Source organism: Xiphophorus maculatus, chromosome 3 (assembly GCF_002775205.1).
Source record: "Xiphophorus maculatus strain JP 163 A chromosome 3, X_maculatus-5.0-male, whole genome shotgun sequence".
NCBI lineage: Eukaryota > Metazoa > Chordata > Actinopteri > Cyprinodontiformes > Poeciliidae > Xiphophorus > Xiphophorus maculatus.
Genome location: NC_036445.1, coordinates 9,130,174 through 9,196,952, shown reverse-complemented (window position 1 = coordinate 9,196,952; position 66,779 = coordinate 9,130,174). Strand labels below are relative to the sequence as shown.

General features: G+C 38.6%; 3 protein-coding genes across 7 annotated transcripts; 1 reads left to right on the top strand and 2 right to left on the bottom strand.

Annotated features, from left to right (window-relative positions):
• Positions 1-6,955: 6,955 nt before the first annotated feature.
• ptpn23 (protein tyrosine phosphatase, non-receptor type 23) lies at positions 6,956-23,257 on the top strand. The gene is made up of 24 exons (XM_014468910.2): positions 6,956-7,167; positions 9,424-9,498; positions 11,601-11,728; positions 12,627-12,703; positions 13,061-13,110; positions 13,186-13,317; positions 13,395-13,475; positions 13,570-13,701; positions 13,800-13,847; positions 14,159-14,215; positions 14,306-14,364; positions 14,465-14,544; positions 14,964-15,078; positions 15,205-15,270; positions 15,452-15,597; positions 16,287-16,604; positions 16,682-16,836; positions 16,914-17,245; positions 17,416-19,774; positions 19,859-20,043; positions 20,889-20,993; positions 21,146-21,284; positions 21,458-21,571; positions 22,069-23,257. The coding sequence occupies exons 1-24, from the start codon at positions 7,084-7,086 to the stop codon at positions 22,648-22,650; spliced, it is 5,619 nt and encodes a 1,872-aa protein (XP_014324396.1). The 5' UTR covers positions 6,956-7,083; the 3' UTR covers positions 22,651-23,257.
• Positions 23,258-23,665: 408 nt separating this feature from the next.
• scap (SREBF chaperone) lies at positions 23,666-54,940 on the bottom strand. 4 transcript variants are annotated; one of them, XM_023331316.1, is made up of 24 exons: positions 52,517-52,792; positions 52,169-52,382; positions 50,198-50,398; positions 46,712-46,829; positions 45,624-45,781; positions 45,043-45,263; positions 43,542-43,647; positions 42,259-42,431; positions 40,714-40,840; positions 38,721-38,833; positions 38,538-38,632; positions 38,322-38,420; positions 37,877-38,089; positions 36,718-37,097; positions 35,872-36,021; positions 32,796-32,997; positions 32,591-32,706; positions 30,189-30,720; positions 29,680-29,765; positions 29,377-29,459; positions 29,031-29,197; positions 28,829-28,909; positions 28,147-28,353; positions 23,666-26,916 (listed from the first exon to the last, which is right to left on the bottom strand). In XM_023331316.1, exons 2-24 carry the CDS (start codon positions 52,342-52,344, stop codon positions 26,671-26,673), a joined length of 4,050 nt encoding a protein of 1,349 aa, XP_023187084.1. In that variant the 5' UTR covers positions 52,345-52,382; positions 52,517-52,792; the 3' UTR covers positions 23,666-26,670. The 4 variants fall into 4 exon arrangements, with proteins under 4 accessions (XP_023187084.1, XP_005799531.1, XP_023187085.1 ...); XM_005799474.3 differs by lacking the exons at positions 52,169-52,382; positions 52,517-52,792 and adding an exon at positions 54,753-54,940; XM_023331317.1 differs by lacking the exons at positions 52,169-52,382; positions 52,517-52,792 and adding an exon at positions 53,189-53,504.
• Positions 54,941-55,128: 188 nt separating this feature from the next.
• Positions 55,129-58,643, bottom strand: elp6 (elongator acetyltransferase complex subunit 6). Of its 2 annotated transcripts, none has more exons than XM_023330385.1 (7): positions 58,390-58,643; positions 58,136-58,214; positions 57,979-58,049; positions 57,740-57,846; positions 57,062-57,269; positions 56,772-56,945; positions 55,129-56,258 (listed from the first exon to the last, which is right to left on the bottom strand). In XM_023330385.1, exons 1-7 carry the CDS (start codon positions 58,441-58,443, stop codon positions 56,133-56,135), a joined length of 819 nt encoding a protein of 272 aa, XP_023186153.1. In that variant the 5' UTR covers positions 58,444-58,643; the 3' UTR covers positions 55,129-56,132. The 2 variants fall into 2 exon arrangements, with proteins under 2 accessions (XP_023186153.1, XP_005799495.1); XM_005799438.2 differs by having other exon boundaries at positions 55,130-56,258; positions 57,740-57,864.
• Positions 58,644-66,779: the final 8,136 nt, after the last annotated feature.

The window sequence follows — 66,779 nt, the reverse complement described above, 5'->3', positions numbered from 1 at the left end:
AACTATAACCACAATCATTTTAATCCTAATGCCACTACTGAGAACACATTACCTTTTCTTATGAAGTATTAAGAGACAGTAATGGAAATAAAGAATAAAGACTATTTCCTAGCCTTCAAATAAATATTTTCTGTACATAGAATCCCTGCCAACATCTTGACATCCCAACAGAATCATCCGAGAGAGTGATGAAATTTGTAGAGCACTTTCGAAGCTTCAGAACAGCATCATCACTGGGAAAAACCATCTCTTATTTAAAGTTTATGGTTTTCAAACTCAGCTGAGAGTAAACTGGAATGTTACCACTAGTACCGGGTGTACAAGCATCACTCAGAATTTCTTATGCAATATCAGAGTCTCTGTTGCACTTGAATTTTTCAGAGTTTTTTTTTTCAGAGTACAAGTGTGGAAGTGTGGCGAACTCATAGACTCAAACGTCTTTGCTATTTTTGTACTTTCGTATTTTTTAATACCTGCTATTTTAAGCAAAGCCAGTGTGTCTTTCTTTAAAGAGTGCCGGCTGCTCAGTATTCAGAGTGCGAAGCCCACGTGTTGTCAGCTCAGTCTGCTGCCCCTGCCAAGTGATGATGAACTGTTGGCCCAAGGCTGCTTGCTGGCTGCAGGTGTGAGCCATCACTGCGGTCACCAACCTTTCCTATCACCAGCTCAGCTGACACCATGTCCCCTTCCTTCCATAAGATAACAGTCGGTCTATTTGGTTGACAGCCAGATACAGTGAATTCACAGTGGAACTGGTGTGCATTATTGTAATCAGTACCAAGAAATTATGCAACCACAAAGAAAAAAAGTTTTCATCACTCTTCCCCCGGAAAGAATGACAAGATAAAACCTTGAAATTCCCACCGCTAAGCGGTAAAGGTACCCTGTTCTGTGTTTTAAAAAAAAGGCTTCATGAAATTAATAACTTCGGAAGCGTTTTTTCAGAAACTTACTCTAATGTCTTTTATTTTCTTTAATATTTGGATTTCTTTTCTCTTATCAGCATAAGTCTACTAATTAGTTGTTCTGTCGTGTCGTTGTTGGCAGTGATTATGTTCAGTACAGGTGTTTCTTTCTTGTTGTCTCACAAGATAAACAATTAATCTCCCTGCAAGGGTTTTCCTTTTTAACTCACTTGAAAGAAAGTAGATGTTGCACTCCTTCCATCTGGTCCATATATGCATATTTTCTGTAACTGTATTTTCCTACTTTTTTTAAACCCTAAAAAATAAATATTTTTAGTTGCAAGTTAGCATCTGTTGTTGCAAAATCTATAATCCACACAAACAAACATATTTTTGCTTAAATATCCATGAAAAACAAGAATATCAATTCTTGAAAATGAGAAATGAAACCTAGAAAAATTTCCCGAGCCAATTTTTTATTGCTATCTGACACTTTTTGGTAATTTATTCCCATTTTAATTCTACTCATCAGGTTTAGGTGGCACATCTGGAGGCAAAACTTAATCAGTGAAGAAGTTAATTGAATTTTAAATTGAAAGAGAATGAATGGGAAACTAATTTGACAACTACTCTGCAGCTGCAGCAGTCAGATGTTGGCTGAATTAAATGTATTTTCTTTGTTATTCCTGATAAACACAAAGCTTGAGTAATTAATTTAAAATGTATTACAATTGATAATAATACCTCAGGCTAAGTTAGATTTTGCATATTTAACGCTGGCAAAACAACAGAAACAAAATTCATCAGAAAAAATATCTGAAAAATGTGTCCTTTCAGAGAAAATAACCTCTGAATTTATCTGAGAATTAAAATGACAACCTAAATACATAACATTCATCCAACCATTCTCTGCATTATTCCTGTTAGGAGGGTCTACAGAGACAAACATGTTGCATTTCCACTATAAGTATATCTCATTTTGACATGGAGGAAAACTACAGAGTATGCATTTGCAGGAAAATCCAGTAATTTTTAAAACATTGCATAAATATTATCCTTGATTGAATGATTTTTGGACAAGTCTTTTGGTGACTTCCTGCTTGTGCTTCATAGATGTGCTGTAGTACACGCCACAAGTGCCGATGTACAACAACCATCAATGTAGATTGTTGTTACTGAGGGTTAAATTCACACAGCAGACAAATGTGACCCAAACCTGATCTTTGTTGCCCAGATGTGATCAATATCTAACTTTTTCAAAGCAGTCTTAACAACCCAATTCCAAATTTTCCACCCACTGCCCAAAATCAAATATGTCCATATGAGATACCAAACTGGATACATATCCAATAGCTTTCATAGCGTTTGCAATCTGAAAGGTCATGTCGCATTTTATCCAACTTTTACGTCATTAACCTGAGGTATGCGACATAATTCTGCACCAGTAGAAGCCAGACACTGTAAATCTGGACAGTGGAAATTGTAATTCTGAAATTATGAAAAAAGTCTGTCAGTGAAGTGCATCACTTCACAATCCCATCACTCCTCATCCCAAAGCCAAACAGATTTCTGTAGGGAAAAAGATCTTTTACTTCATAAAAAGTCCATTGGTATTACTTGTGCTTCTCTTTCCTTACCTTACCGTCCTTTGTTTTGTTACAACCTTGTGACAATAGTATTGGCTCCCATTGTTCAACAGCTTTAAAATTAGTCCATGGACAGCAGCGTTCACTATTACTTCCATAAACAGTGTGTCTTTGTGTATGGGATAAGTAGAGTTCATCTAACAGAGAAATTATGAGAGAATTTACCCTGTGGGTCTGATTGTTTTTTGTCTATAAAATGTAAACAATTGATTCTCGGAGTAAACTTTTTTCCTAAGACTAGTTGTAAGTTTTCTTTTAGCTCTAAAATTCCTGTTAAAGTAAAAACACGTGACTGCACAACGATACCCCCTAATGATTCATCCCTGCAGACTCTCAGAAGAACATTTAACACTCACGGCCATGGTGGGTGTTTGTGATTTTTATGTATTCTTGTAATCCTCTCTTACATGCCTAGGTCAAGCTTTGCTGTAGGCCTTACTATCTGTATTCTGTAAAGACCAGGGATCTTGTGCAGAAGTTATCTAATGATGACTAAAAACTCCTACATACCACCTTGAGGTCCCACACACACCTCTGTTATTTAAGGCTTTGGTGGGAGCGCACGTGGACCTTTTGTAGTTCTCCTCCAAAAGCTGCATCAGCATTTTACTCACACATCGGTGTGGGGTTTTTAGACTATTAGTGTGAATTCTTTGTTTTTAAAGACAAGCTCTAATCCAGTCTCAAGAGAAATGGGGGTGTTGTTGAGTTAAGGACTGTATACTGGCTGACAGAAAGAGGATACGGCCACTGAAACCATAGCAACAACAGTTAGACTCTGGTCAGACTTAGAAAATATCAGATGTGTTTTGGAAATTATAGAAAGGTTGAAGCAACATATTAGCGCCCACAGAGTTAGATTTTTTTCTTCTTTTTTTCTATTTTGACCTTATTTCTGCAGTACTTGAGTTAATCTCTTCAAACAATTCCCTCTCACCTCTGCTGTTTCTTTCCCTCAAAACTCAGCTTATTTCTTTCCTCTTCCTCTCATCTTTCTCTCAAGGCTCCCAGTCACTCACCTGTCTCACCACCTTCTCTAAAACTCCTCTTTTTTCCCCATCACCATATTTTTAAAAGTTAATTTCTATTTGTCTTGTGTGGATACGTCAGTGTTGTACTTTTGAAATGAGCAAGCATGTTCTCTTATCTAACCTTGCTCTAAAGTGTATATTGTGTCAGGAGAGAGTAATAGCCTGATTTAATATACCTCAGTTTATGTCTATCTTTTACATTTCTCACCCTTTTTTTAATCTCCTTTGCTTCTGCCTTATTAATCTCTTCCTCATCAATCACATTTCAGTTCTCCTCATTATGTCACTATTCAATAGCCCCTGTTATTATCTGCTGTCATCCCTCCTTGTCCCTCTCCTCCATCCATCATTCTCATTTACTCTTTGCAACTTATTCAATGTCTTCACGTCCTTTTGTTTTCTCCCTAACTTGACAGGATTTTCCTCCAGCTGTGTGTCTACACTCTGAATCCTTATTTTCAATCTTTGTTCACCCACCTGTAGAAGAACCATCTTCCACTGGTATGCAGCCAGTCAAACTAGTTGAAGCAGAAGACATCTGTGCCCTGCCTCAGCAGTAGTCTGGCCTCCTCCCTGTGGCGTTGCTAGGCCCCCTGTTGTGATGCAGCCATCCTTAGCGGCTCCTTAGCATCGTAATTTAACTGTGCTCTGTGCAAAGCCATAATGCCTCACACCGATGAGGAAAAAACAAAATAAAAGAGAAAGGTTATACATATCTCTAGATTGTATGTGGATACTTTTTGTTTTCTTTATTAGTTTTATTACATAAGGACAAGTGATTGCAACTGATTCCGAATGTCTTTCTCCATTTCTGATTATGACAAAAAACAAAGAGTATAATAAAGGTTTAAAATATAAATCAAAGTAAAAACATATCACACATTACGATCCAACAGTAAAAAGCAATGAAAATGCAACACAATGAAATTAATCTGTGAATACAACGCTTGTCTTGCTATGATACAATATCCTAAGCATTATCACAAATTTGACCATGCAAATGTATATAAACCAAAAAGATTTAGACCAATGAGTGAGCCTTTGAATTATTATTTTATTATTTTTTTATTTATATTTTTGAACCAATTATTGCCATATGGACAGAGGTACTTGCAGGCCAAAAGAAAAAAAAATGTTTTTTACCCTAAAAACTTTAACTCAACAAAACACTAAGCATTTTTAAGCATTCCTTATTTAATCAGCAAAATAAAGTCAGATTTATTTGTAGCCTAGGGATTTGTAAGTTACTGTAGATCAAAAGATTGTCTCACTAAAATAAATGTATTGAGTTTGTAAATTAATTTGTCCTTAATTAAAACTAAAAAGTGGGCAACTTTTACAAGATACTATCCATCATATTGCTTTTAACAATAAGCTTCAGCTTAACCTAAAATATGAATTATTCATATGTATTCATTCTGTATGTCTCAAACAGTGAAGGGATTTATCTTTAAAGCTAGAATTTATTCAGTACTGCAGCTAAAAATCTCTTGACGCTCTGCCATCTTTTAAACTTGACAAGCTTTATGCAACAACTTTGAGCTATGCTATCAAACATTTCACCACAAACCAAGAAAACTCATTTTGTTATGTCTCTGGCTCTCTCTGACTTCTAAAGGCTCTGATATGCTTCACATGAACCAGCAGCTTTCTCAAGCAGATCCATCTTTTTTTTTTATTTTGCAAAACCTTGACTAATAAGATACATGTGAAGTTTCTCCCCCCTATCTCCCCTCCCTAGTACATTATTTGAGACCACTCTTTTTGTAATGAGGTTTTTGTTCATTTACACTCTGAACCACCTCCAATAATTTTATTTCCTACAAAATATTCTGTCATCACACTTTCACAAGACTTGTCGCCTTTCAAAACTCTAAGCCGGTGTTACCGCTTTGCTCAGATCATGTCAGTTTATTAATGAGCACAAGCTGTAGACTGAGAGGAACTTTTTTCTCATTAGTTTAAGCAAGGAAGATGATGCAGGTGTCTGTCACATGTACTTTGAAGTTCTGTAGCTCTGCGGATGGTTGATTAGCTGCTACCACGGCAGCTAATCAACCATCGCTGACACTCCAAGGTAATAGAAATCTAAATTCTCATCACTTTTTATTCACTCAGTCATCTTTACTTTGGAAAGAAGTGACGCAGATGAGTTACTTTACTCATAGCCAGTCTTGAACTCATACATCTAAATGAGCTGGATGACATTGTTTAAAAGCTGAGGCATTCTCTTTCTCCAGCTCTCTTCAGATTTAAACATCAAGTCAATGTTGCACAAATCCAGTGGTTAATATACATTTTGAGACTGCAGGGTTTTTTGTGGTGAAAAATGTTATTTTTAATTTGTTTAAGTGCAATGAGCAAAGGGAATCACATCATGAAGAATGTCAAAAAGACAAGAGAACATAGAGTGAAATTACATGAATATTCATAGGAGCAGTGAATTATTAATGAACAATTTTATGGGTATTATAATAACACTCAGAGGAAGTGTAAAGCACATTTTTAAAACTTTAATCTTTCTCTCTCATCAGGAAGGCCAGCTCTTGTCTTAGGATGCCCACTTGAACCAGTGCAGACAGAGGAAATCTAGCTTAAATAAAATAACATCAGATTTGCACAAAGTTTTCAGCATGAAGCTGTTGCTGAACAGGAGAAATCCTTCAGTGACAGACTGCTGCCTCCTGGTGCACAAAGGAGCATTATCGTAGATCCTTCCTCCCAGCAGCTGTAAGACTGCTGGGAGGAAGGATGCTCCTATATATATATATATATATATATGGACATACTTGAGTACAACTTTTGGGTATAAAACATCCTCTCCACTTCATGCTGCCTCCTGCTTCACAAAATCCACCAGTGACACCTGCAGACTTGGAAGAGATAAAACAGTCCAAACATGGAAAATTATTAATATTGTTATTAACCAAATAATAACTTTAAATGTTTTATATAACTGTGATGGGATTATGTGCATCAGTTGTGATATATGTAGATACATTTTACAGTGCACAAGTTGTTTGTTAATTTCTTGATTGCTTTGTATATAGATGAAATTCATTTATTCTTCTTGTAGAATTGAATATCCTGAGAAAGATATATTTCAGTCAGAATGTGACTTTTATATCTATTGTAAATTAGCAATATGTGATTTAATAATGTAACAATGAGAATTTTGTATTCATATAGAAATGTATTTTTTCGATTTTGAATAAACATTTCTATTTTCAAATAATTTTCTAATGTTTTGTTGTTTCAGGTTGTAAATTGGTAAAGGTTAACCGTCTACTGACTTCTTAATTTCTTAACTACATTTCCCAGAAAACCTTTGTGGGGAGGCCTACGTCATATACGCTATCAGTTTCCGGTTGAAGTGTAAATGGATACATGACACAGTTGTTTGGAGGAAACGATCTTCGGGAAAACACTCCACGGCTAAAACATTACTGACGGGAATTCGAGATTAATCCCCGCTGACGGTGTCGTAAGGTGTCGGCCGCGATGGAAGCGGTCCCGCGAATGCCGATGATCTGGCTGGATCTGAAAGAGGCAGGGGAGTTCCAGTTTAGTCCGTCCGTGAAGCAGGTGAGCTGGGTGGGGAATGGAGCAACAGGGCTGAGGTCGAAAGTCAACCAAACTAGGATTATGGAGGACGAGATAATCCAGCCAGGAAGCTAACGTTAGCTACAGTTCTTACTGGTGACTTATATGTGGCTTCGTGTGGGATAATGGAAATTTCTAGAAGGGATATCCCGGGCTAAGCTACGTTATTTCTCTAGCAAACACTCCTGACCACCGCCTTGCTAACGTTAGCCTGCTAGTAAATAAGAAGGGAAAAGCTCCAACTGAAATATAATTAGCTTACAGTAAACTAGCTCTAATTAAATCACAATGACAACAGAAAAGGGCAAAAAAAAAAAAAAGGCATTAGTAAAACGATGAGACAGGCTGCTACCGCTGGTGGCCCAGTCAGCCTTCCGACAGGAGAACAGTAAACAGTGATCTCATTGTCACATGCACCTGAAGGGGTTTCAGCTTCACAACTATAAAATGTGTGGTGTATTAAACTATTCAACTGAATTGACATTCCCACCTGAAACTTATCAGCTCTCATATGATTTAAATATAAGGGGACTTTGTATTTCCGTTGGTGTAGGCAGTTACCTGTCTCACTGAAAATTCTGGCAAACACAATCTTTATGCTTGTCATGAAACAGCAAACGTATGTCAAACTTTCCCTCTTGACATATAAATAAAATCTCTACTGGAAATATGCTATCAAAAATCTAATTACATTTTCAGCAGATATTATTTAAATATTCCAAAAGGAGATCTGTCAATTAAACTACACATCTTAATGGTCTCAATGAAGCAATTTATTATTATAGATAATGTGCGTGTTATCTTCATTTGCTTTAGTGCTACAGGATAACCCTCAACCTCTGGGAATTCAGCCTAATTATAAATAGAAGTAAATATGGAAGCATTGAGTGAAAGTTACATGAAATCAGTAAAAGTTCACATCTGATCTTTCTCTTACAGACTGTGAGACAATGTCTGTATCTGCAATGTCCTTGATTTTAAGAAAACATTTTGGTGTAGGGAAAATAGTGTAGATGTTTCATGCCTAAGCTCTTGTCATATTAAATTCTTGTTTTTATTTTTGGCTTTTAACGAAAATGACCCTAAGGAGATGGGATTGTTTTGTTTGTTGGAGTTTTTAACCATCAAACAAAAAATACTCTGGATCAAAATTTATGCATTCACTTAATAGCCACACATTACCAATTTGTTCCACCTACTTCATTTTTGTTTTTCACAAACAAACAATTTTGTTCTAATGTCCCAAACTACAATTATACTATGTAATACACTTTTTCTGAAGATTTAGTATTACATCCCATAACATACACCCCATTTACATTTACCCATTACCCCAACTTCTAGTTTTGGTCTCTTGTTTTTTTACAGTTGATAGTCAAAACAGATGTCAGATTAAATCAGAAATAAATATGGGGAGCCTCTTTTTGGTGAATTGTATTACCGGTAATTGGTGAATTGGTGAAACATTCTGGGGCAGACAGTTTCTTCTTCTATCCAGAAAGTCAGATAAAAGGCTAAAGAAGTCAAAATCAGCCCAATATTATTAAAGACATAACTGCTCACAACTACATTTGCTACTAAGGAGTTGGTGACATTATGCAACATCAGCAAAGAAAAGCACAAATTGGCTTCATAATGTGTTAAAAAAAATATGTTTGCTATTCTTATCGGTTTTATGAACTAATTCTGACAAATTATTACGATACTATTGTGACTGCATTCCAGGACTGGACAGTAAATTGAACAATGCATTTTTCTGAGTTCTGAACTTATCAAGTGTTTCTGGATTAACAGTATACCCTGCCTTTACTCAGAGTAAAAAAACAAAGCATCACTTTTCCCACATTTGATAGTCAAAACTAGGCAGGATGTTCCTTGTTGTGTCACTGGGCATTTTTCCACCAGGCTTGTGACTTTTCTGCATCCTTGGCTGAATTAAAAACTGAAGCAGCTATGTCTGTTGAAGATTATTTGTCTGCAAGGTTGTTTTCCCTCCTGAGCTGACTCGAAGTAGCTTCACTGCTTTACAAAGCAGCTTGTGGGGTGATTAATATCCAGGCAAAACACCATGGAAGAGAATGTCTTAGCTTTTTAACTTTTATTAAAAATGCAACATTAGTATTAGGACTGACTAACTGAAAAACCTTAAGATTAGCAATGATTCTCTGAGTTTTATGTACAGTTTAATTTGTTTCTGTAGTTAAAATTGACTTTCTGCTTTCACTTTCTTCATTGTAGTTCATCCTAAAGAACTACGGAGAGAATCCAGACAACTACAACGAGCAGCTGAAGAAACTGGAGACTCTGCGGCAGGTGGGTAGCATCTAAAACGCTCTTGTAAAACATATTGTTTTTCTATTTCTACTACCACTGCCAGCTATAAACTTCCGGATGTTTAGATATTCACCTTATCTATTAAGGAAACAATTGCTTCCTTGTTAGTTTATTTCTGCATGATGGTCAAAATAATCAGAACTATTGGCTATTTCTATAAAGACAATCAATGATGGAAATTTAAAGGCTTTTTGTCATTTATATTGACTTCTGATTTACTTTATATTTTCCTATAAAAATGTAGCAAACTATGCTTTATATGTTTGATAACTTTACTGAAAATAAATGCTGAAGCAGCTGAAATGGAACCTGTTACTTTTCTATAAAATACAGTAAGATCTTTGTTTACATGTTTTACAAAGCTGACTTTGTGTTCTTCCTCTGTTCAGTCATTTAATGAGTTTGAAAAGATACTTTTCTGATTTAACCAGAGGATGCATTTAACATGACGCCCATATTATGCTTTAGGCAGAGAGAGGATTTTTCCAAAAATTATTTTTGATAGTTCTTGTGTGAGTCTACAGATAGTCTGTCTGGAAAAACCCTTAACATTTCTTCTATTTGTTTAGTGTTTGTTGTATTTTCCTGTTGTGTAACAGAGAGAGCTCCATTAAAATAAGATTTAATTAAATGTATTGGCACCAAAACAAAACCATGAATATGCATATTGTGGTTTCTCTGGTAAATGGTCTTTCTATTCACATTTCTGAACATGTTTGTGCAAGTGATTACTAATTAAATAACTGAAGATTGCAGAAATTGGCTATATAAGGTAATATAGAGCCTGAGAGTTTTTACCTTAGAGCGGTGGAGGTTTCTTGATATAATGTAATTTAAAATCCATTACGAAAATTAATTAAATCCAATGTCATTTGTGCATCAGACAATATGATGCTTTTATGTTAATTGTAATCAAACTTGTAACACAGTGAATTAAACAACATCTTGCATTCCAACGCAATTAAAAACTGAAACTTGTGAGTTTTAATGCAACTACGGGATGGAGAAATATCACATTTTAATTTTTACCTAGCGAACAGCCAGTCAAAGGAAATTTGAACCACTTAAACTACAAATTTATTAATGCACTACTACATCACAATTTTTGTATAAGTATGCTATATATATTTCATTACAATCTTCTTAAATAAAAAAGGCAGTCTTTTTATTTTAATTTTTTTTATCGGAGTAACTCCAATGTTTAACCAGGACTGGTAACCAGGACAAATAGGTAATTTGTTCTTTTGACAAATTCCATTATGTCAGTCCTTATAGAACATGCCTTAACATCATAATCTTAATTTATTGGTGTTGTTGTAAACAACACTGAAAATGCTTCACATTCCTGACCAGCTGACGTCCGTCCTAGTTTGCTGAAAACCAGTGTTTCACATAGCATGTGCAGGAGGATTTATTAAAAGTATCCAACCGTATTAAAATGCCAAAATGGAAGAACAGAAGGGGAATTTGCAGTTATAGATCCAACAGGTGATTTCAAAGTAAACATTGGGAAGATACAGTAAGCCCTCAGATTATTCAAATGCAAATCAGCCTTTTATTAATGTTTTTACTGTTGCTGACTGAAATCAAGCAGATAAAAATTAAGGACCTTTTTGACAGTTTTACGAGAATAATCATCGACCTGCTGGTTCTTAGAAGGTTAGATTTAGCTCTTCTGCTTATATTAAATCTATGACTAACTGTGAAGTCAACACTTCACCTTTTACTTCAAGCAGTTTGATTAAAAGCAACTTTAAACATCTCTTCTTTCTCTGCTGTTTTTAATTTCCACTGGGACAGTCTAATGGCAGGTGATTGAAGTCAAATGTTCGGTGGAGTGGATGAATGATGTGCGCTTTGTTTAGCATCTCATCAATTCCTGCTCCAATCTAAGCTGTAAATCACATTGAAATTGACACACCTAAAATAATGAGCTGTTTGCAAAGTCATTAAGGGAATGATAAATGATACACGGCAGTATTACATCACAGCGCTGTCTTATGTAATGTTTTTAAACTTGTAGCGGTGAGTTTAATTACTTTTAGTGCTGCAGAAATGTATGATTTGTGTGTGTTTTACAGAGTGCTGTGAATGTGACAAGAGATTTTGAGGGATGCAGCACCTTGAGGAAGTACTTTGGCCAGCTGCATTACCTCCAGAGTCGAGTTCCGCTGGGGGGAGGCCAGGAGGCGGCGGTACCCATCTCATGGTAGGAACTTACTCTGCGAGTTTTTACCTTTGAGCTGCAGACGTCTGACGTAGTCACACCTTAGACTTTGATTTGGATTTCAATGTCCCTTTAAATCTGTAGGCACAATGCAGATTTGCCTACAGGAGTTAAACAGGAGCTCTTTTTAACTCCTGTTGAACAGAACAATTTAACAGGAGTTTATCTGTAATGGTGCTTTTGTTATTGATTATTGTCTGACAGAATCAAAGCGACTCTCATTTCTCCTTTGAAAATGAATGAAAGCTCTCATTAACTGCAAGCAACTAATGATTATTTTACTAATTGATTATTCTGCAGATTAATCTGACCATTAATCAAATAAAATAAGGGGACATTCTATAAATTACTCATTTAACCACCGAAACCCTGTTTATATAATAATAGGCATACATTAAAATATTCACAGAAACAGATAATTCCTCTACCTTTTTTAAATAAGAAAAGAGCCATTTTATTGCCTAAAACGCAATAACATAGTACTGCTTTAGTGAATTTGAACTTGGTGAACATAAAATAAATGCCACTGGCGGAGTTTTGAGGAGTTATCTTAAATGCAATATCTATATTTATAATGTACAAATTTTCACAATTACTGTTCCGAATCCATTGTTTTTTCAGCAAATTACCTTTTTTGAGTCTGTATTCTCAAGTTAGCGATGAAACAGTTACTAAATTAGTTGCTGATTATTTCATTAATCGATTCATCACAATTAATCTGACTAATTGTTTCAGCCCTACACATGTTGTCATTTCTTTGCTTCAGAAAGCAAAGAAATTGATTGAGTTTTATGTTGAAGCAGTGTGCTTTGAAAACTTTTCAAACTCCTGGTGACTGACGTTCATTCTTGCTAATACTGTGCTTTTAATTTCCATTCAGGACTGAAATTTTCTCTGGAAAAACAGTCACCCACAATGACATCAGCTATGAGCAGGCCTGCATCCTTTACAATCTGGGTGAGTCCTGACACTATTGCCATTGGTGTTTATGTCATCCTCGTACTACCCACAATGCATTGCATTCCATAGTATAAATAAACAAACTTTCTTTTTTTATTTTAAGTAACCAAAAACTTAAAATAAAGTTTTAAGTTAAAAAGTTTTAGACCACTTTTTAGTGGTCTTTTTAATTTATTATGTCTTCAAGGAGTTGTTGAAGCACTCAATAATACCTATGATTAATCTACAATCCAATATATACAATATAAATTGAAAATCAAGCATGTGCTGCGGGGAATGCAGATCTGATTGCATGTTAAGATGAAAATATTGAGACGTTAAACCTTCTCCGACCTTTGTGTGGAATTTCTCCAGGAGCGCTGCACTCCATGTTGGGAGCCATGGATAACCGCATTTCAGAGGAGGTATGGTGGTTCTCTGACAGAACAGCTGCGCCTGTGTTTGCTTTCCTAGTGTAACCGATTCTGCTGTGGTTTCAGGGCATGAAGGTGTCCTGCACTCACTTCCAGTGCTCAGCCGGAGCGTTCTCCTACCTGAGAGACCATTTCAACCACAACTACAGCGTGGACATGAGCCACCAGATCCTTAACCTCAACATCAACCTTATGCTAGTACGTAATCTAAAGCACAGCAGGCCTAATCTAAGTTGCACACAGAAACATGTCATCAATCTGTTTCTGTTTCCCAGGGTCAGGCTCAGGAATGTCTCCTAGAGAAATCCATGTTAGACAACCGGAAAAGTTTCCTGGTTGCCCGCATCAGTGCTCAGGTTCGGTTTTCCCTTAATACTTATTATATTTCATAGTAGTGACGTGACCAATGATTGTAATGTTTTTAAAAGTTGATGTGTTGTTGTGCTGTAGGTGGTGGATTATTATAAAGAGGCCTGCAGGGCTCTGGAGAACTCCGAGACAGCCTCCATGCTGGGGAAGATCCAGAAAGACTGGAAAAAACTGGTTCAGATGAAGATCTACTACTTTGCTGCTATTGCACATGTGAGTAGCCAATGGGGGAAACCGTAAGGGTTTAATGTGATTTGTTAGTGCACACACAGCCTTGGCATTTTGTTTGTGACCTGTTTCTTTCCCAACAGCTTCATATGGGAAAGCAGGCAGAGGAGCAGCAGAAATACGGAGAACGGGTGAGCACAATATTTAGCTTTTCTTTTGACTTTTTCTGCTGTAACAAAATACAATGAAGTCAATGAGATTTTCAAGAAATCTTTAAAACATGCAACAATTTTTTATTTAACTACTTAACTTCTGTACTTTTGCTCATTATCAAGATTTTTACAAACAACAAGAAATAAGAATTAACTCGAGAGAGAGAGAGAGGCAAAATATTTACCATTAAAAAAAAAATGTGGCCATGGCTTAATAACTCAACTAGTAACAATTCAGTGAATCATGTTTAGTTTTTCACTATATTACTGAAATCATCTGTTTCCTGCAGCTGGCATATCTGCAGAGCTCTTTGGACAAACTCAATGAAGCCATCAAGCTAGCTAAGGTAAAGTAATTTTGCACATGGTGCCACTGTAACCTGTTTTAAAATTTATTTTACTAAAAACTTTATTTTTTTAAATTGTGATCCATCCAGGGTCAACCTGACAGCGTGCAGGAGGCCCTGAAGTTCACCATGGATGTCATCGGAGGAAAGTGAGCAGCGGATCTTTTATTGATCACATAGCATTCATAGCATTTTGCTACTAATTAATTAAAAGATGTGGATTTAAATTATTTTGTTCCCAATCTCTAGGTTTAATTCTGCCAAAAAGGACAATGACTTCATTTATCACGAGACTGTTCCATCGCTGGAGACTCTAGCCTCAGTTAAAGGTAACAGCAAATGTTTATGTGAAGTAATGAATCCATGCAAAACTGGATTTGCTTATGCTGTAGGTGTATATCAGTAGTATCATGTGTGTATAGAGGTAAGCATATTTCTGTGTATTTGACTTAAGGTAGCAGCAATCACTAAACAGGTTTATATCTGTCGTCTGTTTCGTTTCATTCTTGATTTACTGATCTGCTGTATGTTTATGTATTTAGAATATAATCTGAAATTATTCACTAATAAGTTTTTTCTTTCTTGTTCAGATATATTGACAGTTTCTTTGCTTTGGTAACAATCTTTGTTTTTCAAGATATTCAGTATCATGTAAAAAAAACGATGGAAACCATTAAATGTCCACTGCTGAAGCCACGGGACTCAAGGCTCTTCAGATTTTTATTTTGGTTTTTCTATGTGCTTCCAGGTGCTCCGCTGGTAAAAGCTCTGCCGGTTAATCCGACCGACCCCAGTGTCACTGGACCAGACCTGTTTGCTAAACTGGTGCCCATGGCTGCCCATGAAGCATCTTCTCTGTACAGGTAGGCTCTTCCCTTGTGGATAATTCTTGGATCCACAAGTGTGCTTAAGATGTTGTGAAACTAGAAGTTTATTGAGATTTTCAAGGATTAACATGGTTTAATATTTCCTTTACTTTCTTTTAACAGTGAGGAGAAAGCAAAGCTGCTAAGGGACATCATGGCCAAGATTGACAGCAAGACTGAAACCTTAGAGTGAGTTATTGTGTGCCTGTACTGTATATAAGGTGGTTGTGGGAAAGCAATCAATGACGTTTTTTTTTTTTTTTTTTGACAAAATGCACATCTACAATATGAACAAATAGGATTTGTTCAACAGATTCTTGCTGTCACATTTTGTTTTTCTACATCAAACTGATCTATTATCTCCCTACAGGCAGTTTATGGACTCGTTGGGCTTGGAGCCAGAGTCTGTTGACAACCTGGACATGTACAACCACATCCCACCGGTTTTGATGGAGAAGTGTGCTGCCCTCAGTGTCCGACCCGACACTGTCAAGAGCCTCATTCAGTCCATGCAGGGTTGGTAGAAAGAACATACATCTATAAACCTCTTGAACCACAAAGTATAAAGTAGAGAACAAATACATTGCTGTTTTCATTCAGATGGAATGATCAGAGTTGATGTGAAAATGGATGGAGCTAAATTCAGGGCAATTCTTGAAAAAGACTTGTTGGAAGTCACTAAGATTAAAGGCTGAGGTTCACCTTCCAATAGGACAACCCTAAACATGCATGAGGAGATACAATGAAATGGTTCAAATCAAAGAATATTCATGTTTTAGAATGACTCAGTTAAAGTCGAGGTCTAGATTCAGTTGGAAGTCTTGAGAATTGATGTTCCTGGATGCTTTTCCTCACAGTCTCGCTGAGCTTGAGCTGTTTTGGCAATGAAAGTTTGGCAAAGATTTCAATCCCTAGATGTGAGGAACTGGCAGAGAGACACCCCAAAATACTTCCAGCTGGAGAATGAATACACAGCACTCTTCACTTTTATTTATAGAAATATTGCTGGAGATCATATATCATTTTTCTTCCACTATGCAAGTTGCTCAGTTGCATAAAACCACAATAAAATACATTATGTTTTTGGTGGAAACATGACAAAAATCCCGAGAAGCTCAAAGCAGAGTAAATACTATAAGGCATACGTGAGACACTCCAGTTCTAATTTGCATGCATAAATTAACTTCCCATCTTTGTGTTTTCAGTTCTCTCAGGAGTGTTTACCGATGTGGAATCTTCGCTGAAGGAGATCCGAGATGTTCTGGAAGGAGACGAAGCTGGCGAGCGAGCCCTTCAGGAAATGTGTGGCCCCACTGCAGCTGAGCTACATTCGGCTGCACAGAGCCAAGCTCTGGCTGAAATTCAGAGAGATCTTGAGAAGTACATGGAGGCCCATGAGAAGGCCAGCTTTACCAACACGGAACTACACCGGGCAATGAACCTGCACATCAGCAACTTGCGACTGCTTGGGGGACCTTTGGAAAGTCTCAGAGATGCTCTGCCAAAGCCCCAGCTCAGTGAAGGTGAGGATGGAGGCACCAGTCATTCTGTCAGTGTCAGTCAGTCTATGAATGTGTGATTGATATAAAATGCTTTATAGAGGAAATGGCAGGGCTGCAGCGTATGAAGAGAATCCTGGGAAAGGTTCAGGAGATGAGGGAACAACGGGGCTCTTTGGAAAAACAACTCCGTGACCTCATTCAAACGGATGACATCACCTCCACTCTTGTTACCACAGAGAGAGCAGACATGAAGGTACATTACTACTTGCATCTGATAAAGTACATTGTTGCTAAATAAAATACAAATAAAACTAATTTGTTTCTCTCCAGCGTATATTTGAGGACCAGCTGAAGAAGTATGAGCAAGTAAAGGTCTATATTGACCAGAACCTATCAGCACAGGAAAACATCCTGAAGGCCCTGACTGAGGCAAATGTCCAGTACGCCTCGGTACGTAAGGGCCTGAACCAGACCGAACAACAGTGGAACAGTACAGTCCAGGGACTAGTGGGCTCATATGAAGCCTATGAAGACCTGATGAAGAAGTCCCAGGAGGGAAAAGAGTTCTACGATGACCTGGAAGCCAAAGCCTCACGTCTGCTGGAAAGAGCCAAGACCCTGTGTCACACCAGGGCAGAGGAGAGGAAGCCCCTCCTGGAAAAGTAAGTCCTGTTGAGAGGATTGCTAAAATTGTTTTCACACCTAATAGTGCGGTAGACTCAGACTAGAATTAATAAACAGGGCTGTTGTAAATGCACCCTTACTATTTAGTAAGGGTATTTAGTATGTACTTAGTTTGTACAGAAACCAAGAGATTTGCTTTGCATTGCAGGGATAAAAAGCCCCCAGCGCGGCCTACAGCTGCTAAGCCCTCCCTCAAGCCGAGAACGTCTGATGTGGATTCTGGGTCTTCTAGCCTTGAGGATCCAGAACTGGCCCAGCTCAATGCAGCCATCATGGCTTTAGGGGGCGACCTGCCTGAGGACCTTCGAAGCCTTCCTCCTGATATTTCTTCCCTCCCTACCACTGCAGGCCGTCTGCCAGGTCCTGGTAGCAGCTCCCTGCCTTGGGCTGGCGGTCATGCTGCAGGCATTCCTCATTTCCCTCCCAACCTTCCACCTCCTGAACTTCTGGCAAGAATTGCTCAGTTTCCCACTTCTGGGGGTCTACCAACACAGGGTCCCCTACCACGTGTGCCCCTCCCTCAGATGACTCATCACAGGCCTCCTCCAATGCCTGCCCAGCCGGTCGTATCTGGTTACCGGGCGCCTCCTCCTCAGGCTCCTCAACCAGGCCTTGTTGCTCCAGTACCTATCCGCCCATCTACCACAACTGTGGACAGCATTCAGGCTCCCATCCCCAGCTACACCCCCACCCCGCACCATCCTGTCCCTCCTCCGGCCTCTAGTGGTTACACTGTGCCACAGATTGGAGCATATCCACACATGATGAATCACCCGGGAGCCCCCATTCAAGTCCCAGGCCAGACAGCTGGACCTCAGAAGCATACGTATCCCCAACCTATTGCCCAACCTCTTCCTCAGGGGTATCAGCCAGGACCAAGGGCCGTTCCTATTCCAACTCAACAAGTTTACACCCCTGGATACATTCCACCTCAGCCTAATGTTCCTCCAAATTACCAACAGGCATTTCCAGGTCAGCTTCAACACCAACAAAATGGTTTTCCTCCCCGACCTCAGGTACCGCAAGGTTATCAGGCACCACAAAACTTTATACCCCAGCAACACCCTCAGATGATGCCAGGCTCTATGCCGAGGCCTCCCCAGACTGCACATCCACCAACATCTTCAACTTCTCACCCAACACCTCCGCTATCTGCCCCATACTCGCCCTATCCCAACCAACAGATGCCCCCTGGACTCCCTCACCAGCAGATGTCACAGCATCAACAAATTCCACTCCCTCCTGGTGCTCAGCATGTTCTGCCACACCCACAGATGCAAATACCAGGTGGTCACAGAGCACAGTTGCCACCTACGAGTCAAACAATACCTCCTGTGTCACATAACTACATTCCCCCAAACCTGCATCCTCAGATGCCTCCTTCCTCTCAGCCACATGTGCCCTCTGGTCCCCAGGTCAACCTGCCAAGAGGTCCCCAAATGCCTCAGAATGCATTAGCTGCACAGCGTCAACCCATTCCCATGCAGATGCCGAGGCAACCCCACCCTCACCCTTCTCATCCTGGAGGGGGTTGCTACCCTGGTGGTGCTCTAATGATGCCTCAGCAGCCTTTGGCACCCCAACCTGCATCTCTCCAACAACCTCAGGTTTCTCTCCCTATGACTCACTCCCAACCTGCTACTCTCTATCCTTCTCCAGCAGGGACAAACGTACCTCCAGGTGCCCCTCAACCCCCCTCTGTGGTCGGCCCCCTCTCCCCTGCAGTTCCACATATGATTTCACCCTGTCCTGGAGGCCCCGCAGTAGTGCCACCAACCAACACTGTTGCACCTTCTCCATCCCCATCCCTGTCTCCTGGTCCAGCCTCTCTGGGTATGACACCCACTCCTGGAGGCACAGCCCCACCCACTCTTCCCACCCCTTCTGGTGTTCCTCCATCCACATCTTTGTTTCAACGGCAAAACTCTAGCACAGATGATCTCCTCTCCTCCAGCCCAGAGAGCCAACACGGAGGCACCAAGGGGCCTACCAATGTCCTCCAACCCACCAAAGCAGACCCTCAGGACGGGGAGCGTCGAAAGAAGAACTCCCAGGGAGTTCTGCTGATCCAGGGAGATCCGTACCAAGCCCCGGAACGTGTGGCCCGTCTTCACAGTGAACTGGGACATTATCGGGCCCAGGTAGAATCCCTGGAGCACCCCTCAGAAAATGAAGGAGGGGTGTCAGTACTGGATGCACGCTGGAAAGAGCTGCAGGACCAGCAGGAGAAGGACGCCCGGCAGCTGTCCATCGCCATCGCCCGCTGCTACACGATGAAGAACCGCCACCAGGATGTCATGCCTTATGATTTCAACCGTGTTGTTCTGCAGTCAGGCAAAGATGACTACATCAACGCCAGCTTTGTAGATGACTTGTCGGCGTACTGCCCTCGCCTGATTGCCACTCAGGCTCCACTCACCGGCACCGCGGCCGACTTCTGGCTAATGGTGTACGAGCAGAAGGTCTCGCTCATTGTCATGCTTGTTTCGGAGCAGGAACTCGACAAGGTACCATGTTTTAAAGCGTGATATCTATGAATTTAATTTGTTTTTCAAGTTTTCTGACCTTTGCTTTTGTGAAATGTTTCCCAGGGAAAAGTTTTGCGCTACTTCCCCACAGAGCGCGGCCAGCAGCTCTCTCAGGGACCAATCACACTCAGTCTCACCACACAGAAGATGACGCCAACACATGTGGAGCGCATGATCAGTTTGCAGTACCGTGACCAAAGCCTGAAGCGGACCGTCGTCCACCTCCAGTTTACATCCTGGCCAGAGCTGTAAGAGGTTTACTAACAATCAGAGATGCTCCTATGAGGCTTTTTCTGGCTAGTATAATTTCTGTTTTACTTAATTTAATTTATCATGTTTAAAGATCAAAAATGGGGAACATTCCTTGTCTTGATGCATTTACTAAATAGAAGAAAAAAACGGGTTTAGGTTGTCTGGCATCTGGAAAGTGACCGGAGTGGATTATTGAAAAATTGGTCAATTTCAATCACCAAGCTGATTGATTGGTGCATCTCTATTATAAATTTTACAAGACTTGCCTTTTCTAGTTTTAGGTCAGTTGAAATTACCAAAATTATTTCTATTTGCTAAATGCCAGCAAACTTTGGAAGAATATTTTTCAGATATTTTTTGTGACTTTCTATGTGTATTGAGTTTAAGCATTTAATTTTAATTTACCTTATCAGGACTTGTGTGGTGTTGTTTGAATGTAATGAATTTGTATTATTCTTAATGGCCCAATGACTTGTAGATCTGTGTACGGTAATTGATAAAAAGATTAGCTTAAGTTTCACATGGTAAAGTTATTTTAACTGGGGATTTTTTTGTTAAATGTTTTGTTCTCGGTGTGTGTGACATTTCAAAACATACACTTTTGCTATATTTTAGTTTACCTTGACTCTGCTGTTGAATGTAGAATACTATCACAAAATAAATAAATAGAAGTGATAAATGATATCATTTAATTGTAAGTAGAGACTGTCTTTTTTTAGTTCAGTTGTATTTTTTTTTTATTTCTTTAATGTGGTGCTGGGAATGTTTGAAAACTTACCTTGAAAATGCTTAAAAAGTGCAAACCCTGATATTAAAAGGTTCCTTCTTTTTGTGTTGTTAGAGGTCTTCCTGACAGCAAGAGCAACCTGCTGCGATTCATCCAGGAGGTTCACGGACACTACCTCCACCAGAGGCCCTTACAGACTCCTGTTGTGGTTCACTGCAGGTGAGTTCTGAGTTATTCAGGTCAAAACACCAACCCAGTATCTTATTCATGTCTTCTGGCACAAATCTGTGGTTGTTTTTCACATCACGGCATTTGTTTTTATTTATTATTTAAGTTAGCACTAATATCAACTGCTGCTCTTTCTGTCTCAGCTCGGGCGTTGGACGCACCGGCGTCTTCTGTCTGCTGTACGCGGCTCTGCAGGAGCTGGAGGCTGGAAACGGCATTCCAGACCTTCCATTGTTGGTGAAGAAGATGAGACAGCAGAGGAAGAACATGCTGCAGGAGAAGGTCAGATACCGAACTGGGAACCTGTGTTTGGGTTTTAACTGTGATGTACAGTAGATCAGTCTTGCCAGGGGAAAAAATTCAGTTTTATCTTAATGATCAGGATTTCTAGATCAGTACTACTCTGTAGATCTTATTATATATTAGAGAGTTGTTGATTATTTGTGTGTTTTCAGCTCCACCTGAAGTTTTGCTATGAAGCTGTGTTGAAACACGCTGAGCAGGTCCTTCAGCGCCATGGCATCACTACTGCCACCTACAGCAAGAACACAACCTCTGCAGCCACAAAGGTTTCTAATAATTCTTACTTTTTTTAAATTTTCCATTTAGTTTTTATTGTTTTACTTAAAATATTTTATTTAATATTAAAATATTTTTGAAAGTGTGGGAGAACTAGCTATGTCTCAACTATATTATTGATATTATTTCTTTAAACATTTTGCTGTTTCTATATTTGATGTTCCATTATTACGTTTCACTGATGTCATTGGGATTACCTGCTTTAGCTATGCATAGCACCACATTACATGACACCAGTTGCCTTGTCATTTATGATGGTAAAAATATAAACTAAATTCTGCTGTGATTATAGTTCATTTAGCCTCCTATAAAGAAAAAATAAAAATCAACAACACTGGCAGTGGAGCATCTTCAGACACAGTCATGCAAATCCCAGCTTTAAATAATCATGGTCATACTTGTAGCAGTAGTTTGATGGTTAATTCTGCTGTATTTTTATATTTTTATTGTATTTTAACATTTGTCTTGATCATGACCTGCTCTCCAGCCTTACTCCAGACAGGAGTCCCAGCAGGATATCGTCCTTGGCGGCGATATGCCCATCAGCTCCATCCAAGCCACCATTGCCAAGCTCAGCATTCGCCCGCCCAGCGCAGACCTCACCATGGAGGGCGGCGCCTCTTGCGGCCCGGAGGAGCACTTTGGGGTGATGTCACCAACCCTGGACTCAATGGGTGACGTGCAGCTGCTGCAGGAACCCAGTCAGCCTCCGTCGTCCTTAAGCCCGCCTCTCACCTCCCCGCCTCACTCTCCTCCACCACCCAACGGCCTTGACTGTCTCTCCCCATCGACTCCGCCTGCACCCAACCACCAGCCGCTCCCGGAGTCGGCACCTTCAGCCAGTCCGCCTCTTGCTTCCTCCGTTCCTGCTCCCTCATCACTGGAGCTGCTGGCCTCTCTGACGCCCGAGGCCTTCTCCCTGGAGGGAGGTGGCCGGGGGAAGCAACGAGTCACCAAGCAGAACTTCCTGCAGCCGGCCGAAGGTCAGGGCATCCACGGGACGCGAGGCGACGATAGCAGCGACCCGCTCAGCAGCCTGGATCCGCTCTGGAGCCTCAACAAGCACTGAGACAAATCAAGGTTGCTGCCGTTCTCTCTTTTCACCACCAGGGGTCAGCAAAGGGCCTGTAGCTTTTTCCCCCCTTATCCTGCTTTTGAAGACGAACCTGAATCCTGGGAGCGTCAGAAACACTTTAGAGGAGATTACCAAGATGTGCCTGTTGGCCAGCGGTAGCAGAGAGATCCCTGAAACAAAAAAAACACTTGCTTCTCTTTTCATTACTGGTGGATTCTAGGACCTGATCACTATGCACTTGCATCTCTCAGATTGCTCGGTCACCTTTTGCTGCTTTTCTTTTTACGTTTTGGGACAGCTGTACACTTCCAGCTCCAACATATTGGGCCGTCTGAAACGTAGGCACTCCAAACTTCTTCACATGAGGCTGTGAATCTTTGGGCACGCGGGATGAGCTTGGCTAGAGTAGTTTTGAAGCTCTGTTGTCATGGTAACACATCAGCAAACAAATTGGCACGTTTTAACTTGTTGGTTTATTTCTCTGTAACTCTGTAAATATCCTACATAAAGTTAGATAATTCCAAAAGAAATCTTCCTTTACTGAAAAATCACTAATTGTTCATTATTGTAAAGACATTCAATAAAGTAGAAATAATAAAAAGGTATTGTATCAAAGCCTCTTTATTTGAAAATTAGTACAAAGTCTTATGTTTTTGTTACAAAATAAGTTACCTCTGTTACAACAGCCTGCAGAAATGTATCACGAGAAGCAGATTTTGTTTGCTCTGCTTAAAGGTTTGTCCAGATGTGGAGATGAAATTATATTGACTGATTTCTGCACAGGTACAGGAACTGTCTGCATCTCTCTGCATCCACAAAATCTTGATATGGAGAAACTGAAAGCATGGAAAGGTGTTCGAATGAAGCACGGAGCTCATCAGCTACCAGGCAATGTGCTGCTGAATATGGATTATTATAAAAGGTCCGTATCTGAACCAAAACATTCATAAAAAGGCTAAGACTGAAGTGAACTTGCTCCATAAAAAAATGTTTGGCATTTTGGTAAATATAAATATTTATCAAACAATTTTTTATAGCCACCTACCACACTCTGTACTATGATTAACCAATGGAATGGAGCAAAGGACAATTGAGAGACAAGGAAGAGTGAGAAAAATGTGGGTTCAAAGTCCGTAATCGTTTTACGGAAAACGATTAGAGCCACTGAATCTTGGAGTGGAGGATATTCCGTTAAAATTGACAGACAAAAAAGTTTTTTTACTTTTTTAATCAGTATTTTTAGCTGGAGGGCTCTCTAATAATATTTCAGATTAAAGCCAGAATTCTTACTCGTTTCTCTAATTGAGAAAACAAAAGGAATTTGAACAGGAAAATGTCAAAGTAGATATAAAAGTCAAAATAGTTTATCAAAAAGTTAATTCTTTTTTTGGCTAAGCATTTTTTTTTTCCAGATTAAAGTCAAGAGTTCTGATTTGTTTCTCAAATTCAGAGAAAAGAAAGGCAGAGTGAGTGGCCCTAATCCTTGTATAATTTCATTATCAGTCACGTTTTTCTAATATTTAGCAGCAATAAAAAAAATCTCCAGAGGGTAGATTTATCCCTTTAAGGAAGACTTTACTTCAGATTATTTTTTGTGCTTTGCGCCGTCGTCCTACCTAGATTTAAATATTCTGTTCTCAGCACTTAGGAACATTTATATTTTCTAAAATGCCAAACGTCAGCTTTAACTCATTCACATTTCTAGAAGGAAAAATAGTTAGAAAATAATATAAAAAAACAAAAACTACACAAATGTAATTCCAAAGCTTTTCTCGACTAGACAGCAGGAAACAAACGGACAAGGTGGCAACATGGCCTGGTTTCTGTGGGATGCAGGTGCAATTTGACTGCTTGTTTGAATCATAATTAGAAAACCCGAGTCCTCATAACACGTTGGCTGCGTCCCAGAGAAAACACAGCATGTGTTACCAGTGCTGCAGATGTGTGGGAGCCTAAACGCCCCCACCGCTCCTAACTGGAAGCTGATTTTAGCAAAAAGTGCATTAAAATGTGTGAACATATCAAACAGAGTCAGTTAGTAGTGCACTCAGTTCATGTTGTGAGGGAATAACGTGGCTAACCTGAGGCTACATTCAGAAGAAAAAACAAACTGTAGCTGGGAAGATGGAGAAAATACATTCCGGATTTTCTTTGCTTGGGGGGGGGGGAAAGACAATCATGTGATGAGGTGGATTACATTCTCAACAGTTTTCTAAACCGCAATTGAGGAGATCAGGGAAGATAACTTCGATTCCTTTTATTCAGTCAAATGAATGCTTCTGAGTTAAAAAGGGTCAATAGAAGTTGCTGAGTTTTAGAAATCGGAAACAAAAATACAGAATTTCTTTTTTCTTTTTGGTCTAATGAAAGTGTTTTCCTGATCTGTAAATCTGCAGGTAATTCAAAGAATGCAACTTGGAAAAGTACCAAGGGTTCAGTTACATTCTTATACAGCTTAATCTCTCTAATGTCTGACTGGCTCTCACAGCAACACTCCTAACTCTAAAGAAGTTTAGTTTTTAGTAGAGATGCACTGGTCAGACTGTAAAACTTTGCCTCAAATTGCTATTCTGCTATAATTAACATTTTGAAATATTTTACTCTAGTCTTCCTGCCATGAGTGGAAGCAACTTTAAACTGAGCATTTCTAATGCAGGAATTACATTACAGAGCTCGGCATTTTTAAACCATTTTAGAGATTAACGCGCTTTGAACATCACTTTCACTGGTAAACGTAAAACCTTACCTCCACTCTGTTAAAGAGCCTGCCAATATTTCCAGATCCAGCTTCATTAACTTTCATTAGAGTCTTGCAGCCTGAATGAACCAAAATTCCTGTTAAATTGCTTCTTCCACTTTCTAGGCTTCATTTTTAAACACTTTACTGATACAAAAATAGTTAACTTCCTTCAGTAACAACGTCCCAGTGCGTGGCAATAATTTAGTTCATGGGAACCTAAAAAAATGACCAAAATTTCATGTTTTCTTTTATACTACTATTGGGAAGGAAAATGATAAAGTTACTGAGGTTTACTTTGGGTTTGGAAGTCTGGGCAAAGGAAAATGATTTGGAAAAATAACCTCAGAAGGCGACAAGCGTAAAGAAGGAGGTGAGAACTTGTGCACAAAATCATCAGTCAACAAAATTCAAGAATGGAGGTAGCCTGATGAAGGAGTAGCGTGAATCAGACCCCGCCCCTAGTCCCGCCCACTCACGCAGGACTCAGAGGCAGTTTGGACTCAACGCCTCCAACACTTTCCAGCTTAATATTAAAAGCGGCCGGTTTAAAAAGTTGGCTCAACGCTGCCAAACAAACACCTTCCTACATTTAAAGTCATCATCATTTCCACTTAACATTGAAGTTTAAGAGTTGGGATTAGCCACTCACAAACAAACTGTTACTTAAAAACATATTGCTAATAAATAATAGATTTATACATATAAAAACATCCCCCACCGGAGGTTTACTTTTTACAGTAATCACCAGTTCACCCCCCATCCCGACTCACTCACACAGACACACACACGCCCACACACACTTCCTCACAATTCAGTTCTACCTTTCAGAAGATGTTTGCTTGGGGAAAAAAAAGGCTTGGTTTCATACACACACACACAAAAAACACTCTCGCATAACTCTGTTCATCCCAACAGGCTGCAGAACTGTGACTTCATTTTCCTGTCAAGTGAAACGGCACAGCAGGAATAGAAAAAAAAAAAAAAAAACAGACAAAAATGAAACTGCTCCATCTTCCTCATTTAGAGGGTCAGATCACAGAAGGTCCCATCCAAGTCAGCAGCATCCAGGGCAGAGCAACGACGCAAATGCACAAGCTCGCACATAAAATGAACAAAAAGATGGGGAATGATGGATTTGATTTCATATCCCATGACCCTTAAGATAGTTTTTTTCCTTTCTCAACATCTGAACGTCTCATAATTGATATGAAAAAAAATGTAAGATGATAGAGCCGAGTGAGTGTTTCCCACCCGGTGCCAGCTGCCTATCTTCCTCAGTCCAGTTTCTCCAGCACTGAGGGAACGTAGACCAGGCTGAGCTCGCTGCCGAAGTCGCAGACGATGGCGGCGTTGTCCAGCACCAGCAGCTGCCGGACGCCCTGACCGTCGCCGCTCTGGCTCAGGTAGACGGTCTGCAGCAAGTCGCCGAAGTTCAGGTCCCAGAAGGAGACGCAGCCCTGGCCCCCCGTCACCAGCAGAGACTCTGAGATCACGCCAAGACTGGCCCCACAGCCAACCTCCTGGTGAGCAGAAACAATGAGGATTTTTTTTTTGCACCTTGCCTTGTACAGGTTGGCAGCAGAAGTGGACAAGTGGTTAAAACAAATGTCTTAACCACTTGCTTGTTAGTGGTTAGCCAGTGCTATTTCAACTGGTGGTGAAATAGCACGTGTCCATGGTAGAAGCAAGAAATCTAGGCAAAAATGCTAGATAGCAAGGGTAAACTAGCAGATAGTTTGCTGTAGCATCAACAGCCTTGAGTCACTCAAATTAATGCTGGACAAGAAAGTCCTACCACGACAAAATTTAATGTAGTGTAAGCCAACTATCAAAAAAACAAAAAAATCAATAATGAATTTAAGACATTTCAAGGCCTTAACCTTTTTGTTTCACCAAGTCAAATTTTAGGATATTTTTAATGCCACCTTGAATGAAATTTAAGACAGGAAGAACTATAAATAGAAGAATGGTTGGGAGAACTTGCTGAATTACAACAAGCAGAGCAAAACCTTTGAACTCGGCTTTATGCTTTTAACATTGCATTTGGCTCTACAGCATTAACCCCCATGGTGCCACGCTTAACGGTTTTTTGAATCTATCCTTATATTTGCTGGCAGGAGCATCAGAGGTCAGCCAGTGGCCAAAACGAATGTTGTCCTCACAACTGGCGATAAATTTGCACTTACATTATGGAGACAAACAAGCTAGCTAGGTAGCAAGGATAAATTAGCAGCTAATTGGCAGTAGCCTCACTGAACGCAATGAAGACGTTTGCAAACGACTCAAAATTTTGTCAGACAGAAGAGTCCCAGTGGCAAAATTTACATTAAAATATCTGCCACAACAAAATTTAAGACCCGTGATTAAAGTGTTTCACACCAACTTTAAAAAAAAAAAAAAAAAGGAATTTAAGGCCTTATTTTAGAAACATGAGCTTAAGACCTTTTGAGGATGCACAGACTCCCTGTTTCATTTACTCGACAAAATGTCAAACTTTAAACCAATAATAGAAAAACTAAAGAAAAAGAGGATGAAATAGTATTCATACCCTTTGATTGTTGAGGTTTATGGTTGAAATGAAATGAGGTAATAAAAACCGTTAAAGCTTTGTATTTAGTGTCAAAATCCCAACTTTGACGGTTCAAAAGATGACTTAAAGAATGACTTATTTTTTATTTCACCTAACAAAACAATATTTTCTGCGGTTCTCTTTGTATTTCTACCGTTGCTTTCTGCGACCCGTTCAGTACCTGCTGTATGGAGTACAGTTTGATGCCAGTGCTGCGGTCCCAGATACAGATGAGGTCATCCAGTCCTGAGCTGATGACACAAGAGGTAGTGCAGACAAGGGAGGTGACGTCACCACGGTGACCGTAGACATGACTGACGCGGCTTCCTGTCAGGACATCCCACAGACAGATGGCACCGTCCTGCCCACCGCTCGCTAGAACCATCGTCTGATGAAAAAAATAAATTATTGCTTTTCTATTTGTTTTGAATGATGGAGTATTAGGGCCACGCTAAGAAAAAAAAAATTGACATAAAATTAAGAGAACAAAGTCATAATATTACAAGAAAAATGTTGTAGTTTTACAAGAATAAAATTATAATACTATTCGACTTCATTCATTCATTCAATGGAGTAATTTCATACTCCATTGTTTTAGTTTTGATTACTTTCATTAAAAAAATCATAGAAATATTATATAAATTAATAAGCTTGTATGTTAAATGTTGAAACTACTTACAGTGCTTTAAAGAATAAACCAGGAACTACATGATGGAAAAAATATATAAAACTACACCCTGTTTTAAACAACCTGAATCACATTTATTTTTCTATAGTCAACATTTGTAGACTAAATTATGTTTGACTATTTGGTGTTCTAGCCAGTTGATAGAAGAGTAAAAATGTATTGTTGTGCTACTGACCTGGTCAATGTAGATGGCTGTGATCCCCCCAGAGTGACCCTGCAGGGTAAAAAGGCAGCAGGAGTCCTCCAGACGATAAACCTGACCAAACAGTAAATAATAAAGAGTATTTGTTTCCTTTTCTGTTGCATTTTATAAAAATAGAGAAGCCAGCGACGTTTTAAAACATTCTGGTTGTAAATTGTAGAAGTTTTGGTGTTACCCTGACTGTGTGGTCTTGACTGCCGGTGACCACCCTGCCTGCTGCCGCTCGCAGCACAGTGATCGGCTTCTGGTGGGCACACTGCACAGAGCGAGTGAGCTGACAGCTGATCAGGTCCTCGCTGCTGTAACAGGGAGACGGGGGCATGCTGCCTCGCCCGGGGGCACCTGAAGGCATCACAGCAGGGATCATTTCTCTGTTATTGCAGCTTTTCAAGGCCATTTCTGTCTCAATGTCTAACACAGAAATGTATTGACATTTTTGAAAGAATATATGTCACATTTACTAATCGTATACCCTAAATAGTGTCACATTTCAAGTCAAATAAATATAAGGATCATCTCACCTCTGTACTGCAGCAGACCCAGAGGTTTGTTAATCTCAACAGTGAAGAAATCTAACGACCCGTTCAGGCGTGCTGCCACGATTCTGAGGAGAACAGAACATCAGAACAGATATCAGAACATGATGCATTTCTTCCACTTTTCACATCCAACTTTACAGAAGTTAAAAACAAGCGAAGAGAAATAAATTAATAAAAGAAGAAAACATTTTTTAAATTAAATAAACAAAAACACACATATATATAGATGTGTCTTGTTTTGTTTATTTTTGTTTTAAGAAGAAAAGTAAAAGATCTGAGTTTTACCTGTTGTTAAGAAACGCCAGTGCGGTGATACCAGAGACTCCATCTTCATTACTGCACCGCAGAGACCCCTCCACTGCATCCCACAGCTGGAACCAGATGAAAAAATTTACTTTATTCAAATGTTTAGCTCTTAGGCTTTAATAAATCAGATCTCTAATTGTTGTTTACTTCAAAGTACAGCTGAAATGATTATTAATCATGATTAATTGATTACTAAAATAATCGGCAACTAATTTAGTAAATGGTTCATCGTTAACTGGAGCATATGGACACTGCAAAAGCCCAATTGATGAAGGCCATACTCAGAGCACTAATTAGGCCAAAACTGTACAACAAATATATACATTTTACATTTAAGATAAAAAAACCCAAAACATTCTGTCAGTAAATATGTTCTACCTGAAACAAGGGTTAGAGTTAACCCTACAAGAGATTTTTTCTGCCTACAGCATCTACAATAACTCTTGAATTAAATGAACCAAAACAACATTTAATTTAGTTTCACACACCTCCAGTTTGCCGCTGCTCCTCCCAGCAGCGATCAGATTCCCTCTCAGCTCCATGGCCCAGACAGAGCTTTCCCAGTCTCCAGCGGACTGCGTCCCAGCCCCGACAGCCTGATTTGGGGGCCCGGATGCGTCCCCCAGGCTCAGGGTCCTCTGGAGATATGTGGCTGAAGGAGGCGAGGAGGAGGCGGAGGAAGGAGACGGGTACGTAGACGGCGACGGAGGCTCATGCTCCATGTAGGCGCGCTCCACCAGGCCTCCGAAGTCGAACCCTCCTCTGGGTGGCGTGGCGAGGTTGGAGGGAGGCTGGGAGGTAAAGTTGGTGTCGATGAGCGGAGTCAGGTCGGGCTGGTCGGTGAAGAGAGGCGGCCGGGTCGGAGCGCTGCGACGTCTCAGCGGGTAGCAGTCGTCCTCCGATACCCCGTCACAGCCGAGATTCGGGTCTCTAGATTCACAGGCACAGTCGGACTCTGCAGTTATCGTGTCCCAGACGTCTCGCTGCTCCCAACAGCCACTGCTGCTGCATTGTCTTAATCTGTAGAGAAACCAGAACAATCAGATGGATACGAAGAAAGAGCAGCCTGCTTCTTCCTCTAAGAGGTAGAAGAAAAAAGTTGGGAAAAGCCTTCAAACTGCACTGATGTGAAAACTTGGCCCAATATTAATATTGCTGTTTAGGCAGAGATGGTATTTTCCTATACTAAATATTTTATATATTTCACTAAGCTTTCAAAACCTTGGAAAATAACCACATCGCTGACTTCACTACTGCTTCTCTGCTTCAGTTAAAATTCCCACAATCTTGCACTGCATCACTATAACTGTCACGTGATCAACCTCCTCACCTCCACCTCCAAAAACAAACAGCAACAAGCAAGTGAAAAATATCAGTTAATATGGCCCAGTTTTATTTATTGGACCAATACAGACATGTTAAAAATGACTAATATCGGTAAATACCGATGTTGATGTCGATATGTAGTGCATTCTGAAAATAATCTTTTTTACCTAAGCATAATATCACACTGAACAAATATAAATAACCAACTTTTAATTTGAGTATATTTATTCAGCGGAGGAAAAAACCTACTGAACAAAATCACTAATTTTGTGACTGGAACTGTTTTCATGTTGAGATTTTTTCCGTGTTTAGGGGTTTAATTTTTTTTTTTTTTTTAATCTAGCATTTCCAATAATTTATGCACTGTGGTAAACTTTATGGGAACTTTTGAAGAGATGACCCACAGCATCACAGATTCTTCAGTGCACATAGCAGACAGAGAAAAGTTGTTTACCACATGTCTGTCTTTTGTTTAATGTTACTCTCATCAGACTAAGGCACACAAATCCAGTTAACAGAGTCTAGAAAGCTGCACATCTTTATATTTGTGATGTTAAAACACTTTCCAAAAATAGCATCTACTGGTTGTTAGAGACTTTTTAACAATAAGTTTTGCAGATTTTTGATGCCAAAATGAATAAAAATGGGTCCTCATTAAGCCTCATTGGTAGTGACAAAGAGAAATATGCCTATGTGTCACGCCATATTTATGCCCCAAGGAAACAGAAGTCTCGCATTACTAATTAGTTCCCAGAAAACTCAGCTTAAATTAAAAAAAGCTAATCATAAATTTAAAAAATATTTTAATCACTTTCATTTTGTAGGAAATGTTGGGGTTGTCAGTAAGAGTGATTCCAGTTCTTTTGTTAAAAACTGAATTCTTAACATGCGTTTTCACCCCCAGTGAACAAATTAACTCATAATTAAGGTTTAATGTTTCCTTAAATTATCAGTGCCCCTTCAATTAAAGTAACAAAGTACAAACATTTATTTTAAATCTACATTTGTCAGACATAACATTACATTTGGCAAAAAAGTTACATTTACATTATCGGTAAGACCTAAACTCTAAAAATCATAATAAAGGCTTCAAATATTTTACTCTGTCACTAATCTAAGTAATGTGCAGGTTCCATTTTCTAGTATTTTCATGATATTTAACATTTTTAGCTGTACCAGTAATACAAATTAGGAAATCATTTGGAGGACTCGCTACAAGTACTTTTGCTTCAAGAAATTTAAAGACATTTCATGGTTCAAGTTACTTTTAAACATGTTTGTAGAGCCACAGAGCACAGAGATGAACTACAATGAACAGGAGGGTGTGCATTAGTCATTATTACAAGTCTGCAACGTGGAACCTTCCTACAAAGTCAACCTGACCTCTGTGTTTTTATTACAGCATCATAAAATGCAGATAAGGGTTCATAAAAAAGACTAAATGATCTTATTCTTTTCCTTGTCCCAAATAGAAGAATTGTAAATAATCAAACTGGTTAAAGTCTGGAAAGCTTGTAAGGGCAGGTAAGGGTAGCTGAAGAAGAAATTCAGATTGTGACCTCACCGTTGCTTTGGGATCACTGTCAGGCAGTCACCAGTCTGGGCATCCCAAACACGGATCTGTCCCGCTAAGCAACAGCTGGCCAGCAACATCCCATCGCTAGCCAAACACTCGATGTCCTGCAAGAACCAATGAGTGGAGTCATGTTTGCAAACAAGTTTTATAATACCATGAAGCATTTTTATTAGTCTTCCAAAGCCCTTCCTACCATACTGTGTCCCCTCAGCAGTAGAGGAGAGATCTCACTGACAGGTGGAGAATAACCGTAATCGTCACAGGGCAGGTCGCCTCGTCGCCGACGCCCGTGAGCAACACCATTTCGGCCATAGTTACGGGGGCAGAGAACGCGGTAGAGGCAGAAGAGCAGAAGAACCAGCAGGACCCCTGCAGCCAGGCCCAAAGCAGCCACCCTGGACAGGAAGTGGGGAGAAGAAGGCAGAAATGACGAAACTCTCTCAGAATATGAGGGCAGTAAAAATTTTGTTTCTAATCCATGAACCAGCGATCATGTAAATATCTGCACAAGTGGAGATATTTTTTGTCTTAAGCATATTTCACAAGATCCTGACCAGCACAAGGAAAATCTGCCTGCTTTCAACTGAGGAATGTGGAGTTAAAATGATGATGAGATGATGACCTTTTCTGAGCAAAACTGGATTTGCAACAACTTAATGTATCCAGTAAAGTTTGGAGCCTGAAGAATCCTAACATGAGCAGAATTTTATTATTTTACTTTCTAAACTACAGTAATCTGAATTTTCCTTTATTAAAACAGGAATTAAAAATGTAAAAAGTAGAGCAGAAAAAGGAAGGATTTAATCAGCCTTAGTTCTAAGTGTTAAAACTTTCAATTATTGGCCTGTAAAGAAACAGTCAACATTTTGTCATTTACTTCTGAAAAAAAAAAAAAAAGTCTTCTTTTTTATTCCGTTTAAATCTAATGAGGGGATAAAATGTATCTGGTCTTAACTCTTCATCTAAGAAAAGAAGAAAAAAAAGAGAAAAACGTAACAGAACTGACATAAATAGGAATAATTAAGCCATGATTTCTGCTTTATTTCTTTATTTTCACCATTCGAGCCAGTAAAAACAGAGGTTTCTAAAGAAACCAGTGCACATTCCATTTCTGTGTAAGGACCAGTTTATACTTGACTCCAAGGCAAATCGCATGTTATCTCAACAAAGCCTCAGGTTTATCTTTACCAGCATGGGGCAGCAGCAATTTTCCAGAAATCTGGCAAGAGGACACGGAAACGTTTTGTTTTGAATACTTGGAATCTGTGTGAGACATTCCCAGTAAGAGAATCTCCCAGCCGATTTAAATCTATTTTACCAACTTATTCCCCCCTGTGGTAAAAAAAAATAAAAATAATTGTTCTAAAAAGAAGTTTTTTGGGTTTCATCATATGCCCCTCATTAAATTATGCAACACCGATCTTTAGCACACTGGTCTTCTATTTGTTTCAGGGTCAGATGAACTCAACAGCCTCTTCTCCAACTGTGACCCTGACCCAAATATTTGAAAACTAACATACAGTCTGAAATGAAAAGATCAGCTTCCACTCCAGTGAACTGCAGTTGGGAGAAAACACAATGTCTTATATAACACAGAAAAAAGACAACTCAACTCCAGACTCTGACATTGTTGAAGGTAGATGAAGAAGATGATAAAACACGACTGGATAGAAATACTGGCCTTTATAATATCACACATTAACTTGTGAATGTAGCCTAATAATGATTTTAAATTAGAAAAGTAGTTCTAGATTTTATATGATTAAATTTGGAACTTCCTTTTATATAATAAAATCTGAAACTTAGCACAACATCTCAGTAAACGATAAAACCCAGCATAGTTTAGCTGCATAGAAATCCTTTCTCAAGAGGATTAGCTACATTTTTCTACAACTTAATGCCCCATCTGTAGATTCAGATATCAACCAGTCAACCGGGCTGCAAGTCTGATATTAAAACTGTCCGTTACTCTTTGGTTCTGTAGTAATTCTTACAAAATCATTTGGAAGCCCTTTTGCACAAAGTACAAGGCAACTACTTATTTAAAATATATGAAATGGGTTACATGTGGTAAACAAACATTCTGTTTATAAGACCCAACTTTTAGATAAGCATAGATAAATACTACTTAAAATTATTGTTTTCACTAGGTTACTGAGAACGTTACTACAACCATTATGCACATTACAAAAAAGAGCCATTCGCTTAGTTCATAAGGTTGATTTTTACTGTCATACCCACAATCTATTTATAGATTCTTCTTTATTGAAATTCACTGATTTAGTAGAGTTTCAAACTGCACAGATTATGTTTAAAGTCAGAAATAAAATATTGCCAGAAAAGATTCAACAATTATTTTCCGATAGAGTGGGGGGATATGACTATAGAGAAAACCTTAACTTCAGAACTTTGAAGGCTCGTACAACAATGAAAACATTGTGCATTTCGGGGGTTGATGTGAGGATCTGGAATAAACTCTCTAAAGAACTGAAGCAAAGTCCAAGTATGAGACATTTTAAGAAAGGTCTCAAGGCAGCTATTATTCAAAGTTATAAGGAAGAACAAGGGGGATAATCCTGGTTGGGAACCAAAACTTTAGGTAGGATGTCATCAAGTAGGTGGCATGTCGGCGCAGGTGTGGGTAAATATATATAGGTATGAAAATAACAGTGTATTTTGTCTATAAGCAGATGGGTGTGTATAGGGGTGTATGTACGTATATATGTTTGTATATGTAAATATATATATATGCATGTGTACAGATGTGTATGTGTGTGTATGCACTATTTTCATCTAGCTGAGGAAATTTTATTATACTTATTATTTCCTTTGTCAGAAAGGATATCGGACATTGAAAATACTGTGATAAATTACAGTTGGAAAAGGGGTATGACTACATAAGTTATACTTCAGCATACTCCTTTTCAGACTCATAATCACCGATGTGATGTGTTTTTTTATTGTTTTGGTTTTTTTTTTTGGTTTTTTTTTCTTTTTTAAAAGAAATATATTATGTACTTTGTGTCGTTTACACTGTCGGTGAAAGGTTTGTCTGAAATAAATTAAACTAAACTAAACTAAACTAAACTAAACTAGGTTCACCTTAAATACTTCCAGACTTGTTTGGTCTAACTGACATAAATTCAGGAAGCTTTTTCTGAATGAAGTAAAATATTCTTTGCTGATGCATTTAAAGGAAACAAAGTGGGTTTGTTTCCCAAACAAATACACAGAAATACACAGAAGTCTGGGTATTTTGAAGTACTTACTTGTAGAGGGTGAGGTCTGTCTGTATATCTACAGAAACTTTGGGGATTGGTGGAGGAGGGTGTCTCGTGTCCTGAGGGTGACGCGTGTCAATGGCCTCCTGGGGGCTCAAGTGAATCGTGACGGGAATTACCGGGAGAAGGCTGATATATCTAAAATTGACAAGGAGGATGAGATTTTTTATCCAAAAATTGGACTTTAAATAAAGGAAAACACAGCTTTAATCTTTCATGCCTTCTTGAAAACCAAAAAGAAGCTGAAAGCAATTTTGACGGTAAAGTCAAGGGTCAGTAATGTTAGATTTATTAAGAATGTCATATTGCAATCGTAGTGCAAACATTAGGATACCTTATTTTTTTACTAAAATAAAAAAGCATTATTATACAGAATAACAAAATCCACTCTTAAAGTAATAGAAGGTTGAAACAAAATAAAAATGTATTTCTTGAATGACTGCCAGATACATGTTTGTTATCATTTTTAAGATTTGTTGAAAAAAAAATCCTATAATCCTGTTCTTGTTGCTATAATCCTGTTTTTAAGTTAAAGAGAAAATCTGACCCAACCATGATTTCAATGCAAGTCATTTGATAAATGTACCGCTGTGATTTTACTAAAGTTACTAATAACGCTTTGCTAGCATTTTAGAGCAAAGTTTACACATTTAACTGGAAACTGAATCAGAAGGAAAATAAAACCAAACCAATGTATACTAAGATTTGTTTTCTATTTGTATATACAAATCTTTTACTAGTTACATAAAGTTCAATATAACAAACGTTTAAATCCAGTCTCCTATTTAAAGTTACAGACAAAATTCTAAATTCGTAATTTGAGGCAATACTCACTTCTTTGCTAAAGTTATATTGTAGTAGCTGAAAAGCGACGGCCAATGTCTAAAAGACAATCTCCTCCATCCTTCCTCATCTTCGGCCCCCCAGGTGATCTGGGGCATGGAGGGCGGGGCATGGGGAAGAGGTCCTGCTGGGCCAAGGTGACCTTGTGATTGGTTTTCAGGTAGGGGAGTTGGAGCCGGAGCACGGTGGATGCTCAGGGTGCTGGTAGGATCCCCGCCACGGAAAACCGGTGCCACTGCCAGATGGGGGCTTAAACCGCCTCCGCCGGAGTCCCCCAGGGGGTTCTGCTCGGACACCTGCGCAGCCAGGTAGGTGCGGATTCCAGCCGGGTCCGTGTAGACGAGGATGCCGATCCAGATTACCGTACCAGCCTGAAAATGTGGAGAGAAAACACGACTAGAACTTGTGAATTTGTTGAATTTTGATTGGCTTTAATAGGTTTAATAAACCTTAATAAAAATACTACTATTTCAGAATATTAAGATGAAAAAATACAAAAATATTTAAAATTATTTGTTTTAATTTAAGCCAGAAAAAGTCAAAATCCTGCGGCTGATAAAATAACAAAAAATGTTATGTTACCTACAACATTTTTTCATTGGCATTTTGATTTTAATACATAGACTTAATTAAAAATACAGAATAAACATAGAATAAATTTAGTATGCTCCAGTAGTTTTCATAGGCAGATTGTTTGTAATGTGTTGTTTTTGTCTTTCTTGTAAGTGAGGAAAACGTATAGAAACTTCCTTTCAACCAGCTGACCAGTAGAGCGCAGCAACAGTTGGGGGAGAAACAGCACTACATTAGTCGAATATCTGTACAACTAGACTAGAGACAACTCCAGCCACTTCAGGACATCGTCTAATAATCTTATAAAAACACTGAAAAATACTTGGTATGAAGGACGTTTTTATGATTTTGAATCCACAACCTTTAGAGTTAGTTTTTCAAAGAAAAAGTAAAAATAAACACCTTTGGCCTTAGAAACAAAAAAAAAATATATGAAAGTTCAACTTTAGCTACAATAGTGCCTTAATAGAAAAAAAGCAACCAGAATTGGATCAATCAAATAATAAATTGACTTAAAACTTAATTTAAAAACTAAAACCAGTCACAACACATAGCAAAAAGAGATGAGCCGTCTCACCATGATGATGCGCTGGGCCAGGCGTGTGCGGGCCAGGAAGTACACAACACGCAGTCTTTTCGGGAGCCTCAGGTTCCTGAAGGCCGGGGTCTGCAGAGTGATTGTGTGAGGAGAGGGCCGAGGCGGAGGAGGGGCCTCACGTGTTCGCAGGGGTCCCGGTTTTGATGGAGGCAGGCCGGCTTCGGCGGGAAGCCGGCGGTTCAAGTCAGCCAGCTGTAATTAATTGAAATTCATTTTTAATATTGACGTTACCTTCACTAAAGTTGCGTAGGAAGTAAATCACCAATTTCTTGATTATTATTTATTCGCTACACACAGTTGTTTACCCTCCTATGCAAAAAAAAACTAATATAACAACTTAGACTGTATCTGAAGTAGGACTCCTTCTCAGAAGTAAAATAATATGTTTTCTTATCATATGTTTGTTTTTTCATGCAAGTCTTACCTCCATACGGCGAATATCTATAGACAGGACTGTTGTGAAGAAAAACATCTGCAGAAAAAAGTCAGAAACGAGCCCCACGACAGCAAAAAGACAAAACTCCTGCACAAGACAAAAATTTGTTTACATCACTTTATATTCTTAAAGTTTATCTTTTTTTTTTTTAAACAAAATCATCTTGTTTCTCATGATGCAATGATTAAAGCAAATTTCTCCAACCTGGATAGCTGGCACCAAAGTGAAATATCCAATCAAGATGATGCACAGCTCAGTGGCCATGTTCTTCATGATAGACCAGCTCTCATTACTAAGGCCTAGTGAAGCAAAGGACAAAATATTAAGGGGTGCCACATGTTTTTAATCCCAGTGAATCCTAAAAAGATGACTGGGTGAAAACCTTACCCTGAGCAATTCGAAGTTTGACCTCAAGGTCAACGGGGGTGGAAACCACAGACTTGGTGAGCACCAACACATTTTCCAGGCCGATCACGACAACAAGGTAAGGGAAGATCTCACTGCAAGGAAACAAAAGGTACATTAACCTATTAGGAAACAAAAAGAATGAGTCAAAAAGCTTCAAACTCTTAAAGAAATCACAACTGGCGTTTGCAGCATTGTCAAAGCGTTTTAAGGAACTCTTCTGACTGACAAAGACCAGTTCTAACTTCCTAAACACCATTAGCATATAGACATCACATGGACACGCTGACCTGAATAAAAGTTCTCTGAAGATGTTTCTCCTGGATGTTTGACTCCCCTTTCAGCAAAATTTGTAATATTAGCTCCATTCCTAACAAGATGGTATGCAATGGGAGGGCTGATATGACTGAGCCATGAAAATCCAAATAATGCATTGGTGAAAAACAAAATCCAAAAATTAAATCTTCATAAACAGAAGATTCAATGAATCAATGAGATCAATTTATTGCCCAGACCTACTTTGGACATGAAAGTGAATGCAGCTACCATAAACTACAAAATACAAGTGGAATAACACCTGAATAATCCACTTTCATCCGATTTATCTGGTCCTTAAGATAAGCCTCTTCAATTAGTTATAAACACATAAGAAAATCAACCACAAGTCAAATAAATATAATCCTCATTCACCATAAAAAGCGGCTAACATTAAAATCATGTCATAAAAATGAGAACACTGATATAAATTGCAATAGATTCTCTTTGTCAAAGGGATTTTTCTGAGAGAGAAGAAAAGTTTGCTTCAGGAAAACAGCCAATCAGAACATTTTGTTAGCAACTGATTGATGCCTGCAGGGAATTTCCTCCCATTCCAAAGTGACGAGAGATTAGTGTGAGACTACCGATAAGCAGGAGCTTTGGAGGTAAGTGTATAACTGGGTCACAGAGGAGTCAGGAGCACTATATATTACATCACACACATAAACACGCCTACACACATGAGCGGGATAAGCTCTGTAGCCTTGAGTGTGAAGCCAATCATGACTAAGCATAGTTCACACCAGCCAAAGTTGTGTCTTTTGAGTTATTAATCAAACAACAAACATTTTAAAAATTAGAGTCGATCAGTTGTGCATAGAAAAAGTCATCAGTTTTAAAAATATGGGTCTTCCAGTTTTAACAGTTTGTTAAGTTGGTGCTGCCCGGGTTTTGTTTGTACAAGCCCACCCCTAATGAGCACAGCCTACGGCAGACATGCGTGGATCTTAGGCAGTGGTTGAACACCAGGATGCCATTATCACGCCACAATATCAGCTCTTTAATAATCCTCAAATGATTGGATGAACCAGTTAACGTCAACAAGACAGAATCTCCTCCCTCTGAAGTAGTCCAACCCACTTCCTGTCCTATCAACACTGACACACTGACTTTTGAGTTTTGGTTATAAACATTAACAGACATCAGTTTGAAGTCAGCGTGGAGGAAACAGGAAGTCTGAAGCATGTGTGTCGGTTGTGCGTGAATGCAAGTGAGTAAGCAGAATAAGGCAACAGATAATGAAACTGACAGTCTCCTAGGGAAGTAAATGTTTATCTCAATAAAGCATACTGAGGTAAATAAATAACATGAAGGGGATTCCATAAGAGCTGTATTGTTCTAACAGCAGTACAGAAACTAAAAGTTGTGATTTCACAACACATATCATATATGAACAACATGGGCTTATTACTCACTGTCATATAGTACAGTTTAAACAAATCATCCTAAATTACATTTAGATCCTTTCAGCAGCTTTTTGAACACTTTATTGAAAACAAAAAAAGTGCTGGGTTTGAAGAAATCTCTCCAAACCATAAAGTGCAAAAACTGACAAAAAAATGTTGAATTCTCACCAACCATGTCTGGTGGTGGAGGACAAACCAAACCTTTTCACGTTATCTTAACCAAAGCATGAGAAAAATGTGGGCACTCCTACCCTCCGTTCAGCGTGGGCGTCAGGCCAAACAGAGTACACAGGCCCACAGACATGAGCAGGGAGCTGAGGACTGTCACCACAGCAGCCAGGGCCAGGCCCCACTTAGACTTCACCATGTCGATCTTACCTGCAAGGACGGAGGAGAAGGTTATTGATTAACTGTTCATTAGAGATTACTTCATCCCTTTGTTGCTATCTGGTTACTAATATCTGATGGACACATTAGCCTGGATATAATTATTTTACAATCCATACAGTACAGTTACATGCACAGTTAACCTTTAATTAAAATAACATATTTTAATAAAGATTTTTACATTTTATCGCTTAGCACAGCAGTGGCTGTAGCTATCAATTCTTTCTTTCACAACTTCAAACCTGCAATAGCATGAAAAAAAGCCTTTATTTCCCTCTATTAAATTTAACCAATTATTAATCCAAATTAGTTGTTTTATCTCAAGTTTACATTACGGCTTAGTTAAAGAACGTGAACATTCTGTCAATTTTAGGGTTTTAATAAGTAAAGAAAAAAATCAATTAGCCAAATATCTACATTTCATCTTCTTTGGCTGTGCTCAGTCATAACAACAACTTAATTGTTTTGTTATGGTTGAGTAAAACAAAAACTGAAATTTATTGACTGATGAAAAAAAAAAACAAGAAAAACCACAAATACCAATTAATGAATTAATGAAGAAAAAAATTGCTTCAGAGTTGTCTGAAAACAAGTAAAGGTTATATGTAGTGAGACAAAATGTAAACCAGGAAACCGTCATACTGCTGAATTAATTTAAAGTTCTCTTAAAAAAACTCTACATAACTGAGTTTAAAGGTTGCTAATCTATATAAACCTAAATTTATTTCTATCTTTATTTTTACTACATTACCCAGATCTCCATTTGAAGACAGAGTTGAGATCTCAATATCACAAATGAGGTTAAAAAAGGAAAGTATGTAAACAAATAATGAACACTGTGTGCCTGTTTTGAAGTAACAGTAAATTTAGAACATTTTTTTAGATTCAAGTAATATCTCAAAAAAGTTAAATGAAACCTGCTGTTTTAAGAATAAATAGGCTAATAAAGCTTTGTAGATGTTATTAGCATAATAGGAGGATATCAAAAAGATTACTGACATACAGTAAATAAAAACTGCAGTCATACACAATTTGTTTGGAAACATTTGGAAAAACTGCTTTTAAAAGGGGTACAAAATGTCTTTTAACTCATTGAATTTGAATTAAGTCTTTGTCTTGAGTACATACTGTATGTTTGTCCTCTGAAGTAATGTTTTTCCTGGAAGCTGCTGGAGGTTTGCTCGCTGCATTCTTACAGAGGTGTGCAATGTTCCAGTGTGAGGATAATCACACGGGATTATCCTCACACCAGACAGGAACAACCTTGGCACTCAAACAAACGTGCACAAACAAAGGCACAGAGGCCACTGGACTGAATGTACCCTTTACAAAAAAAATAAAAATAACAAAACGCAGAGTGGAGCCAAAATGGATCAAAGACACAGGACGGACGTGCAGCGCAGACTTACGGGTGGAGAAGTAGATATAGGCGAAAAGGATGATGTATGTGGTGACGAGGGGAATTAGTTCAGCGATGCCGATCTCCTCCTTGAAGTGGATGTGAACCATGTGGTCGTCTCTCAGGCTGCAGTTGGCCGACGGGTGAAGCTGCTTCAGACGGGTCCGTAAGCTACTCAGAAAGCTGAACACACACACACACGAACATGACGATAATTAAACAAAACAAAAAAGTGCAAAGGAGTGTACAAAAGCAGTTTTTCCCTGGTTTCAGTTTCAAAGGACAAAATTTTAATATTTTTTGTGTATTATGGTTACGCAAAGCGCTAATACATTAGAGCAGCGTGCAAGTATGAATGCTTTTAGAGAATTAGGTGTTTAAATGCAATTGGGAGGACCTACAACTGAATTGAGCAAGGCTGAGCAGTGTAACACGCAACATGTCACCAAATAAATAAAGGTAAACACAAAATTACAACCATATCATCTTTTAAAGCTAAATTCTGGTCTAGTTCCTATGAATATATCAAGTAATCAAACAGATTTGGGTCCAAAATGATTAAATTGTACACAGATATTACATCTAACCTGATGTAATAAACAGGACTCGCACATAAAGTCAAGATGTTCTGGTCTCAGCTTGTATATTTGCAGCGGTTTAATTCTAAGGCCGGAAAAATAATTTCCTTTGTGCAAGAACAATGCAGCCCTAAACACTTCTGTAGGAGTCCTTTAAGATTAAGTTTTAATTTTAAAACAAAGAGTTTCTTCAGTGGACTCTGATCTCGGGCTGGGAAATAAATTTATTGAACTAAACATCAAGTTGAACTTTAATTATACTAAGAAAAACATTCACCTACTTAGGTATTATATTTAAAGTTAGTTGTGGGAAAAGAGTCCAACAAAGACATTCATCTCTTTTGTGAACAAGGTTAGTTGTTGGACTTCCTCTAATTAGTTCGTTAAATGACTCACAGTGATTTGTTGGACCCAATGACGAACAAATGCATGTTGGATTGCAATAGATACTTCATAGTAATTTCTGAACATGTAACAAAAGACATTTTACAAGTTTTAAGCAGAAAAGACCTTGGAGTCCTCTGACATTTAAATTATACAGGACATTCACGCTTTAAATCAACAGGTGTTTCCAAATTAATGTGACATTAAATCCTAAGAGGAGAAAATTCTTATGTTAAAAACATTGATATTCCAGTCAGTAGGAGTCATGACTGTCTAAATGTCTAAAGTATTAAAAATATCACCCAAAAAAATTGATTTTTTTTTTGCTCACCCTGCATCATAGTTAGAAAGAACCACAGTGATTGTGTATGTGACCACTCTCTTCCTGTTGTAATGACTGACTCCTGTGTACTTTCCAGGAACGCCAAACAGCAGGTCTGAAACACACAAAGACTGAATTATTTTTTCTTAACCCAAAACTGCAGCAAATTGCTCTAAATTGCATTTTTACGTCGTGGCCACAGACCACGTGTCAGACAAATGACTTCAGCATGATCAGGAGTCACTCCTCGGTTATCAGGAATATGAGGGTGTTCATTAAAGATGAAACAACCACCATGTACCTCACTCGCATGATATCATTTATTACTGCTGTATAAAAGCAAGACAGACCAGCGTTTGGTACATGTTGATGTCACGCTGCTGCAAGGAGATAAAACAGTTACTGGATAAGCATCACTTGAATGGAGAGGTGGGTCAATATGCTAGGATAAATTTATATAAGGTCTACAGAAATTAAACTGCTTGTGCAAAGTCAGCATAAAAGCCTTTTAGTTCACTAGTTTGATTAATCCTTGCTCACAAGCGACTTACAATAGGTGATCCAAGATCATTTGAAAGAGCGTTACATTTGAGATTTAGTTTGGGTTTAAGCTAAATTAAGCAATTACCTTTGCAAAAAGCAAACTTTCTAAAATCTGTCTGATTTGCCATTTACATACATTACAAACACATAAATTAATGTATTTTTTTAAGAATTTCAGCATAAATATAAATTATATAATAATAATAATAAACACATAAATAATTATATAATCATGAATATTTTGCAAAACTCTTACATCTTACGAAAGAAATTAATGAATACAATCCACTATAATCTAAGGTCTATAATGAAAACACAAAAATTTTGAAAAGACTTGCGTTTTTTGATAAAAGGTTTTTGCCCTAAGATGAGGTGGTGTTTCAGCTGAACCACAATCAATGTATTTCACAAAACTACAATGGAAACATTTTTCAACATCACACGAGTCATGTGATCGACAACCAGATGTTAATTCTGGCGGAAAAGACGAAGAAAGGAGGATCATGGCGCAGTAAGTTTTTTAATAAGTTATCGCATTACCAAACAAATTTACGTGTGATTTTAATAACATTTCTTATTTAAAGGAAACACCATAATTGCAAAACATTCTGTCAACATTTTGTACACATTTATAATGGAAACACAGCTAATGAAGGCCTCAGAGGTTTTGTTAAAGAACATTAGTGAACAGACAGCATCACAAAGACCAAATCACACACTTTTCAGATTTTTATTTCCAAACAAGTTAAAAAAAACATGTAGTTTTCCCTTCACTTTTTAAAAAATGCACTTCTTTGTATTGGCCTATCGCAAAAAAATTCCAAATTAATCCAATGTTTACATGCAATGTGATAACAGTTATGGGGCTAAAAAAAGTGAGAACAACTTGATGGGCTGGGGTTCTAGGTTTAACCGTCTCCCTCTGCATCCATCCTGCATAATCATCAATCATCAGCAGAGTTTCTACCTCGCAGTGTCGCTGAGGTGTGCAGTCCTTTCGGTTCGTGTTTCTGAATAGTCTTGAGGAGGTCCGAGTCCGAGTCAAACAGGTCCCGCTGGTTCTGCCAGTAGTTGCCAGGAGACACGAGGAGGCAGCCGTGTTCTGGCAGCACTGACTGCATCCGCCGTAACCCTGGAAACAAGTCTGTCACCTGGAGACACAGCGCTTCCAGGCTTCGAATGCCAGAGCTGGAAAGAAAAGTGAAGGTAGAAGTGATTGGAAATGTTAAAAAAAGACAACTTAAAGAGACTCAGAATTCAAATTTAATGTAATAATATGAAGATATGGCTAGTATGTCCATATACTGGAAAACATCCCAGACCATCAGCAAACAAGGGCCTCACCTACAAATCAGTGTGCACATCAGTGCTTGCACAGTGCAGCTGCCAAACAAGTGAAAGAGGTTTGTTTTTTTTTGAAGTCATGAATGTTTTCCTTTTTTGTTGACACAAATCAGGTTGAGGTCAGCAGTTTGTTTGACCTGCAAAACGTGAGGACGCCGGCTTATCACGAAAACAACAAACTGTTGGTGCAACAGGTTTGTTTACCCATCAGAGTGGACGTGGTTGCGAATCTCTTCCAGCAGACTGAAGACTTTCCCCAGAGGCGACCGAAACACGTCCACCGGCACGAGGCTGCTGTCCCACGGAGACACGGCTGCCTTCACCAACACCTGCTGGATGTAGGCGACCGGAGGCCCGTGGTACTACAGCACAAACACAAATACAAACACACACCAACACACAGACAGGTGACTCATTCATAGGAAATATAACTCCTGTCAGGCTTTTTTTCCTGATATTAACCTCGATGGTAAGAATCTTGCATGTATATAGTTCAGTTACATGTATCCTGCATTGCAAAATATTATAACTTAAAATTAACATTTCAATGTGACAAATGAACAATTATGTACAGAAAGTAGAACATAATTGATAGTTAGAAGTAAAATGACTCATGGTTTTTGTATTTCTATTAAGACCTGCAAGATAATACTTTGCAGAAGCATGTTTTAAAAATCAACTAAAAGAAATGGTTTTCATGTCTTGCAGGAGATTTGGATATTTTCATTTTATATGATACTGCCACAGAATTGCAGTAGGATCAGAGCGTTAAGTGGTGATGTGCAGCGTTAGTCTTTCAGGTACAGAGTTTTTTTTATTTAGGGAGAAAACAGAAAAGATGGTAAAACACATTTGTACACCACACCTTTCAGATTTTATTTCTGAAATCTGAAAACCATGCATTTTTTTCTTATTTGTTTTTAACCTATGGTGGAAATCTTGTGTGAGACAATCTTAAAGAGGTTTGTCTACTTCATACATATAATATATTAAAAGTATTTATTTAGCTGCAGATGCATCTTATGTTAAATTATCAAGGATTTTTCATAAAAAATTATATATTATTGCATTTTAGGCAACAAAAGTTGTTGTTTTTTTATTTACAAAATAAATTTAATTGTTTATTTTAATCTTTTAATGTATCTCTAATATTGTATATAAAAAAAGACTGGTGCTTAAATAAAAAACAGAATGTGCCAATTATTTTATCCGATTAACTGTCATATTAATCAATTACTAAGACAATCATTAGTTGAAGACCTTAAATACATATGTAACCTCTAAACTCTTACCCAGTCTGGTCGTTCCAGGTCTCCCAGAGGCTCATGGGAAGGGACGCTGTAGTCTTGCACCCCAGTGGTGAACTCCACAGGACCCGTCCCAGGCAGGGGAAGCCTCAGCAACGGATAGCTGGCAGAACGACAACACAGATGCTACCTGTGAGCCCGGATGTGTTTTCAAAATATATGTCAAATATTTTATTAGAATAATAAAACCAATGAACCAGTTCACTGTAGGAGGCCACAAAGAAAGTCACAAAGAACCGACTGTCATACAAAATCTGGGTGTTTCCTTGTTTGAGGCTGACAAACTCTTCAGGGAAGATGAAACTGGAACCTCTGGCTTTTCCTGTTAGTCCCAGTTGAACATGCTACATAAAGAGGAAACTGTTTCATTTTTCTCCTACAACTAGGTTGGTCCATCTCTATCAAGAGTCAACACTATTTACATGCCTGGGCCTGTGTGGGAGGGCAACATTGTCCTGCTGGTGCTTATATCAACAAAACAGGAAAAATGCTGCCATTACTAAGCTGTGAATGATGAATGGAGATGTGTGTGAGATTCAGATCTTTCTCTGAGACAGAAAGAAAAACCCTGAGGGGGGCAAGTAAATGTTTGCAAATGGACTAATACAAGCAAGGTTTATCACAACAAGCAATAAATACATTAATCACATGATAAATCAAAATGAGTTTGATCATTTATATCAAGACAACAACAATTAGAGATGCTTGCATTTAATATAATTTAAAAGCTACAGTTTGAAAAATTTTTGCAAACATTTGATACCCAGTACAAAGTAGTTACTTTTCACATTTTTTTCTTCCTACAAAATCCTGCCTGGCACTTTTGCATGTTAAATTTTTGAAATGCAATTTTGGTTACAAAGGCTTCATAATTCATTTTAATTATTGTTGTTGTTTATTTTGGATTTTGCAGTTCCAGTGTTAGATGTTCTTTAGAAAGTTGTTTTTTTTTTTTTTTTTTACCTTTGAGAGTGTGTACTTGCATTAATATATCATTATCATTATTAGAATAGTTGAAAGTGGGCTCAAATTGTTATTATCATTTATCACAATAATATCTGGGACAATTTATCATCTAGGAAGAATTTTTTTTATCATTACAGGCTTAGTGACATCATCTCCAATCTTTAATTTCTCTCAGTATTAAAACGACTCAAAGCAGCGTTCTCAAGTTAAAAATAAAACTGAGCGCTTTCTGCCTGAATTAATTAGTCTGTCTTGGTTTTATGTGCACCAACTGGGGGCTGTTCAAATGAGGCAGAGAAATCTCAGTTTGCTGATTCACTCGTTTTGATTAACGTCAACCATCCACGCATTCACTGAAGGTGCATGATGTGCTCTTGTCCAAATATTTTTTACTCTTTTAAAAGTATTTGTTCTCTCTCTTTAATTCCCCCCGCCCCCATTAAGCTTTCCATGGCCTCCTCCAGGGCTTCTAGGTCACTGTACCTACACAAAAGCTTCTTTTGTGTTTGGCCAAACCCCCTCCTGTCAGGCAGATGGAGAGACAGGCATCCCATTCTCACAGGGCCACTTTCTCACAGCCCTCTGCCCCGGCGTTGCCTTTAACAGACCTGTCAATGAGCTCTTTCCTCCCTCGCTTTCCCCTCGGGTGGCAGCCAGCACCCTGCCGCAGCGTGCTGCTGGGCGAACACGCAGCAGGTGCATGAGTGTGTTTTAGATTGGCGCGATTGTTTTACAATCCCTGCACTGATGGGGCCCAAGCAAGTCTCTGACCTATGTCCTCTCCTTGGACCACTTATTTAGCAAGAGCAGACACTGTATGTGCACGTGTTAAGTGAGTGGTGGTGTTGTCAGTGGGGGAGCTGTTTTGTGTGTACAGATGGCCTTGAACTCAGCCAAATCTTCTCTTTATTCTGTGCAGTTCAGTGAGTCCACACTGTATGACAACTTTGCTCACCTTTCATGTGTTATTGGAGGCCGCATGTCAAAAACGGCAAATGAGTCTCCAAAATATTTTTCACAAAATCAGAGCAAACTCCAAGTTCTGCAAGAACAGAGCAAGTCTGAACATAAAGTTTTTAAACAGCCGTAAATGAAAAGGTGTTTATAATCTCTAAAAGACCTGCACTTGAAAACAAGGGAGACATCATGATAAAATGAAATAGACCTTCATTAACCAGAGAATGTAAATAAACACACTTTAAACTATTTGTCCAAAATAAGCATATCATAAAACAAGAATCATTAACTGGGTTTCTGGAGGTTTTACCAACTCAAATTTAAGACTTTTTAAGATCATAATAAGTGGAATTTAAGACCTACATCTCCAAAAAAAAATTCAAACTCAGTCAGCCAATTGGTGATAAATTTGTACGAATTTGACGAACACAAAAAGCTAGCTAGCTAGCAAGAGTATGTTAGCAGTCAGTTAGTGGCAGCCTCGAGTCACAAAATACAATAAGGGTGTCTGAGTGTCTCAAACTTTAGTCTGACAGAAAATCCTGTAAGGTAAACAAATACATAGAAATAAGAGATTAAACAGTTCCATCAAGTCTAAATTTAAGACTCGTCATTGACATATTAAAGGACTACTTTCAGCTATTTTAAGGTCTTTATTTTAGATAAATTAATTTAAGCCTTTCATGATACACAGACATTATGATCTTTTAATATGAAAATAAATAAACACTTTAAACTACAGTATTTTCCAGAGTATAAATCACTATTTTTTCCATTTATGATCCTGGGATTTACAATCACATTTTTCTCCCTCTTAATAACGTATTTTTAGTCCAATAATGAATTGCCTAAAATAAGAATCATTAATCAGCAAAAATATAAATATAAAACAAGTTCTGACCTACGAAAAGCACAAAGAAATGTTTAACTCATGTTTGTTAAACGTGAAAAGCAGAACGCAGAAAGCATACAGCGCCTCTTAGCAACTATTTCACACTTTGACAGGTACAACCACAAACCTCAGAATATTTTTCACCAATGTGATAGACCAACACATAGCAGTCTGGAAGAATGGGAGAATTAAAAAATGGACTAATTAACATTTTCTTTCAAATAAAAATCCCGAAGCTCCTGTAGTGAAGTCAATTGCTCTTAAATGTCATCTCTGCCCCAGTATCAAGTCTTTTGAAGCATCTAACAAGCTTTTCTCCCAGCATCCCTGCATCATTCCCACAGCATGATGCTCCCACCACTGTGTGTTAAAAGGGGAATCATGAGTTTATCAGAGTACACAGGTTAAATACAAATGCACACCACAACGTTAGCACTTCATTTGTGAATAAAAATTTTAAACCGTGCAGACTTTTTCCTCCCTTTCACAATTAAATTCTATTTATGTTAATGATGTACATAAAATCTCAATAAAGTACATTGAAGTTTGGGGGGGAAATAACTGAAGGGGCATGAATACCTCTACAAATCCAAAAAAGTACGATGTACAAAATAACAGAGCACAGAGGCACAAGCGCCTCAATGCAGGGTACCTACCAGCAGGTGAGGATGCTGGCGGAGGTGAAAAGGATGATGGGTACTGGGTAGGAGGCACACAGCAGCCCGTGGCGGTAAAAGGCCGCCGAGATCTTCTCTCTCAGCTGCTCGCGCAGCGTCATCCTCGTGCTTGTGGTCAACTCCCGGCCATTGGGAAGCACAGGGCGGCCGAGGACGGTGCGCCGCGGAGCATCCAGACACCTGAGTCCAAATATGTGAAAAGTTCAACAGGTTTACATTACAAAATATCTTGTTTGTCTCACCAGCAACCTAAAATCAAAGCAACCGTTTTAGAATGCAGGAGGAAAAAAAACAAATTTACATTTCGGGTTTGTCAAGATTTTGTTGCGAAACTCCAGAAGAAGTGATATGCATGATTCATGTTGGTTTTTAAAAGGGAAATTCCTATATTACATTTACAGAAAAAGACACTATGACCTTCAACACCAGACCGATTTTATACTCCCACTCCATTAACAAACATGGTGCCGACTGAAAAAATGATGTGTTTTCCTTTTAGGCCAGCTCCAACTGTGGTCACATGCTAGACAGCGTTAAACACACAACTCTTTCAGAAGCCAAAAAGGTGTGGGCACATTCCCCGCTGGAGAAAACATCCAACTCAAACCATCCACACCTGGGGGAAAACAACACTTACAAGCCCATTTTCTTGGAAAACATTCTGGGTGTGTTTCCATGTTAACAGGAAGGAATAAAGGGGAGTGCACACCTAACTGCTGCAGTTAGGTCAGCTCTGAAATTACCAAAACATTCAGAAAAATTAAGGAATAAGTCAGTTTATTTTAGGGCTGACAATTTTAACCGGATTAATCATGATGAATCAATTATTAAAATAATATTTAACCAATTTAGTAATTGATTAATCATTAACTGGAGTATAAAGACTCAAAAAAGCCATTTGTTGAAAGAACATGGTTAGACCAGTAATTAGGCCAAAATTATATTAATTTTCATTTAAGATAAAAAAAATACTTTTGTCTCAAAATAATTTCTTTTTTTGCACGTTTTGCTATCCAATTATTTATTCATCTGTTAAATGAAAAATTAATCAGAACTCAGCCGTACACTGTATGGATGTAAGGCAAAAAGAATGGGCTGAGCTTTTCACACGCTGATGTTAGAAGTATTTTTTAGCTGCAGATGCATCCTTTGCTACAAATGATCAAAAGGAATACCATGTTATTGCATTTTAGGCAATAAATTGTTTATTTTCTTATACAGGAAAAGGAATCAAATAATTGTTTAGTTTGCAACTTTTAATATATTTCTTATATTGTATAAAAAACACTAAAGGGGTTAGACAAAAATGTGCAGAACATGCCAAATATTCTAAAAATAATAAATCAATTAAAAATAACTGTTAGCTGTAGCCCGAGTATATTTTTTTATTTATTGAAAAAACACTGCATTGAATATTTAATATATTCTCAATTCTTCTTTTGTAATTACCATTTAAAAAACAACTGTTCAAACTTACAATATAAAAGTTCAGAGGCATAAATTCAGTAAGAATGGTAATAATTTACTAAAAAAGCATAACAAAATGTTACATATTTAATTAGAAATTGCACAAATATTAAAATTATAAACTACAAACTCTGACTGAGCTCCTCAGATAAATATAGTTTTATTCTCACTTGAGGGCAGCCTGAACTGTGACAGGTGAACTCTGTGAAATCTTTGCCTTCTGGGTGGTTCGCCTGCATCAGAAACATCTTCCCTCCTGTATCAACTCAATCTCAGCTCCTGTCTGCTCCCTCAGCAAACAGGTGGCGTGCCGACTCACTTCATATCAGCGTTTAAGTTTTCCAGGCAAACAAAAGCAGGGCTGCAGCAGAAATCTCAGCAGCACAGGTATTGTTTTTTTTTTCTTACTAACCCTTTCTCTTACCTCCATACAACATCAGCCACTGTGTCAAACACAAAAGCTTCACGCCACAGTGACAGTACCTGCTGATGGGAGAGCGGTTTATCTGTCGGGGTCCCACCTGTTTACGGCCCTTGAAAGCGGCAGCGCTGGGATTTTTTAGCCTAATCTGTGCGTTGTGGTTGACATAGCGGTGCCTTCTCGAGTCAAGCAAAGTCTCTGACGGCTTGGCTCTTCCCCCCGGGAGCGACGGAAACATTCCCTGGGAGGAATTCTCCTCAGGAGTCTCTTGATCTGCTGTTATAAATACTCCAAACAGTAAACACAGCAACGGCAAGCTTACACAATGGCTTCTGCAAAGGCCAAAAAACAGGAGTCTGAAGTAAAGCCTTTCCAGACTATTACCAGAGAAGTGTCAGAGTCCCACTCACTTCTTCTTGCTAGGCATTCACTGAAACCTCTGAATGAAAACCTCCATCTTTCAACTGTCGATTCAGCTCGCCGAGGGCTGCAGGGTTACGTGGGTGCAGCAGCAAGGCCTGATTCGGCAAAAGGGATCAGCAGCATCTCCGTCAGTGAACTAATCTGGGATTGAACTGATCGGAAACTCGGCGAGCCGGGTGCAGGCCCTGTGGCCACCTCCCATTGCACTCACTCCTACTTGGGTCGCAGCTCTCAGGCCAAGGATTTCAAGAATTGCTGCCCTAAAAGCACGGAAAGGCTGAAGGAGTCTTTACAAACACCAGAGCAACAAAGAAAGTGGCCACTGGACAACGGCCAACAGCAAAGTGTTGGTAGGCAGCAGTCCCACAATGGAGGGTTTGTGTTCTCTTCAGCCATTCTGGCAGGTGATAATCAGAAAGAGTTTGGAAAACTTTAAAGCAAAAACTCTGTAAATTTCAAAATAAATTCTTTAAACAGAAACTTTTTATCATGTCTCTGTCCAACAAAGTTTTTGTCTACATTAATAAAGCTCATTTTGGCCCTGAATGACCTCCATTAGGTGGAGGTTGGCAAGCTTTACAACAACAAATCAGCAAAAAGAACTTGATCAAAGGGAAATCTTAAAATAAAACAGTTGGGGAGAAACTTAAAATTCTTACCTCTTTTCAACCCTTCCAAAAAAGCCCAATTTGAAAGCTGCCCCAGGTTTCATTGATTGCAGCGGCATGTTGAAGCACTGTTAGGTATCGTGCAAGACGTGCATCAAACGGCCAAAAACAATAACCACCGACATCCCAGAGAGCTTCAGGCTGCATCCATTCTCCCAAGCATAACTGCATCAAAATTCAGTGACATAGTTGCATAATGCCGAAGCATGCGCCGCTGATAAGCGGAGACCATCAGTCCTGTTGTAAACCACACAGACAAGGTCCCTGTGAATGAGCTGCAACACAGCAGTTTACAAGCAGAAGAGGGAAAGTTTCTGTCGATCAGTAACCAGGTCGTAATAACTAACGATGTGAGACAGGCGGACTATTTCTGTACATTGGTTGCGTCATTTTAGACTAAATGCTTAAGAGAAGCAGGGAAAAGACCCAACTAATTATGTCTTATTAATTATTCCTGGAGAACAGCATGCAGAAAATTTTAAACTATGTAACATTTATACTTATTATCAACTCACTGTAAATTTAACCTAACATATTTCAGAGTTGTTAACATTATTTAGGAGTTTTCCCAAGAGAGAACACGCATGAATAAATGGAGGGGAGCTGATGCAACCTTGTTGCAACATCACCTGCAAGTTATAACACGGACATTACAGACACCACATTGAAAATATGAACCACTTCAAAAACTTAAATTTGGCACATGCATATTAAATAAAACAATGAATAAGACAAGTTACAGAGGTTTGAACTATCACTGCCTTATGTGTTTACTTCAGGCAAATCAACAGTTCACCTGAAACCCATCACTAAGAATAAACTGAGGTACTTTGCAGTTGACACTTTCCTAACTAGTAGCACGATCCTATTAGTTTATCATCTGCTTCGAATTAGCAAACAACTAATACATTATGTAATTAGCACCATGCATGCATGTTTTGGTCTTGAAACAATATTTAGCATTTCTAGATTCAGTCAATCAACATACAAAAACCTTGCTATACAATATGTATTTACACATCACAATCTTAAATCACAAGTAAACAAGTAAAAAAACTAACAGTGCCTAAAAATGTTGATTTAATATGTTTTACCCTTTTAGGACCTATACTAAGTTTGTTTTGGAACCAAGCTAAAGGCTAGCACAACAATCAGACATATAGCGACGTTAGCTTCTCCAAGAACGTAATTCCCAACTAGTATAAGATTAATTTTAATTCTTATATCAAGAACCAACCCGGAAACACAAGTCACATAATCTAGTAACCAGGGAGGTAGTTAGAAAACTTATTCAAAAGTATTACTATAACTATTTGTTTGCGGGGGGACGAATAATGCAATGTTAGCTTTGCTAAAACGCAAACCTGAGTACAGTCACTTCTTTAAACTGTATATTTTGGGACTAGAGTATAGTACACAATAATCAAGAAAAGGGATTAATTACTACTAAAAGCTTTTTTATTTAAAGAAATTAAGTGTAGCAGCAGCTTCCATGCTTTCCACTGGGCTAGCATGGCTAATGCTACTATGATAGCTTCACTGTTCAAACACTCACCTAAACTAGCTCCAGTATTTCCTCCAAACGACTCGGTCAGTGTGGTCCTGCTCGGTGAACTAACGACCAGATGCAGTATTATAATCCTGAAATGTATTAAACTCCTCACAAGCTCCTCTAATGTGATGGCGACACACAGCAACAACGCATAAAAACTACTGGTTGATTGTCAAATCCCATCAAGACCTCTCCACTTCGACCTCTCACCCCTCAGTACCAAAAACAATGCAAAAGCGACTCCAAGTGGATAAATCCGGCATTACACATTTTTACACGAACTTACAGTTTTATAAGAATCACCTGGATTTTTTAAAATTCGTCCAAAGTACTAAGCAAACATCTGGAGGTATCACATATTTATTTATTGTTGTCAATAATCTGAGTATATTCTAACCTGCCCATTTTTAAGAGGAAATATTCTTCACTTGTGATGAACTATTGTTGTGGCCACAGGTAAAAAACAGCTGACAAATTCCAGACAAATAATTAAACTTTTTACAATAACATTAGGTCAAGCAATAAATTATCAAACTGATCCTTTTAATTTCATTTTTTATTACAAAAATGAATTTTTGCACAAACAAAATTAATTTCGAAAAGCTTCGCCTCACTGCCTGATGTTCACTAAATTGTTCAGCTGAAAGATGATGCACTTCTCTCATTCTGTTTCAGGTTTTGGCTGATGTTTTTCTTCTTAAAAATTCTACTTTAATATTACATGGAAAAACATGACATGGATGAACATCAAATTTGTGTGAATACATGGTTTTCAAATGTGTGGCAGCAAGTCAAGAATAGTGAATAACCAACACATGCAAAGGAAATGCATGATCTTCTAAACAGCAATGCAAACCATCATGCCACCAATTGAAAACAATACCATAATACTTTACCTTACTGCTATAAAAATACTGATTGAATACTACTGAGTTATGCGTCTCCTTTCAAGAAGTCAAGACTGAGGGCTTAACAAGACAAGATATTGGGGTATAAATTAATGAAAAAAAGGAGAACAGCTGCTTAATTCCACTTTAAACGATAAAAAAAAATTGTGCTTTGAAAGAAAGGTTTTAAGAAGGGATGAGGCTGTTTCTGAACTTCAAGAAAGGTGCATGTTTGCAAACCCTATCATCATAAAAATTGAATTTATCCTAATTAAACATTGCCATGAATATAAATAGGTAATGTTACATAGGTCCAATAAATAAACACAGTCACCTGGAATCAGGAAGTAAGCTGAATATCACAGCTCACATCCTCCAGACAAAGACAATGATTATACAGGATCACAAAACAGGCAAATTTAGAGTTTGAACATCAGTCAAATCTATAATATCTCCTGATTTTGAAAAGTCCATGTGAGAAAAACAAAATGTGGAGTTAAAGAACAGCACTGGATGTCCCTCGGGCAAAAAAGGATGCTCCTTTATCATAAACTTTGTATTGAAAGAGGTTTTTCTGCATGTGTGGTGCATCTCCTTGTCTCCTCTTCCAACAAACTTCCATCTGGAAAACAAGGAGTACTCAGTTTATTGTACAGCTCAGTCAGAAATATTTGACGTTAAACAAATGAGTATGTTTAACAATGCTCGAACCAAAGGCTTCTTGAGGTAAATAACCAGGTTCTGATAGATATGCCACCATTTGTTTAGTTATAACTGACTGGTGACATTTTCAGACTTAATGAAATTATACATACAAAGGCCAAATATTGCTTCAATGAGGATATTTCTAAAGAGGTCAGGCTTTAAGCACAAAGCATCCAAATGGAGAGGAATGTAGAAGTGGGGAATAATTTCTGTTATTTCCCCATTCTCTTCTTAATAGTGCCATGGATTTTCATCATTTTAATGGGATTTATAAGAAAAGATGTCAATTAACAGTAAAAATCACCATAAGATATTTATGTTAATTAATATCTATATTTGTATTGTTTTTTATTTCTAAGACAGACTTAGAAAAAGCACTACTCAACCAACACAAACACGAAAGAACTGAAAACTCTCATCAGTCACACACCTGGCCATGTATGTCCTTGCAGTAGCCTGTGGGGAGACCCTGTACATGAAGATGAAGATTACACTGGTGGGTCAGACCCTTCAGTAGAACATCGGATCCTACATCTCCATCATCATCATCATCATCATCATCATCCTCTTCTCCATTACAGCGAACCAGCATCACCATGTTCCCCTGTAGTTACAAAGCCACAATAAGTCATCCATTAAAGCTATCTCTATCACAAACATATTGAAGTAGTGACAGCAGACAAAATTATGTATATATATACTGTATATCTGAGGTCACACCTGCACTTGGGAGCAAACTAAAGCTCTGCAGTAATGGCTGAAGTCCAAAACGGCTCCAACGTCGACGCCCAGACTCAGCAGTACGCTGAGGTCATCCACCAGCAGCACACTCGGCCCCCACTGCTCTGCTCCTTCCTCCATGTTGTCTGAGACGATCACACTGGAGCGAACAAACTCATACAGACTCCTCAGGCCGACAGGGGGGTCCCTGAAGGCAACGAGTGAATTAAGGATTAAAGGTAATAATGAGTGCATACAAGAACATAATTAGTATAACAAAATTGTTGCACCAATAACTATGCAAACTCTCCTTTTCTTATCCTATACAAAGTACTCAAAGTACTTGTGGTTCAGTGCCTCTGTATTTTGCTCTCTTTACTAGACAAAACTACATTAACTGTCTGTTTTTTGTTTGTTTTCATAAAATAATCGCTGGCCCAACATTGCGTGCTCATAATGCACCCAGTTCTGCTGGATGTTCCTTCCTGTTAAAAGGGAGAGGTTCCTCAGGATGAGGGCAAAGTCAGTAACTTGGCGCAATTTGTTTGTCTTGTCCACATTGACACTTTGCTCCAAAATGATTGCAGAAAATTGACTGGATTTGATTTTATTGTACGATAGTCAGAACTGGTCTAGCTATATGATTGGATTTTATAAGAAATACCTATTTATCTGTACCTGAGAAAGTTCATAGCTTCGCTTTCCACATTGTTTTCCTTTGGAGTCAGAACAGACAGGCACTCCTTCAGTCCCTCAAAGAAAACCAGCTGACCTTTCTCCTTTGCCTGTGTTAAACGGACACCCTGTGAGTAAAAATTCATACAAAATAATGAACAAACAGTCATTCCTGTCATTTTCTAAATGTGCAATTTTTGCTCCTACCCAGAATAAAATATAAAAGGGAGACAAGCACTCACCAGTCTTTGACTCACTGCACTGTAGTGGCAAAATGACTGCGCCAAGCCCAGAAAACACACTTTGCATCGCGCTAAATCAGAAAACAGACACATTAAAATAACATTTAAATTAAAACTCTTTTTTTTGTTTTTGCTGTTGGTGGATTTTATAACTCACCTCGTAGGTAGAAAGAAAGGAAGTGATGAATAAGAAACGATGCGTCACTCTGTCGATCAGAGACTAGGATAAATTCTCCCTGAACAACAGAAATGTGGCTAAATTAAGACAGGATGCAAGTGTAAACACAACAGCAACATTTCCACCTGGCATCTGGGCATATATACCAAATATTTATAAAATACCACTCATTACTAATTTGACTAAAATATTAACATTAAGGTTAAATCCAAGGTAAAAGTATTAGTTCTTACCCGTGTGAAAGAGTCAGGAGACGTGTTGAGGATGCTGTTGAGTTCTGTAAACATTGCTAACCCCCTCGGCTAAACTAAATATACGACACACAACACAAACTAAGCGGTTTGAAAAACTATGTCAGACTTTTAGAATAAAGATTTGCTTAAGAGACGGAAATAAATGTCTACTCTATTCATTGGTTAAAAACACGTTTTTATGTAAGTATTTGAAAGCTTAACTCGCCACAGTAGGAGAAATACGTCGGAAAACGTGTGAGTCAAAGATGTGTTTATTACAAACAGGACTGCTCCCTCCCAACATTTCTTTAATCACCAATCAGGAGTTTCACATTAACTGGTGACCTGTGTAGTCTTGAAAAGTCGTGAAAGCAGTTATAAATTCAACAAATTTAGTCAATAATTACATTTCAATCAAACGTATATGATTCTTTCTTTCTTTCTATGTTACAAATACATATTTTCTATAATTCCTTGGCGATAGCTGAGAGTGCCCCAAGACAGATTTGTAAAAAATCAACCAACAACACCCATTAACAATACCAATTTTTTCTTTATAATTCTTTATTTATCATGTTCTGTAATATACATTGAGCCTTTATTGCGTTTTGTGTGGAAAAGTTATCTTTACTAAAATTTGATTTTATAAAATGAAGAGCAATCCTGGCCCATTGACAGAGCGGTTACTGTATCTCAAAGTTCTATTTTCATAGACGATCTTTGAAGACGTACTGCAGCTTCTTCGTTTTTTCTCTCTAATTCAGTTTTTGAACAGCGTCACCTACCGTTGTTAATAGGTAACAGCAAAAGGCAAAGCAATGTTGTGTTCAATCAACAGATGGCAGTGTGTAGCTTTGAAAGAGCGGAAGAGAAAATGTAATTAAATGAAATACGATGCTTATCATAGACTATGGTCATTTCCAACGAATCACCACTGAGTCACATTATGATCATGATTATCACAACTTGTAAATTATTTTTTTTATGTTCATGTTTTTAACATATTGTCATTTTAAAGATAAGACTATGAGCACTATTATTTTATGACAGTTCTCTGATGCTATTATTATTATTAGAGAACTGCTTGAAAATAAAATAAAATGAAATAATAAAAATATCCAGTAATCGTATGATACTGTTGATTTCAGGTGTAAAAGCCCCCAAAAGATGGCATAAAAAACCTGTTAGGGAAGGTAACAACATATAGAAGAAAAGAAAAACGTTCTCAGACTGTGCAGGTAGTTTATCTATGTGAAAGACAAAAAATACTTTTGGAAAACATAATTGAAGTATCGCATAATCAGCTCTGCACATACAAAACATTCAAAAATGTGCTTTTGCAGCCAGGTGGAATGATTTTTTTTATTTATTTATTTATTTTGTAAAAATGTCTTCTGCTTTATTAATTCTAATCCTTATACCTTCTCTGACCATAAGTGAAACACATGAGCAGTCCAGTATTTGAGAGTAAAAATAAAAATAATCCAGCTAGTAAACTGAAAATATGCACACTTTAGGTATGACAGAAATTGAACCCTGTTTATACAAATGTACATAAAACATGTGGCCAAACCCATCAGAGTCAAATTTCTTTTAGAATGTAAATACACAAAAGCTCTATATTTTAGTTTCAGCACAATTTGGGCTTCAAACTAAAATATTCACAAAATGTCCTGCAACAGTCATCAGAAATTGACGAAACTATCTAGAAACAATTTTGTTTTAATGTCCACTCTTTCAGCTGTAGGTAAGGGAGAAAACTGCTTGCTTCTGTGAAGAAAGGCTTGAAGACCTTGAACTGATTGTTCATGATAACCCTGTAGTGGTGTGACTAAAATAAAATCAGAATCTCACTAAGGTATTTTCATAATATGTTCATTTATTCATAAAGCATAACTAAGAAAACAACAGTTGTCTTGCATCTTTGGAGGAACATGTATAAAACAACAATTTGCACTCTTAAGAATAGTTCACTTAAAAGAAAACACTTAAAACAGGCAATCATGTAGAACTAGTCAGATGAGCCGCACTTGATGGCGCATCAGTCTGCGTGTTTGCAATGTGCTGTAGCTTGAGCTGTCTGTGGTGCCAATAATTTACCAGAATCCTGTTTTGGTCCTGTTCAACGGTATCAACAAACGTCCTGATTTTATGGCTAGCTCTAAGCTTTCCAGAATCATTGCAGCTTCTTTTTTTCTTTATGTTAAAGTCCAACAAGAAACACAGTCAGAAAACATTTTACTAACCAGCCACGTTGGGGAGGTAGAACTAGTTCATTTGTCAGAGTTTGTATATAGTCAAAGGTTTAGTCTGCTGAAGCTCTTTGAACACAGAGGCTGGCAGTGAACAAGTACTTACTGGGCTGCAAACAGAACAACAAGGAGAAGGTGGGTACAAGTCGTCTTCCCACCTTATAACTCTGGCCCTTGTTCTGCTGGGTCCATTTGCAGTCTTAGTGCTTGGCCCGTTTAGAACACGGGGTTTGGCTTTTGGCACCCTGTAGAGGTAGACATCGTATTTTGCCAAAGGTCTTCCTGAAGATTTGAACTCAGTCTTCTTGCTGAGGTGGAGCTCCAAGTCGATGGTTACCTTGCAGTGCAGGAGGAAAATGGTTCAGTAAAGTAACACATTTACACAAATGCATGTGACTGATAAACAAACACAGCCTCTCCACATCTCCTGTGACAAAGATGCATCAAAAGCCTTAAAATAAATACAGTTTTTATTGCAGAAGCACAATCTCAGTTTGATAAATTCATAAAAATTCAGTCGTTAAGATTGAAAACCCAGGTGCCACAGTTATTGGTGCCCATACCAATTCCTGTAAATGAAATGTTACTAAAATATTACATTTTCACTCTCCCTTTTTAAATTGATCAGTGTCATGATATTTTTAAACCTTTATGTTCTGTATTTGTTTTGATTTTTGATAATTAATTTCTCGACTCAGTACTAAATTCTTTATTATGAGGAAATTGCAGGTAGTTTCTGTTGATATTTTGTTTTAGTGGGTCACATTTTAAACCTGCAGAGTCAATTTTACACTTGATTGAAAGCTGCCATGGCTCAATTGTCCAGCTGAAAGATGATGCTGAGTGTCAGTTACTCTTCTGTGACATCTTCTACACTTACTAAAATAAAACTGAACAAATAAAAAAGAACACATAGCAACTTTGAGTCTATAAGGTAACAGAGCCTTGGGAGTCTAGTAGCACACATTTTCATATACCTAAATAGCATTTTAGAGAACAGATCATCTGATTAGTACCAAAACAAAAAAAAATTGTATAATGTGGTCTAAATTCAAGCATTTAAGGTATAAAAATGTACAATTTTAAGTCATGTAACCACAAATACAGTGCTTGATTTTCTGTTTACATGTTTCAGTAAGCTTAATTTGGTTGCAATATGGGTCCAAAACACATTTTAGGTTTAGAATTACAGCCATAGATGGGAGAATATTAATAATAAAATCCTTATCTAAAAATATCAGGACAGAATGTGGTCATCAGGAGCTTTATCATCTTAATTAAGAGCGCAAATAATCTCTGCTGAAGTGAGCAGTATAGTGTCACTTTCAGCTTTTTGAAGTCTTTACCATCACTGCCCTACTACTAAACCAGTTAAACCAGTTACTTGCAGACATGTAATACAGGAGGTTGGGAGAACTGGGGCTACTCTGCCCTGAACTGGTACCATATCACCAAATTTCCATCAGAATGGAAGCCAGAGGCTCCTGTTCTGATCAGCAGCATTCCTAGGAGCCTCATTAGTAAACTAGACGGTGCCAGACTGATTCATTTAGAATCACGTGGGAGTGAAGGTGGGGGTAGTTCCAGAAAAGAAAAATCCTCTCCAGCTGCCCCCTTCACTGCTTTATCTGGTTCCTTTTGGTTTCAATTTATGCCTTTTTTCTCCAAATCTGCAAAGCACACCACACACACATACAGGCCTGTTCCACCACAACTGTGGTTACTCAGAAACACACATCAATTTCATGCTGTACATTTTGGGTTAATTCCCACACGTGTATATTTTGCATGCATGACGGGGTGTGTGGGGGTGAGTGTGTGTGTGTTCATCCTGTGTGGAATACTATGTGAATTAGCCAATCACGACAGCTACTTTGGCATCCTTACGGCATCATTCCACCACATCGTCAGCCAATCACTGGCTGCTGCCGAATCCCAGGTCCCATCTGGCTCGACTCTGAGCATCAGAGAAAAATGTAATCTTCACACGCCTTCAACATGTCTGTTTCTTTTCCTGTTTCCCTCTTACACACTTTGGTCCAACACCGCATCTTTTATTTTTAAAAATGGTGTTGCAATGGATAGGCATGGAAACAAAACTAAACTGAATGACACTTAAGGTCAATGTGGCAATTTAAGAGTCAACTGAGGGGGAAAAAAAATGAATTACAGAAATAACAGGATACATCTGTTCAAAACACTTGAGAAATGGGCATTTACATATTTGTTTATTTAGGTGCTGAGAATACTGTCCCTTTGACATTTTGTCCTTTAATCCCTCCTGAAAAATGATTTGATCAGAGGTTGTAGTTTCTCACATTTACAAGAGTATAGTGACCCGAAATGGATTTCAGAACCCAGACACAATTCAGGACATTCTGAACATTTCAGCACAGTTTTGCACCAGATAGATGCATTTTAAGACGTGGGTTCCTGTGAAAATATAAGAAAAACATTTGGTTTACATGAGATAATATTTCTCATAGAGACTAAAAACTAAAATGTAACCCGAGTCATGATGAGGGCAGTCGTATGTGATAAGCCGGATTAAGGCTGTCTGTGGAGATCGCATGATGCCATGTTGAGCCTGAAGTGGAGCTGAGAGCGGTTTTAATTCTCTGATAGCCTCCAGTATATTACTAGATGACACTAAAGCTCTGTGAGACTTTTAATCTGCTTGGTCGGTCTGTTTGTAATTGAGTGGCTGTGTGTGTCTGAAGGCACAGGACTAGAGAGGTTGTAGAGTTTGGATTTAAAATTATAGCTTCACACTGTGTTTCCATGGTGATGATGTCCAATGTCTAAAAATGCATTCAAGTACCTACCGATAGCTGAAAAGTGAAAGAGAAAACAAGAGGAGAGGGATGAAGAGTGTGAAAGCTTTGGAAGTTTTCTGTCAACTCAAATTCAGATTATTATTCAAATTGATCCAAAAGTTTTCAGCCGAGGAAACCCGGCAGGTTTCATTGAGTCAGTGGCTTTCAGCATTCATTCCTCCTGGACGAGGACGTTGCAGCAGCGGACAATCGCTTGCATTGTGTTGTTGACTGTGCAGTAGGGGTTGAACGACTACATATTTTTTAAGGTCGACTACATCATGATAATAGTCGAGTCGATGTCGACTAGTCGCGGTGACGTCATAGTGACGTAAGCGCAAAAACCCTTCACAACTACTTGGAGGCTTTATTAGCTATTTTCACGGCAAATATTGACACTCCCCCCGCCCCCCCACACACACACACACACACTCTCCCCTTCTCCTGCTTTTACTAAGTCTATTATGGAGATTCTTCGTGAGCAGCGGGGAAAAGTTTGTTGCACAAAGTCGGGTCTGACTTTTTTTTTCTAAACACCAGCTGATGCTGATGATCTCTGGATAGTTACTATAGGAGTCAAATTATCACACTGACTACATGGTGCTTTTGGAACATCACAAGCCAAACTTGTTATGAACGGATCCCGTTTGGTTACAGCTGAATTCAATGAAACCACCTGCTTCTCCTCCGCCCGATGCGCGGCAGGAAGCTCTGCTGACTCAGCAGATTGAACGATTTAAGATATTTTCTAGTCAACGTCAACATGATAAAAGTCGAGTCAATGTCGAGTTGACTAGTCGTTGTGACGTCATAGCAACGCAAGACGCAAAGCTTTGGAGTAACGTACAGGCTTTATTACCCGTTTTCACGGAAAAATACGGCATTTACACAGAACAGCAACAAGTGAAACAACAAAACATCGGGATAGTTTATGATAAATAATAAGTTGCTGGGAAACCAACATTCAAAAAGGAAACGCACATCTTTTAGATGGCATGTAAAAACAATAAAAAGAGGTGGCACGGGGGCGGGGGGGGGGGGGGGGGTAAATAAAGTTCACTCGCTGTCAATATTCTCTTCGCTAAGAGTTGTTGGGGTTTTTTCTTGGTTGACATGTAGGAAAACAAGGGCATCAACATGAGCCGGATGAAGGCTTGCCCGCTTTCTCGTAATGGTATTCCCAGCGAGAGAGAAAATCCTCTCGCTGGGAGTGCTGGTTGCCGGAACAGCTAAATATTTTCTGCTGAGGTTTGCCAGACGGGGAAATCTGCCCTGGTTGCTGGCCCACCACTGCAGCGGGTTCGCCATGGTGGGGATCTGCGGTAGCGAAAAAAAATCAAGGATTTCTTCGGCAGCAGTGGTGCTGTGTGCTGCTGATCCCCTGTAACTCTGGTAATGTGGCCCAAAAAGTTGCAAAAAATCTTCTTCACGTGTGACTTTTTTCCCGGTCACCGGCTCGCTCTGATCGGGCACGTCCTCCACCTCCTCCCCTTCCTTTCCTACAGCTATAAATAAAATAAATAACGCTAAGTTCATAAATTTTCACTTCATTTGGACATTATAGACTAAAGTTATCGTAAACTGTTCAACCTAAATCAACAGCTGTCATTACCGCAGATCTTTATTTAATCAGCAACATAACATCATAATGTATTAGTTAGATCGTCGTGACAAAGACACTCGCGAGCCGGCTAAGTGACATCCTTAGCGGGAAGGGGGCGAGTTTTAGACGGCTCGTGTTTTGTAGTGGACTGCAGCTGCAACTCCATCTCCTTTTAAAAACACTGTAAAACCACAAATATGCATCCATCTACATATCATTTAAACTAATGTATTAACTTATTTTTCTTGTGTCTTGTGACCTATACTGTGCTGTCAGATCAGCACAGGCTGTAACCACCGGCAATCACATGACTGCGACTAGTCGACATGAAATGTAAAAACTCGCGAGACGTCCTAGAGTCGACTAGTCGACTAGTCGACTAATTGGTTCAACCCCTACCGTGCAGTAATCCTTCATATGGATCATGCATTTTGAAACAGCAGAGAGGAAAGCTGCCCCTTTAACAGGAAGAAACTTTGCTCAGAGTGAGCAGCCATCTACCACCACTGACTGGGCGTTTGATAATATACACCAAAAATCACAAGAACTGATACAAGAACACTTTATCGGACTTCATTTGGTTCATCTAGGAGAGAAACAAGCTAAGCAGATAAGCTCTAAGTTAGTTTTCAAGTTTATTGGATGAAGCTACTCCTGAAACCACTCTTTGTTATCTTGGCTGTAGCCTGGTAAAAGCCAGGCCCTTATTCTACGCTTTGCTTTGTACAGAGGGTTCGCACCCTTGGCTACTGAGAAAAACTTGTTTGCTGGAGGTTCAGACTGGAGGTTCGACTTTGTTGAAGTTATAAATCTTTACCTAATCGCTAACATTTGTTCATGATGTACAGTATGTAATGAATCAGTTTGAGCCGATAAAGCTTACTGGAAATTGCATGCCATGTAAAAAACAATCTTGATTGTGGGTTTTGATTCATCTTCATGTTGGAGAATGAATCATTGCTTTTGCCTACTACTATAGAGCACTCTACAGTAGGTTTCCTTTAAGAGTCTCTACATACAGTATTTGGCAGTCTTCATGTCAACATCTATGCAGACCAGCTGCTCAGTCCCAACTGCAAAGAAACATCCCTACAACCTGATTGATTCCCCCACCACTGTGTTTAACAGTGTTCAACATGATGCAAAATTTGGTGTGGATTCTCCATTAAACCAGAACATTTTATTTATTCTGGTCTGAAGCTCTCCAAGGGTTTGCTTAAAGTCTAGTGGGCTATTATGTGTTATAGCTCCTGTTGTGAGAAGTGACTTTCATCTGGTCATACTAAAATAAAGACCTAATTGATGAATTTGATTAGCAATGATTTATGGTTGTCCTATTTCCACAAGGGAACACCAGAGTTCTGCCTATAAGTGGCCATTATATTCTTGGCCACCTCTATAGCTCACTTCTTTCCTGAAGTTGTTGGTTGGTTTGTTTCAATATTTCATAATTTGTGATAAGATGGTTTGAAACACTTTTCTAATATTCTAGATGAAAACTAAAAGACTAAAAGCACACAGGGATTCAGTCTTTCTCTGTTGCTTTCAGAGAGACGACAGTGCCACCCTCACGCTGCCTCACTTCTCTCTGTTGGTAACATAATACCCACTTGTTGTCATGGTGTCCTGCAGTACGTCTAGCGTCACTCATTTCAATTCAGTCAACTCTCTTTTAGTGTTGTTATGTGTGTATTTCAACGTGTGCAGTCATGTCCCAGC

Bases quoted from the DNA above. Each gene is read 5' to 3' on its own strand.
- ptpn23 (XM_014468910.2), top strand. From the start codon at position 7,084: ATGGAAGCGGTCCCGCGAATGCCGATGATCTGGCTGGATCTGAAAGAG. The intron at 15,079-15,204 runs GTAGGCTCTTCC...TTCTTTTAACAG, and splicing joins GAAGCATCTTCTCTGTACAG to TGAGGAGAAAGCAAAGCTGC. The intron at 21,572-22,068 runs GTTTCTAATAAT...CCTGCTCTCCAG, and splicing joins CAACCTCTGCAGCCACAAAG to CCTTACTCCAGACAGGAGTC.
- elp6 (XM_005799438.2), bottom strand. From the start codon at position 58,443: ATGTTTACAGAACTCAACAGCATCCTCAACACGTCTCCTGACTCTTTC. The intron at 58,050-58,135 runs GTGAGTTATAAA...TTTCTGATTTAG, and splicing joins CCTTTCTTTCTACCTACGAG to CGCGATGCAAAGTGTGTTTT. The intron at 57,865-57,978 runs GTGAGTGCTTGT...TTTTACTCACAG, and splicing joins GTGCAGTGAGTCAAAGACTG to GGTGTCCGTTTAACACAGGC.
- scap (XM_023331316.1), bottom strand. From the start codon at position 52,344: ATGTTTCCGTCGCTCCCGGGGGGAAGAGCCAAGCCGTCAGAGACTTTG. The intron at 32,998-35,871 runs GTAAGTACTTCA...CTTCCTGTCCAG, and splicing joins ACAGACCTCACCCTCTACAA to GGTGGCTGCTTTGGGCCTGG. The intron at 29,198-29,376 runs GTGAGATGATCC...TGATGCCTTCAG, and splicing joins GGGTCTGCTGCAGTACAGAG to GTGCCCCCGGGCGAGGCAGC.